The following is a 68,704-nucleotide window of genomic DNA, read 5'->3' on the forward strand; positions in this document are numbered from 1 at the left end:
GCACTGCTTCTGTGGTATTCTTGCCCCAATTGCATAACCTAAGTCTAATCATGAAGAAATATTAGATGATCTCCAACTGAGGGTCATTCTACAAAATAACTGGCTAATACTCTTAAAAATGTGAAGGTCAGGAAGGTATAAGGAATTCTGAGGAACTGGCCCAGATTAAAGGGGATTTAGGAGACAAAACGACTAAATGCAATGTGGTTTCCTAGATTGGATCCTAGTTCAGAGAAAGGGCATTAGTGGGAAAGATGATGAAATTTGAATAAAATCTGTAGATTTGTTGATTATATCAATAATAATTTATTGTTTTTGATAATCTCTGTGGTTTTACCTACAGCATTAATATTTGGGGAAGTTGAGTGAAGGGTATATGGGAACTCGGACTATTTCTGAATGTCTAAAATTATGTTAAAATGAAAAGTTAAGAAAAGAAAAGCAAAATAAGAAGCTTCCAGGTAATTAATGAGTTTCCAGAGTTGAGAACCACTTTCCTAAGTCATCTTGCCTAATACTGGGAGAGTAGTCTTGCTGAAAAGGCTTTTTGTCATGTTTGTGACTTTTTCAAAACTTTTTAGTGACTCCTATCATCTGTTAAGACGAAGTTCAAATTTTTAAGCTGCCATTCAGAAATTCTCAAAGCATGACCCTGTCTGCTCCCTTGGTCTATGTAGTAAGATCTGAACCCACATTTTACATTCCCATGTCTGCATTTATTCAAATTCTTTTCCTTCTTCCTATAATACCCTTCCATTCCTGCTCAGCCTCCTGAATTATTTTTCATCCTAAGGCCTATTTCACATCCTGTCCCTTCATTGAAGTCTTTTATGAGTATTTCTGTTAGAAGCAGTCATCTTTCCTCTCCTTGAATTCTGGTAGGTAGGATGGTGTGGAGTGAAAACATGAGCTTTAGATTCAGAAATATGTGAGTCTGAATCCTGGTTCTACTTCTACCAGTTCTTGGATAAGGGATAAGTTAACTGATCTTCTTGGAGTTTTGGTTTCTCATTGCCAAATAGGGATAATACTAGTACCTACTTTAGAGGGTCATTGTGAGCCTTAGATGAGGTATAAACATAAAGGTCCCAGCACACAAGAGGTGCCTTCCTCCTCTTGTTCGTAGCTCAGTTGTCCTGACAGAGGAGGTGTGTGGTGAAAGGCTCTTGTCAAAATTTCCTCCAGAGCCTGTAAAAGATATTTGTGTCTGGTCAGCACTAAGATGACAGACACACTTGAACTGAATTAAGTGCGTGAGTCTTCAAGCAATTCAACTGAGATTTTTTCCCCTGGAAGCCAACTCAGAAATAAGTGACCTAGGATAGAGGAATGTAACCCAACGGGGTGGGGGCAGGTGGAGAATGGGTTAGAAACATTGGGAGAAAGCTCTGATGCCTCCCACACCCACCTTTGCTCTCAGCAGGACAGCACTGAGGAAGTAGACTCCTTAGTAAGACTCCCTGAACCATGAGTCCTGCATAGCAACCCTTCACTAATCCATTGCTTGCCAAGTGATGTGTACACAGGTGTCAGGTCCCCTGTGAGTTGAATACTTTCACCTTTTCTGCTCCCTCTACCCACACAGCTCAGTGTTGGGTGCTGTGGTTTGGCCCCAGGTCCCAGGGCCCTACTTTGGGTCTAAGAAGTCAAGGCCAGGAAGTGGGGCTGAGGAGGAATTCAGAGGCCAGCAGGCACTGAAAAGAGGCAGGTGGGGCTGCCATTGTTCAAAGGCCACAGACTGGGTGTGTTTTATGACTGCTTCTGCATTTGGAGTCTCTTCTCCTTTGTGATCATTCCAGGGACTCTCCGTCGTCTTTTTCCTTCTCATTACACATTGTTTTCTTAGTGCACCCCTTATATGGCCAGACAATGGCTGTGCAAATGTTGCAGGAAGGGGGACCCCTTCCACAGCCTGAGAGTGGGCTCTTGTCTAACACTCAGAAATGAATTGTCTGAGGAGACACACGTGCTGATAAAGCAAGAGACTTTACTGGGAAGGGGCACCTGGGCGGAGAGCGGCAGGGTAAGGGAACCCAGGAGAGCTGCTCCGCCACGTGGCTTGCAGTCTCGGGTTTTATGCTAATGGAGTTAGTTTCCAGGTTGTCTGTGGTCAATCATCTTGCTTGGCCCATAGTCTGACTCAGGGTCCTTCCTGGTGGCTCACGCATCTCTCAGCCAAGATGGTTTCCAGCGAGAAGGACTCTGGGAGGTTGGTCACCTCCTCCCTCTTTGGGCCCCTCCCGAATTCTCACCGTGAGTTTTCAGAGGCAGCACCAAGTTCCTTATCAGGACCTCCTGTTGTGAGACAACTCAGGCAAGCAGGCCTGGGGCAGGGGGTCTCAGTCAATGGTTTCGGTCAACAGTTTCCTAACACAAATAGCTGACAATTCAATAAAAATGACTTTTCGTGGGGACTAGGAACCTGAGCCTGTTTCTTTCCCAAGGAGATTGAAATTCATAAAAGCTAGCTCTTATGAAGGGATGTGTAATTGTGAGTATAATGTTAGGGAACAGATGTGTAAGTCAAGGGCAAGACAGAAAACAAAATGCTGTGTTTGTTGCATCCTGAAAACAGAGGGGGCAAAATCATTCTGAAAGGTGGATTTCATTCAGGAGACCTCAGAAATCTTAGAGTGTCCTTTGCCCAGATTAAATAATTGATATTTAATTGAGTGAGAGATGAAGTTAAATTATGGGGTTGTATGATGCTGGGTAAATATTAACTTCTCTTTCTCAGTTTTTTTAATCTGTAAAAGCAGAGATTTTTAGTGAAGACTGTACCTACATATAGAGTCCTTAGGTGCCAGTACCTGGCACATGGTGAGTGTGAGTGAGTGTGAGCTATATTAATTATGGGAACAGGCAAAGATGCCACCCTGGTTATCTGGGGGGGAGGCATCTTCTAGCCAGGGTCCTGGCAGGCCAGCTGGAAAAGAAATGACAGAGGGAGGTTTACCTTCCAGGAATGGAAGGATTAGGTAGCGGTAACTCATAAACAACGTTCTGGAAAATGTCTTAGAGCAATGTCAGGAATACCCAGAGGGTGTATGGCTTGGGTCACAGTTATTGTCCCTGAGGGTCTGGGAATGTGTCCTAGAGTTAAATGGTTTCGCTGAAAGCCAAGCCTAGAAACAGGCTTCAGGGGATGTCTTGCAAAATGAACTCATTTGCTTAAGGAATTCCCTGTTGTGACCAGGCATTACTTTTGTCTGTGTACCATCCTTATTCATAAGGTGTAAGGGAAAGACTGAAAAAGAATAAAATAAAGAAATGTATGTATAAATTAACAGAGCAGAATTAGGACTGGCAGGTGTAAGTTACAAAGACGTATATAAAAGCTTCATGTGAACGTAAAAGGACTTTTTAAAAAACAGATCTCTCCGTATAAATATAGTGAGCTATCTTGAGTGATATCAGATTCCATCCAAAGAAGCACTGAAGCAGAATCACAGGAAATGGGTGTATGACCATTTTAGCTTAGACTGCGTCACTGAAGTGAAAGGAGACGAAGGAGAAAATGGACGAGGGTGAGAGAAAATGGGCTGGAAAAAGGCACGGGTTGAAAGGAATGTTTACTGAGGGCTCATCACGTACCAGGCTCAGTATTTAATGCCTTAGATATCTCACCTACTCTTTTACTGTCATTTCCTAATGCAGTAAGAGTTACCCTTGTGTTACAGGTGAGGAAGAAGAGGCTAAGGGAGGTGAAGTGACTGGTCCAGGGTCATCGAGCCAGTTAATGACAGAGCTAGTGTGTTTCACCTCGAAGCTTGTGCTCCTGCCTCTGCATCAGAAGAAAAGTTATTTCTTTCATCAGCGTCTTATAGTTTTTGGAGTACAAGTCTTTTGTCTCTTTAGGTATGTTTATTCCTAGGTATTTTATTCTTTTTGATGCAATGGTAAATGGGATTGTTTCTTGAATTTTTTTCTGATCTTTCATTGTTAGTGTATAGAGATGGAACAGACTTCTGTGTATTAATTTTGTAAACTGCAACTTTACCAAATTCAATGATGAGCTCTAGTAGTTTTCTGGTAGCATTTTTAGGATTTTCTATGTATAGTATCATGTCATCTGCAGACAGTGAGAGTTTAACTTCTTTTCCAATTTAGATTCCTTTTATTTCTTTTTTTTCTCTGATTACCATAGCTAGGACTTCCAAAACTATGTGGAATAAAAGTGGTGAGAGTGGGCATCCTTGTCTTTTTCCTGATCTTAGAGGAAATGTTTTTAGCTTTTCACTGTTGGGTATGATGTTAGCTGTAGGCTTGTCACATGTGGGCTTTATTATGTTGAGGTATGTTCCCTCTATGCCCACTTTCTGGAGAGTTTTTATCATAAATCTCTTATTCTCTCAATTGAGAGTAGTTCCTCTGCCTTTTCATTTTGCTTAACTTTCTCTACCTCTATGAGTTTAGGTGAAATAGGTACCTACTGTGGTCTTGAAATGGTGTTCTTGTGTGGGAGCATCCCTCTATAGACTCCATGTACCCAGTGCCTTTGGTGGGAAAACTGGATTTGACATGGACATAAGTCATGTCTTGCCTCTGAGTGTGCTGGTATCTATAACCTTGGTAGGGTGTGGGGCTGGAGATGGAGGGGCTAGAACTGGAGCCGGGTGTCTGGTGGGACTTCCCCTCTGTTCAGTGGCCATCACTGCCCTATTGGAGGTGGGGTCTGATACCAAGTTGCTGGAGAAGAAGCTGTGAGCGTTGGCCTGAACTGGCTCTGTTCCCTTTAAGTGTACGTTTTTCACTCCCCATACTTAGACCCCTGCCCCAGAGCAGGGGAGGGCCAAAGTAAGTGGGGCTCTTGCGGGCTCTTGGCTTGCATTGGCCGCAGACAGAGGTCCAATGCACTGCCTGTGCAGGCGCCTGTGGTTCTGCTCTGACATAGCTTTGGTTGCAAGTCTCCTTTGTCCCTCACAGCTGGTCACTGTCCCCAGCCTCTGCTACCCCTGCTGTGTTGTAGAACCATGCTGCAAGGCACGTGGGGCCTGTGTGGGATCTCAGCATGTATCAGGGTGAGCTGTGGTGGAGTAGCTGCCCTCAGAGATCTGGGCTGCTTCTGAGGAACTATTTGAGTAAGTGCCAACAATGGCCACCACCACCCCACACAGACTCTGCCCTGGGACTAGGTTGCCTCTGTGTCCCATGGTTGATTCTTTACCAATTCTTTATCATTGAAGAGTTGATGTAAACAAATTTCTCTGTCTAATGTAAACTAACCATAAAATGCACAAAGTCTAACACTCCAGTGTAGGGTAATAAAGCCCTTCTTCGGTTTAAATGGAATTGGGAGACTTTAATGTCTGTTTCTGCCCATTTCCACCCCTACTTCACTTCATCCTGGACCACACAGAGCTGGGTGACAGCGTTACCCAGAAAAGCTTCAGCTGGGGAAGGGGGCCTATTAGCTGATTTTGGTCATAATTAACAGTGCTTCCATCTCTGGAATTTATCGTTCCCTTTGTATTACTCTTTCCTTTGGGTCTTCTTTTTTCTTATCTACAAATCTCTGCCACCATTTACACTCCTTTTCCCCCTAATCTTCCCTTTCTCCTTAAACTCCCCGTTGTATCAAATTGTTCTTCAGTCCTATGTTAAGACAAAGTTATGAGACTCAAGTGAGTTATAGGATTCCTTTTACAAGTATATCATATCCAAATAAGTATGGGCACCTTAAAAGTAGTTGTCCTAGTTGGCTACCTTTTTATTCCAAAAGTTCTGTCATTACTCAAAATATTTTAGTCACTTATGTAGAGCTGCTCTCAAAACTAGTCTGAGCCCTACAAGAAGACCAGTTTCATTTCCTTATCACACTGAGTATTTTAAGAGTCCTGCCACCCTGCTTTTTTCATTTGTCTTCCTGTTTCCAGTTCCCCTTTTCCTTGACTTCTCTAGTCCTCAAGCAAGAAGAGTTCTGGGTTCAGTGGGGCTCAAAGCACAGGGCAAGACTCATCATCACAGAGAGCCCAGGCAGGGAAGGGAGGTTGGCACGGTTCACAAGACTTTGACCTTTAAACAAAGCATGCTTAACCAGTTCTTTTTAGTCTGTCCTTTCCAGTGTCCTATTTCTGCTCTGTGATCCCTCCCCAAACGTTATAAAAGAAAAGAATCATCAAATCCTAGGGCTGGGACACGGCCTTGAATTGCCCAGCTCTCAGAGGGAGAGGCCCTTCAGAGGGCTCCATTTCCTTCTGTGCTCAGATAGCTGTTAATGTTCTACCAGCACTTCCCACTCTTGGGGAGACCAGGATCATGTTCCAGCCCCAGATTGCTGCTCAGGGCAGAGGGCACTTTGTACAGACAGTTGCGATCCAAGAGAGACCTGCATCTGAGCTTCATCCTTCATCTTTAGAGTCTATATGTCTTGTGTCTTCTGAGTTCTCAGACTCTGGATCTCCCTCTCTAAGTCTCTGCTTTGGAGGGTAATTGAGGATGTCTACTAGTGGGGGAGAAAGAAATTATTCTGCACAGCAAAAATTAACATAAAACTGGACTCCCGGCCCATTGTGCCTCTCTCTCCTCCCCAGAAGTTTCTGAGTACCCCCAAACCCTAGTGAGGTGTTAGCTGATTATTACTAATGTGTCTCTGGGTTCTCTTCAGTAGTGGGGCTATGCGTGAAGGCCTTATGTTCTGGCTACCATCTTACTTGCTTTTCTCTTTTCCAGAGGTGTCTACTTCTCACAGATAGGTGTGAGGCCAGTGGTCTATAAATTCATCCTCCTCTCACCCTTTATGAGTTGCAGAATAAGTGTTGCAGTGTCTGTTTAGATAATATAGCAGTGGGGAGAGAGATAAAGGAGGCGTTGGATCACCTGCCAGGAAGTGGACCAGAGAGCACCATTAGTGAATGAACATCTCTGGAGCAGAGTAAGGGACAAGGTGCAAACAAGGAAGGGAAGTGAAAGGAAGCCAAAGAACTGTAAGAATTCAGGGTCTAATCCATAGAAGAATAAATAGGGGCCTAGACAGAGCCTTTGGGTGGTCCCACCCCTGCTGCCTGAAAGAAGAGTTGACCGATTGGTGCCTGTTATGGCCATGACCTTAGGCTATGTTCTGGGCTGTAGAGATCAATAGACATAGTCCCTAATTTTCAAATATACAGTCTAATCAAAGAAGATAAGTAACAAATAGAAATTAGATGAGATTTTCAAGATGTGTGGTATTGTGGGCTGGGGTACCGCTTCCATCACTAACAGCTAATGTTTATTCTTCACCCATTTTTTTCTTAACTCTTTGCACTTGGATTAACGCATTGACTCCTGACAACAGCCCTGTGAAGTAGATATTGTTGTAATCTGCATTTTATAGGTGAATAATCTGAGGCACAGAGACATGACAGACAGCTTGCCTGAGGTCTCACAGTAGGGACTCAGGAGCAGGCACTCCAGCACAGCTGGTCCGGCTCTAGAACATGTGCTCTTAAGTAACATGGCCTCTAGTAAGTCATCCGAAGAGTGTGCGGAAGCTCTGTGGCTTCACATCCGCATGCCTTTGTACCCGCTCACCTGCCCTTCTGCCTGGAAGACTCTTCCTTGTAGACTCTGGTCAAGGGAGCCACTCATTTGACATCTTGTCTGACTCCTTCTGCCTATTCCAGGACAGTCACTGTACCCAGAGCTGGACTAGCAATTTGTGTATATTTTGTTAAACTACTTAGCAGTCTATTTGTTGGAATATCTGACTTTTGTGTTATAAGCTTCTGGAGAGCAAGGATTTTTTGTCTTGAAAATTTCAAATAGTTGCAAAAGTAAAGCTAATAATACAATGAATCTATGTGTACTCATCACGCAGCTTCAGCAATTATCATTTCATGGCCAGTCTTTTTAAAAAAATATTTATTTATTTATTTGGCTGCGTAGGGTCTTAGTTGAGGCATGTGGGATCTTCATTGCCACATGCGGGATCTTCATTGCAGCATGTGGGATCTTAAGTTGCGGTGTATGAACTCTTAGTTGCAGCATGTAGGATCTAGTTCCCTGACCAGGGATCGAACCCAGGCCCCCTGCATTGGGAGCGCAGAATCTTAGTAACTGGACCACCAGGGAAATCCCCTTCATGACCAATCTTGTTGCATCTATACTCCCTTCTCCAAATCTGGATTGTTTTGAAGCAAATCCCAGATATCAAATCATATCGTCTGTAAATATTTCAGTTGTGTTACTAAAATATAAGGGCTTTTTGAAAAACATCATCACAGTACCATTGTCACACTAAAAAGTAGTACTTCCTCAGTACCGTAAAATTTTCAGTATTTGAATTTCTGCAATTACCTCAGAATTTTCCCCTTTCCTTCCCTTCCCATTTTTTGTTACTTCTTTTCTTTTTTGTCTCCTCCTTTTTTTACAGAAGTTTTGAAAAACAATCCAAATAAGGGCTTTATTTATTCAATATATTTTTTTTTTTATCGCGGTACACGGGCCTCTCACTGTCGTGGCCTCTCCCGTTGCAGAGCACAGGCTCCGGACGCGCAGGCTCAGCGGCCATGGCTCACAGGCCCAGCCGCTCCGCGGCATGTGGGATCTTCCCAGACCGGGGCACGAACCCGTGTCCCCTGCATCGGCAGGCGGACTCTCAACCACTGCGCCGCCAGGGAAGCCCCAAGGGCTTTATTTTATAATCATCATGTGTTCTCAGCAGGTGGCTTAGTGCTTGACATATAGTACATCCTCAATAAGTGATGTTGAATAAATGAATCATCGGAAGTTTATAAAATGTCCTGGTTGAGTTAATGCAGCGTTACTGTAACTTTTGGTTGGTTTATTGGAATGGCTTTTGGTTTCTGATAACTTTAGTTAGGGGTTAACTTTGGTGCTAGCTACTATCAGTGCCTGTGAACATTACTAAAGGTTTGAGGGCAATGAATGCACCTGTGACTTAGATTTACAGGCTAGCAGGAAATGGGCCATTGCTTTCTTGTCTCTGTTTTTTGTCTTTAGTCTCTTGTAATATCAAATTGAGTTTGGACCGACCCCGTTTGGCTTTTTTGCCATTTCCTCAGAACAGGGACCCTGAAGGAGCTCCCTGAGAGCATGAACAACTTTCATATGGTGCTGTGGTAGGCAGCATTCTAGGATGGTACCCCAAGATTTACTCCTAATCCCTGGACTGTGAATATACGATGAGTAATCATGCACGTGATTGTGTTACCTTATGTGGCAAAAGGGATTTTGCAGATGTAAATGGGTCACTAATCAGTTGACTTTAAGTTTAACAAAAAGAGATGATCTAAGTGGGCTTAGTGTAATCACAGGAACCCTTTAAAAGTGAGCAGTTTTATCCAGCTGGTCTCAGAAGGGGAAATCAGAGAGATTAGAAGTGTAAGAGGGATTGGATTTAGGGGATGTTCTCCATCACTGAGATAGAGGGGGCCTCATGCCTAGGACCTGAGAAGGTCCTGTAGTAGCTGAGAGTGTTTGTATCAGGACAGTGAGGACCTCGGTCTTAAAACTTCAAGGAACTGAATTCTGCAAGCTAAAAAAATGGGTGTTGCTTTAAGCCACTAAACTTGTGGTAATTTGTTTTGCAGAAGTAGAAAATGAATACAGGTGCTTTTTACCTGATAGGTTGAATTAGCTGCTCCTTTGTTTATTTTATTTTTAAAAATTCAGATAAAATTAAAATCCATTAAAAAGCACACAGATCTTAAGTGTACAGTTTGATTTTTGGTAACTGTACACACCCATGTGATCACCACCTGAAATGAGATGTAGAATCTTTCCATCAGCCCAGAAAGCTCTTGTGTGCACCTTTATAGTTAATTCTACCCCACTATGGTGATTTCTAACACCATTAATTACTATTGTTTATTTTTAAACTTCATTAAGATGACATCATAGAGCATGTGCTCCTTTGTGTCTGGCTTCTTTTGCATAGCAGAATGTTTTAGAAATGCATCCATCTTATATTAGTAGTCGTTTGTGCCCCCCTCCCCTTTTTTAAAATTCCCATTTAATATTCCGTTGTATGGATATACCAGTCTGCTTATCCATGCACACGTTGATGGATATTTGAGTTGTTTCCACTTTTTGGCTATTATGAATAATGCTGCTATGAATGTTCGTGTATAACTCTTTGTGTGGTTATCTATTTTCATTTCTCTTGGGTAAATACCTGGGTGTTGCATTGCTGGACTGTATAAGTACATTTAAATGTATAAGACAATGCCAAACTCTTTTCCAGAGTGGTTGTGCCATTTTATGTTTCTACCAGCAGTCTGTAAGAATACCTGTTGTTTCCCATCCTCAACAACACTTGGTAACATCAGTCTTTCATTTTTTTTATTTTTTATTTTTAATACATCTTTTTTGGAGTATAATTGCTTCACAATACCATGTTAGTTTCTATTGCACAACAAAGGGAATCAGCCATATGCATACATATGTCCCCATATCCCCTCCCTCTTGAGCCTCCCTCCCATCCTCCCTATCCCACCCCTCTAGGTCATCGCAAAGCATGGAGCCAATCTCCCTCTGCTATGCTGCTGCTTCCCACCAGGCAACTATTTTACATTCGGTAGTGTATATACATCGATGCTACTCTCACTTCGCCCCAGCTTCACCCTCCCACCCCATGGCATCAAGTCCATTCTCTATGTCTACCTCTTTATTCCTGCCCCGCAACTAGGTTCATCAGTTGATTGATGAACCTAGTTGCGGGGCATTTTTTTCTTTTTTGGATTCCGTATATATGCGTTAGTATATGTTATTTGTTTTTCTTGTTTCTTCTTTTTGGATTCCGTATATATGCGTTAGCATACGGTATTTGTTTTTCTCTTTCTGACTTACTTCACTCTGTATGACAGACTCTAGGTCCATCCACCTCACTACAAATAACTCAATTTAGTTTCTTTTTATGGCTGAGTAATATTCCATTGTATATATGTGCCACATCTTTATCCATTCATCTGTCGATGGACATTTAGGTTGGTTCCATGTCCTGGCTATTGTAAATAGTGCTGCAGTGAACATTGTGGTGCATGTCTCTTTTTGAAGTATGGTTTTCTCAGGGTGTATGTCCAGTAGTGGGATTGCTGGGTCATATGGTAGTTCTATTTTTAGTTTTTTAAGGAACCTCCATGCTGTTTTCCATAGTGGTTGTATCAATTTACATTCCCACCAACGTGTAGGAAGATTCCCTTTTCACCACACCCTTTCCAGCATTTATTAGTTTCTAGCTTTTTTGATAATGGCCATTCTGACTGGTGTGAGGTGATACCTCATTGTAGTTTTGCTTTTCATTTCTCTAATAATTAGTGATGACAGCATATGTTCATCAGTGATATTGGTCTATAAGTTTCTTTTATTGTGATATCGTTTTCTGTTTTTGGTATCAGGATGATGGTGGCTTCGTAGAATGAATTTGGGAGTATTTCTCCCTCTGCAATTTTTTGGAAGAGTTTGAGAAGGATCAGTGTTAGCTCTTCTCTAAATGTTTGATAGAATTCACCTGTGAAGCCATCTGGTCCTGAACTTTTGTTTTTTGGAAGATTTTAAATTATGGCTTCAATTTCACTACTTGTGATAGGTCTGTTTATATTTTCTAATTCTTCCTGGTTCAGGCTTGGAAAATTGTACCTTTCCAAGAATTTTTCCATTTCTTCATGGTTGTCCATTTTATTGGCATATAGTTGTTTGTAGTAGTCTCTTATAATCCTTTATATTTCTGCAGTGTCAGTTGTGATCTCTCCTTTTTCATTTCTAATTTTATTGATTTGCATCCTCTCCCATTGATGAGTCTGGCTAAGGGTTTATCAATTTGGTTTATCTTCTCAAAGAACCAGCTTTTAGTTTTATTGATCTTTGCTATAGTTTTCTTCATTTCTATTTCATTTATTTCTATTTCATTTATGTTGTTCTTTCTCTAATTGTTTTAAGTGTAGGGTTAGATTTTTTTTTTGAGATTTTCTTGTTTCTTGACGTGAGATTGAGTTGCTATAAACTTCCCTCATAGAACTGCTTTTGCTGCGTCCCATAGGTTTTGGGTCGTCGTGTTTTTGTTGTCATTTGTTTCTATGTATTTTTTAATTTCTTCTTTGATTTCTTCAGTGATCTCTTGGTTATTTAGTAGTGTACTGTTTAGCCTCCATGTATTTGTGTTTTTTACAGTTTTTTTCCTGTAATTGATTTCCAATCTCATAGGGTTGTGGTCGGAAAAGATGCCTGACATGATTTCAATTTTCTTAAATTTTCCGAGCCTTGATTTGTGACCCAAGATATGATCTATCCTGGAGAATGTTCCATGTGCACTTGAGAAGAAAGTGTATTCTGCCACTTTTGGGTGGAATGCCCTATAAATATCAATTAAGTCCATCTGTTCTAATGTGTCATTTAAGGCTTGTGTTTCCTTATTTATTTTCTGTTTGGATGATCTGTCCATTGGTGTAAGTGGGGTGTTAAAGTCCCCTACTATTATTGTGTTACTGTCTATTTCTCCTTTCATGGTTGTTAGCATTTGCCTTATGTATTGAGGTGCTCCTATGTTAGGTGCATAAACATTTATAATTGTTATATCTTCTTCTTGGATTGATCCTTTGATCATTATGTAGTGTCCCTCCTTGTCTCTTGTAACATTCTTTATTTTAAAGTCTATTTTATCTGATACGAATATTGCTACTCCAGCTTTCTTTTGATTTCCATTTGCATGGAATATCTTTTTCCATCCCTTCACTTTCAGTCTGTATGTGTCCCTAGGTCTGAAGTGGGTCTCTTGTAGACAGCATATAAATGGTCATGTTTTTGTATACATTCAGCCAGTCTGTGCCTTTTGCTTGGGGCATTTAATCCATTTATATTCAAGGTTATTATCAGTATGTATGTTCCTATTACCATTTTCTTAATTGTTTTGGGTTTGTTTTTGTGGGCCTTTTTCTTCTCTTGTGTTTCCTGCTTAGAGAAGTTTCTTTAGCATTTGTTGTAAAGCTGGTTTGGTGGTGCTGAATTCTCTTAGCTTTTGTTTGTCTGAAAAGCTTTTGACTTCTCCATCAAATCTGAATGAGATCCTTGCTGGGTAGAGTAACCTTGGTTGTAGGTTTTTCTCTTTCATCACTTTAAGTATATCCTGCCACTCCCTTCTGACCTGCAGAGTTTCCACTGAAAAATCAGCTGATAACCTTATGGGGATTCCTTTGTATGTTATTTTTTGTTTTTTCCTTGCTGCTTTGAATATTTTTTCTTTGAATTTAATTTTTGTTAGTTTGATTAATATGTATCTTGGTGTGTTTCTCCTAGGGTTTATCCTATATGGGACTCTCTGTGCTTCCTGGACTTGGGTGACTATTACCTTTCCCATGTTAGGGAACTTTTCCACTATAATCTCTTCAAATATTTTCTCAGACCCTTTCTTTTACTCTTCTTTGTCTGGGACCCCTATAATTCGAATGTTGGTGCATTTAGTGTTGTCCCAGAGGTCTCTGAGATTGTCTTCAATTCTTTTCATTCTTTTCTCTTTATTCTGCTCCTTGGCAGTTATTTCCACCATTTTGTCTTCCAGCTCACTTATTCGTTCTTCTGCCTCCGTTATTCTGTTATTTATTCCTTCTAGTGTATTTTTCATTTCAGTTATTGTGTTGTTCATCTCTGTTTGTTCTTTAGTTCTTCTAAATCTTTGTTAAACATTTCTTGTATTTTCTCAATCCATGCTTCCATTCTATTTCCGACATTCTGGATCATCTTTATTATCATTACTCTGAATTCTTTTTCAGATAGATTGCCTATTTCCTCTTCATTTATTTGGTCTTGTAGGTTTTTACCTTGCTCCTTCATCTGTGACGTATTTTTTTGCCATCTCTTTTTTTTTTTTAATGAGTGGGGTTGTGTTCTTGTCTTACTGGTTGCTTGGCCTGAGGCTTCCAACACTGGAGTTTGTAGGCTGTTGGGGAGAGCTGGGTCTTGGTGCTGAGATGAGGACCTCCATGAAACCTCACTCTGATGAATATTCCCTGGGCTCTGAGGTTCTCTGTTAGTCCAGGGCTTCTGACAGGGAGCTCCCACCACAGATGCTTCAGCCCGACCCCCAGCTTGTGAACCAAGATCCTGCAAGCCACGGGGTGGGGTGGGGTTGGCAAAAAAAAAAAAGAGAGAGAGAGAACAATGGCAAAGTACAAAATAAAATTAGACTAGGAAAATAACAGATATGTTAGAAAGAATATAAAAATAAAAATGTAGAAATATAGATGAACCAGAAGGTGCAACAGTACCACAATAGTAAAAAAAAAAGAGGAGGAGGAGGGAAAAGAAAAAAAGAAAAAACAAAGGGGAAAAAGGCCTTGGCTGTGGAGGGCGGGACCTAAGCAAGGGTGAGGTTTGGGCAGTGGGCGGGGCCTATGCTTAGGACCCATAGGGCTGGAAAAGGCCCTGGGGGCTGTGGTGGGTGGGGCTTAGTCTTAACAGAACAGAAGGGGCCCCGGCGTGCCCCCCACCCCTGGTATCAGAGGGTGGGGGACCTCACCTGGGAGCCCAGCAGGCTTCCTGGGCTTGAGTGGGTGGGGCAATCACCCTCGGCTCCTCTCCTGCTCCTCCCAGAGGGCCCCTCCTGCCTGCCTCTCCTGATGTCCCCCGTCTCCCTCCTACGCCCCCAAGGACCCACGTGGCCTGGAGAGGGGTCTGGAGGGCAGGGGATATGCCTGCGAACTCAGCAGGCTCCCCAGGGCCCAAGTGGGTGGGGAACATGCTAGCTGCTTTCCCTTTCATTCCTCTGATCTCATCCCCACCAGGGGCCGGCAGGCGCCCTAGTTGTCGGGGGATGCTAACTCTAACTTCAGTACTGGAAGCAGTATTTCCAGCAGAGGTGTTGAGGGCCTGGCTTATTTAGGTGTAATAACTGAGCGAGATCCCTTTCTGGCCACGAATGTAAAAAGCTGCTTCTTCTTATTTTCTATGTGGAGCCCCTGACATAAAAAGCTTGAGGAGCTCCTGGCCAGAGGGACTTGAGGGGTTTTGGTGGCGTCTTTCACCTAACGCAGTCAGATTGGCTTACATAGCAAATTAAGTAAACAACCCCTTTCACATAGAAAGGAGTTACAACAATTAAAATTGCAGAATGTCTCAGAAGGAAGGGGAAAAACTCAGTACCACAAACTGTGCATTCTTTAGCAATTATTTAGATCATCTCTGAAGGGTAGCTTTCTGATTCCTTTCCCAAATCCCAGCAGATTGTCTCTGTTAAGAGCTGATTGTCCTCTAAAGCGATAATCCCTCCATCTCTGAGCATTGCCTTTAATGAAGTCCATAAAGTTATTAAAACAGTATGTGCATTTTTTGCAATTTCCATTAGGATTCACTTATGGACTTTGAGAAGTTGTTTTCTAGTTGCTTCTAGTAGGTTCTCTGAAGACAGGCTTTCAAAGGTTTAGGTGGTATTCTAGCTAAGTAGTAAGTTGTTTAGCCCTGGTCCTGCAGGTAGACAACCCTGAAAGTGGACAAAGGTATAGAATTTCCCAGTTCAGAATTGGTTATGTATGTGTTTTCCTGTGAATGGTGGGTTCACACCGGGCTTCAGAGAGCAGGAGAAGTTTTTCCTTTTCCTTTCCTTTTCTGGCACATGCATTTCAGTGGATCAAGGACATAATTTTCCAGGTTATGGCAAATTCAAATTAAACTCCAATATGAAAGGACTGGGGTGGGAAGGAATGAGCAAGTTTGAAACCAGTTTAGGTCAGGAAATGGGGAGGCGTGGAGGTTCTGGCAACTCTCTCCCAAGGTCTGCTTTGCCAAAGTTCAATGACAAGGAAGGTTGGGTTTCCTACAGACCTCCTCCTGGATGTACCTTTTCATCTACTGACACTGAAGGAAGGGACTGTGACCAGGCAGCCTGGAGGAGCCTCATTAGGGATGAAAGGGGGGGAAAGACACTATTCGCATTTTCCCCGGAGGGCAAAGGGATCTCCTAGGGATGGGGACGAGAAGCTTGGAATAAGTGCAGTGTGCAGGACTGGTTGCATTACTTATTTTTCACTTCTGAATAAACTGTTTCTGTGGCTATTGGGGATGGGAGGCTGAAGTTGGTTTCTTTGATTCCTGGGCATTGAAGTTCCGGGCAGAATACGCAACTTCGTCAATCTGAAAGGAATGAACAGCAGTCAGTTAAATCAGTGTCGTAGGCCAGGCCCTCACCTTGTCCAGTGTGAGTCAGCACCACATGCTTTCACCACTTTGAAACTTTTAGTTCAGAGAAGGGCTTTTATTACCCATTTTCTCTGCTTACTAACATCCTATTGAATGTTCATTAGGAGAGATAGATTATGGAATGCTACAATGGAATATGATGATACAACAATGAGAATAAATAAACGACAAAGGCACACAACAATATGAATGAATCTCACAAAACAATTTTGAATCAAAGAAGCCAGACACATGTATACACTGTATTTTTCATTTATATAAGTGCATAATCAGGTAAAACTAACCTAATGCACTGGAAATAAGGATAGTCACTACCCTTTGGAGGGAAGTAACTGGAGCGTTTTGTGTGTGTGTTTGTTGGGGGGGTTGATTTTTTTTAAATGATTTGGGTGCTGTTTACATAGGTATGTAGAAGCTTAAACATTGTTAAAATATACTTATGATTGAAGCATTTTTCAATATAAATGTATATTCTATTGAAGGTTAAGATGAGAAAAATTCAGTACAATTATCAGAAAGTAAAGGAACTAAGACCTCAGATCTATTAGATTGGAAATTATCATTTGATGGTAAGAGCAGGGTCAGATTGGAGGCAGAAGAGGGAGACTCATCTAGTGCCTTCCTTGAGCTGGGCATTGTATCAGGTGCTTTACCTTTGTTATGTCATTTAATGCAGAACTAACGTATTGCCTCAGAACGTGGTGTTCCTAAGCTGTTGTGCTTCTAGCTGAAGGAGGTGGCAGGTGGTGAGAGGGTGGAGTGGGGGGGTGGCCCATGATTAAGACTTAAGGAATTCGCTTCCCTCAGTCTGCGGTCCAGACCCCAGGGCATGAGACCAAGGAGGGGTGGGGAGAGGCTTCAGTGCACTTCTGAAGATTTCTTCCAGTTCACAAGGCCCGAGTTTTGCCCAGGTGTGTGTCTCAGCAGCAGGCTCCAGCGGCAAGGAGGGGCATTGAGGCCCACAGTACCCAGAGCACCAAAGGCAGGGAAAGTCTCACCAAAGGAGATGCCCGCATCCGTAATAGAGGCAGGAGGGGGAAGGAGGTAGGATGAGGAAAAGGCTCCTGGAAACATGTCCATCTCATGGCCTGCTTGGCTTGCCTGGCCTAGGAGGGGCGAGTGTCTCTCCCCCAGCTGTGTCTCAGGGGAATCTTACATGGCTAGGAAGGGCGTGAGGACCTATGCCAGTTTAAGCTTGGGAAACGGAGATCCCCTCTAATAATTCAGAAGGTAGGGATTCACTTGGAAATCTGGGATTCCCTGGTAGGGCAGGGTATATAGTAGAACATACGAGCTCTCACTAGGTGAGCAGGTTTACTTACTCTGGTTGTGGTCTGAGGATTTGTGCTCTGTGAGATCGCGCTGGTCACTTGCCCTAAATAAATATCAGACACTGTGACTGCTATTCCCAGGCACAGGACCTTTGCTCCTTGAATTAGGAAGGACCCTGTCAGCATGACTCCTTGGGGCTCCTCAGTGTTCCTTTATACCTTGGTTGGCCCTCTTTCCTCTGAGGACCTCCTCCTTCAATCTACCCACCATCCCTTCTGGTGTTTACTCCTCTCCTTCTTACTGGCTGTTCACATTTGGGGCCATTCATGCCAACTGCTTCTGAGCTTATTTCTACCCTGACACCTTTCCCCTTTTGTAGATAGATGCTGTTTCTTTGTCACTTTATTTATTGCCCAGGAGGCCTCTGGTTGTTTCTGCTTTTCTTAGGTTCTCGTCCTGTCCTGTCCCTCCCTCCTCCTGCTACTGTTGTCGAGAGAGTGCAGGACCCCCTTCCTCCTGCTTCTTTCATTTCCTCATTAGTTTTCCTTCTTGGACCTTGGCTTCCCTGACTGGGGACAGAGGAACATAATTGGTTCTGCCCCCTCTAAACCAGGTGGGGATGGGAATAACTATGTCCAAGAGAGAGTAGGGCACAGGAAGCATGAAGACCAGGGAAGAAGAGACCCATTAGAATTAGTGCCAAGAAGAAAGATTTTAGGAAGCATGAGGAGCAGATCCAGGCCAGAGACAGAGATGAAGTCTCCTTCCCTCTCCCGAGCATGACGATTAGCCTCAGAGAAAGCAGAACAAGAGGAAAGGCATCATACCCTTCAGTCTATCTCATATACAGGAAATACACCAGGGGTGCAATCAGAGCTACGCCAGCCAGGGGTGCAATCAGAGCTACGCCAGCCAGGACTCCAGTCACGATGCCGGCAATAGCACCACCTGAGAGGCCAGAAAAACTTCCTTGTGTTGAATCATCTGTCATGGAAAGAAAAATGAAGAGTCAATGAAGGTGACATTATTTTACAGTGGAGGGTGCTCTGGGAAATAACTCTCAATATGAAATAGTCTCGACTTGTTCCTTCAAGGAATAAAATTTCTGTGGAAGGTTGCTGTGAGGTGACTAGCCAACTATATTTTTGTAATCTTTTTCTCTCTGACTGTATTTCTAGGTTGGTGGTTGGACATGCCTCAATTCCAGTGTGGCCTTTCTGCACTCAGATATTTTTGAAGGCTTTGGAAATGGAAGAAGCACTGATGGTTATTTTCCTATGTTATAGCTTCCCATCTTTTCATGATTACATCTTTCTCTGGGTGTGGCCCAGGTGTGGCCACCATGAATATGTGCCTGTTAGGTGTCTTGGTGGGGATTTATTGGTGGAAGGCCCTTTGAATTCACTGCCCCTCTGCACAGAGACCACCCTTCACACAGGTTCCCAGCAGGAATATGAAATCAATCCCAGTTCTGCGATAAATGAATTTTTTGTGTTGGGTGACTTTAGTTCAAGGACTCCTCACCAGATTTGCAGACACTCTCTTAGAACTGCACTGCAGCCTAAAACTTCCTCCTTCCCTTTCTCCTTCCCAGGGATCCAATATGCATCATGGTCTGAGGACCCTCCCAGGCTCTTCCCACTCCTGCCCCACTTTCCTTCACAGGCATTTTTCCCAATGAATCCCACCTGGGATGCATCTCACAGGATGAAAACTAACATACTAGATGTGAAACTTTGCACTCAACTCCTTTTTTTCTCTCTTCCATATGTACTCAGTAACATGTTCCTATGGGTCTTTTGTGTTATGCCTTCCTTCCCCAAATATATAATACCTTTTGCCTCTTTGTTTTTTGGGGTTTTTTTTGCGGTACGCGGGCCTCTCACCGTTGTGACCTCTCCCGCTGCGGAGCACAGGCTCCAGACGCACAGGCTCAGCGGCCATGGCTCACAGACCTAGCTGCTCCATGGCATGTGGGATCCTCCCGGACCGGGGCACGAACCCACGTCCCCTGCATCGGCAGGTGGACTCTCAACCACTGCGCCACCAGGGAAGCCCTCTTTGTTCTTTTTTATTTCAGTTTTCCTCACCATTCAACTCAAAACTGAAAATTAATGCTAATGTTAGCTATTGTTATGATGTACTTACTATGTGCCAGATTCTGTGCTATATATAATATTTCCCATATATCTCATTTAATTCATATAATAACCCTGTCAGATAAACATTATTTCCATTTTACAGATGGAAAATCTGAGGCTTCCAGTAGTGAAAAACCCAAAGTCATATGGCTAATAAGAGGTGGATCTAGAGTTAGGTAGTTCTTGAATCGGAGTACCCGATTTCACATAACCTACTGATAATAGTAGTAATTATAGCAGCTAACATTTTTGGAAAAATTTTCCTTTGTGTGTATTTTGCTGTGGGTTTAATTGAATATTACATTAAATCTGAAACAAAACCATGAAGCAGGTACTTTTACTGCAATTTTCAGCTGAGGAATCTGAGGCTCAGAGAAGTCAAGAATCCTGTGCAAGAATTTATAATTGTAAATGCTTACATTAAAAAAGTAGATCTCAAGTCATCAACCTAAATTTACAACTTAAGGGACACGAAAAACAAAACAAGGGAAAAAAAAAAACATACCAAAGCTAGCAGAATGAAGGAAACAATAGCAATTAGAATGGAGATAAATAAATTAGAGAATGGAAAAACAGTAGAGAGAATCAATAAAACCAATATTTGGTTCTTCAAAAATATTAACAAAATTGACAAATTTTAAATTAGGTTGACTAAGAAAAGAAGATTCAAATTACTAAAATCAGAAATGAATGTGGGAACATTACTACCAATTCTACAGAATATGAGTACTATGAATAATCATTTGGCAACAAATTGGATAACTTCTACAAAATGGACAAATTCCTAGAAACATGAAAGCTGCCAAGATGAAATCACAAAGAAATAGAGACTATGAATAGACATAAAGTAAGGAGGTTAAACCAATAAAAAACACTTGACAAAAATCCACTAACCTTTCATGATGAAAACACTCAAACTAGGAAAAGAAGGAAACCACCTCAACATAATAAAGGAAATATATAAAAAACCCACAGCTAACATCATCCTGAATGGTGAAAGATTGAAAGTTCTTCCTCTAAGGTCAGGAACAAGACAACAATGCCTGTTTTTTCCACTTTTTTTCAAAATAGTATTGGATGTATTAGCCAGAGCAATTAGGCAAGAAAAAGAAATAAAGAACATCCAAATTGGAAAAGAAGAGTAAAATTATCTCTGTTTGCAGATAACATGACCTTATATGTAGAAAACCATAAAGATCCCCAAGAAAACTGTTAGAACTAATAAACAAATTAATCAAAGCTGGAGAATACTAAATCAACATGTAAAAATCAGTTGTTTCAGGACTTCCCTGGTGGCGCAGTGGTTAAGAATCCTTCTGCCAATGCAGGGGACATGGGTTCAATCCCTGGTCCGGGAAGATCCCACATGCTGCAGAGCAACTAAGCCCATGCACCACAACTACTCATCCTGTGCTTTAGAGCCCGCAAGCCACAACTACTGTGCCTGCGTGCCACAACTACTGAAGCCCACGCACATAGAGCCTGTGCTCCGCAACAAAAGAAGCCCGTGCACCACAATGAAGACTAGCCCCTGCTCGCCGCAACTAGAGAAAGCCCACACACAGCAACGAAGGCCCAATGCAGCCAAAACCAAAAATAAATACTATTTAAAAAATCAGTTGTTTCTATACACAAACAATGAAACATTCAAAAAGGAAATTAAGATAATTTTATTTATAATACTATCAAAAATAATGAAATATTCAGGAATTAACCAGGGATGTGAAAGACTTATACACTGAGAAACTATAAATAAACACTGCTGAAAGAAATTAAAGAAGACATAAATAAATGGAAAGACATTCCATGTCCATGGATTGGAAGACTTAACATGGTTAAAATGACAGTACTACCCAAAGTGATCTAAGATTCATCGCAATCCCTATCAAAATTCCCCAATGACTTTTTTTTTTTTGCTGAAATAGAAAATCAGCCCTAAAATTCATATGGCATTTCAGGAGACCCCTAAAAGCCAAAAAAATCTGGAAAAAGAAGAACAGAGTTGGAGGACTCGCATTTCCTGATTTCAAAATTTGTTACAAAGCTACAGTAATCAAAAGTGTGGTATGGGCTTCCCTGGTGGCGCAGTGGTTGAGAGTCTGCCTGCAGATGCAGGGGACGCGGGTTCGTGCCCCGGTCCAGGAAGATCCCACATGCCGCGGAGCGACTGGGCCCATGAGCCATGGCCGCTGAGCCTGTGCGTCTGGAGCCTGTGCTCCGCAACAGGAGAGGCCACAACAGTGAGAGGCCCGTGTACCGCAAAACAGTGAGAGACCCCTGTCAGCCACTGTTGCCTCCTAGACTTGGCTCAAGGCTGGGCCTGCCCAGATTTGCCTGGGACAGGAAGTCATGGCCAGCCTGATATCCAGAGGTGAGAGTCCATGTACCTGGACCTGAGAGGGATGGGTGTGGTCTGGCCTCCAGCAGTGGAGATTCAGTCGGGCTGCCTGGGGCACATAGGAACAGAGGCTACTCACAGATGACATTCAGGGTGAATGGGTCACTGCGGCTGACACTCACTGGGTTCCGAGTTTCACACATATAGGGTCCTGTGTCATTCCTCGTGACATGGAATAAAGTGAGAGTCCTGCTGTCCTCAGACAGTTCCAGCCTGGTGCTGTTGGGGAGGCTCCGACTGTTGACCCACCACTTGTGGGAGGTGTTCTGAGTCTCAGTCCCACATGTTAACACTACAGTGTCCTGCTCCATGGGGTTGCAGTTGTTGCTGGTGATGACTGGGGTGGGCAACACCGCTGTGAAGACAACAGAGAGAACATTGCCCATTTTATACCTTGATTCCTCCAATAGCATCTTCAGTCAGAGGTGGCATTTCTCACCTCTGAGCCAAACTGAGTCCTTAAAGAATAAGGCAGGTCTTTGTATCACAAGACAAATGCATGAACATCTGAACTCAGAGAGTATAAGGCCACCTGCCTTATGTCTGAGAGAAAGCACGGACTTCCTCAAGTGTCTGTCATGTATCAAGGTTTGATAGCAGTAACATAGGCCTGGAAATTAGAGACCCCTTGCTCCCTCATTTAGTTTTTTGTTTGTTTGTTTGTTTTCGTGGTACGCGGGCCCCTCACGGTTGTGGTCTCTCCCGTTGCAGAGCACAGGCTCCGGATGCGCAGGCTCAGCGGCCACAGCTCACGGGCCCAGCCGCTCTGCGGCATGTGGGATCTTCCCGGACCGGGGCACGAACCCAGGTACCCTGCATCGGCAGGCAGACTCTCAACCACTGTGCCACCAGGGAAGCCCCCTCATTTAGTATTTTACTGACCAGGTGACTACCTGACTGACCTTGGGGTGTTCACCTGGAACATGCAGGTCCTGAGACCCTTCAAGCTGCACAGACCTACATTGCCTGGCGGAGATGTGTTTTCACTGAGTCCTCGATTTCCAAGGTTCCCTAGAGATAGGTAATGATGGGCCATCCCATAGTCCTTAAACCCCAAGAAGACTGGGCAACATGGCCTGGAACTGGGTGTTTGAGCAGAAATAACACATGGGACGACCCAGAGCAAGCCTGGTGGTCAGTCCAGTATTCAGGCTGCAGGGCCATGAGGTGGGGCAGTTCTGCCCAGGTGTTAAAGGTGATTGACAAGACAGTGACCCCATAAAGGCTAGGCAAGTCCAAAGAATGATTAGAAAAGAGTGAGGGGGAGGGACTTCCCTGGTGGTCCAGTGGGTAAGACTCTGCGCTCCCAATGCAGAGGGCCCGGCTTCGATCCCTGGTCGGGGAACTAGATCCTGCATGTATGCCCCAACTAAGAGTTCGCATGCCGCAACTAAGAAGCCCGCCTGCCACAACTTAAGATCCTGCATGCCGCAGCTAAGACCCAGCCAAAATAAATAAATAAATATTTAAAAAAAAGAAAAAAGAGTGAGGGGGACATGCTGGCTGGCTTTGGCAGCAGAACCAACGTCTCTGCCCTTAGTCTTGGACAGAATTGATCGGGGAGAGGTCTGAGTCTGTTTTATAAAGAGAGGAATGATTTAAATTAGTAGAAACGTTCTGTGTTATGTTAATAACTTTAGGAGAAGAGGTCCCTGTCACCAATTTCTGTGGACAGACAGGCAAATGGGGAGGAGGCCCACCACTGGCGTGTGGCATGTTTTCTTTTCTTTTCTTTCTACCTCAGGAAACACAGCTAGAGCTGGATCAAATTTGTCTAAGTTGGGCCAAGTCTAAGTGAAAGGACAGTGGCTTGGGCACCTCATCGTCGGAGAGCCCTATGATACAGGTGCCATCATGAGGACACACGGGCAATGAAACAGTCAGTAAAGCAGTCAGATGGCACAGGGTCTGTCAGCCCCACCCTGGGAAGGTCTTGGGAACCACTGAGAGGAACAGGAGGCTCACAGAAGGACAAGAATGTGAGTCACAAATCAAAGAGGTGAAGTGAGCCACTGGGGACTGCAGACCTGTCTTTCTGCCTTTGACTTCCTGGTTGAGTCATGTAGGGCTTAGATTCACCGCCTGTTACGTGGTATGTTCCACTTGTTGGCATCATGGAGGGAAAGAGCCCTGGACCAGGGCAAAGTGGGAGCTCATTCTCCTGGTGACCTGGGGAAACTGGCTCGTGTTGGAGCCTCACAGAGGCTGCTGCTCCCACTGATTTCTGTGTCCTTTACTGTTGCCCGGGAGGGTGGGTCTGGCCACAGGTGTTAGCAGGACGGGAACAGGGCAGTCAGCCATTTGTGGGAGTATCTGTGGAAGGCTTAAGGGTAGGGGAGCTGTGCAGAGCAGGGCCAGTCCCGGCTGGAAAGAAGGAGGAGGAAGATGCGAGACATGGAAGCAGCAGAGAGCAAAAAATGTCCATTTACAAGTGACTTCAAAGTGGGGGTTACAAGTGCCGTCAAAGATCAAAGATCCAAAAGCCCTACTGCTGCCCAGAGGCAGGACCCCTACAGCCCTGGAAAACCCTGCCATGGCCGAGCAGCCCCACAGTCACCGTGAGACCTGGCTCCCAACGTGCTTTAGGGGCGGGTGGTCAGAGAATGGAACATGGGTCCCTGGAGAGACAGGCAGTAGGTGTGGCCAGTACCTCCTAGGATTCTGCATCCAGATTCCAGTGCCTGAAGAGATTATAGGTCATTCACTCATTCTTATACCTTCCATCCTTCCTTCATCAAGGAAAGATTGAGAGGTTACCTGTTGGGCCCTATGCTGCTTGCAGGTGTAGGTTGGAGAGTGAGGAAACCGAGTCCTTCCCATGTTATTCCAGCGGGAGTGACACCCAGCACATTAGGAAACAAATAAATAAATGATTTCTCATCCAGTGCAAGGAGCTTGTGCATTGGCTACCTGAAGAGGGAAGGCCTGGACATTCCTGTCACTGACTATGATCATTGTTGCAGGTCATTTAGTTCTAGAGTAAACAGGATTCATTTTCCATTTCCTTTCACTTTCCATGCCAGAGTCTCCCTCTGAGCTGGTGATGCCCAAGAAGAAAGGATCTGAACCAACAGCTGGCTTCTGGGTCCAAAGATGCACAACAAGGCCCCCAGGATGGAGGAGAGGACGGGGCTGTTATCTTGGCATGACTCTGATTGGCCAGTCATGGTCTGTGTGACTGTGATTCAGTGAGTGTAATCCCCTTTAACTCAGTTTCTCCTCATTAAAATAGAAAAAATGGTAAATTGTCTCAGGATTGCCATGTTGCCTGTGTATTAACCTTAAATCATTAATAATTAACTGACCTAAAGCTGAGCATAGAGGAGCTGACCATAAAAACTGCATCTATTATTAGTTGCATCCACAGGAGAGGGCTCCCTGGGCTGTGCCCGGTGGTCAGGGAGCTGCCAGGAGCATCTTCTGTCCTCTGTTCCTCCCTAAGGATGCTGACCTTCCTCTGGAGTCTCCTTAGTCCCCCAGGTGGTCGGCTAATAACCTGTCTTGCTCTCCATGCTGAGTCTCAGGTGAAGGCCCAGACTCCACCCCTGCCCAAATGTGGCTCTTGGAGCTGAGCCCTGGCTGGTGACCAGCTCTGAAGCCTTGGGACTCAGGCAGCTGGGAAGTCACTGCTCCCAGTCAACCCCGTCCAGGAGGATAAAGCCCAACAGTGGCAAATGTTCTCTGGGGTTGTTGGAGGCGGGAGCTGAGGAGCTGGGCAGGGGCTTCCCGGCGCTGAGCTTCTCTGTGGGGGTCCCAGGGGGCCCTCAGGCCAGGCCCATACTGAGTCCTACAGGGTCTTCCTCAGCGTCATGGGCACAGGGAGGGGCCCAGGGGGTTGAACTGCGGCTGATCTTCCTCTGCTGTGTTGCTTCCATCAGCCTGGTCCTTCTTCCTGCACAGAATGTCTTCAGGGTCCGGATTCTGCGAAAGAATTCTGATCCTTTGAAGTTTGTCTCCACTGTGTGTGTGTCCTGCACTAAATGTTCAAACCCCAACCTGGGATGTGATACAGAGGGGGATGGAGACACAGTCCAGGCCTGTCAGTCCTCTGTGTGGGAATAGAATTCACCCCACCCCACACCCAGAGGTCAGAGAGGAATCACTCACGGTATACGCGGAGCTGTGCAGCTAGGCTTTCAGTCTGTAAATCATTCTTTATCATGAACAGGGTGTAGTATCCTGTGTCGTGCTGGGTGACATTCTGGAACAGCAGGGACCCATTGGGGTATATTGTCTCTCGACCGCTGTGTGCAAGCCCAGTGGTGCTTGTACTGTCGTCTATTCTATGTGATGCAATTCGTTGGTTGTTCTCTACCCTTTCTCCTCTGTACCAGCTGTAGCCTAGAAGATCCCCTGTCACACTGTGGACAAGTAGAAGCACATCCGTGCCTTCTGCAGCATTGACGGGCACCGATTCAATGGTGGGTTTCACAGTGGTGAGCAGCTTCCAGAAGGTTATGAGTGGGACTAGGAGGGAAGAGAGAAATTAATATTCTGACCTATGTGTTGGGATGGAAAAATGGGGCCCTGGGTCCTGAGCAGGGCTCTTCATCCCTCAGCCTTGGTGTGTGTTTTTATAGTGCGTGTGTGTGTGTGTGTGTCTGTGTCTGTGTGTGTATGTGTGTTTGCTACTGGCTCAGGGTCAGCAGCATGACCCCCATTACTTCAGCCCCTCTGAGCTTGTTATTTCCTCTGTTTCCCCAGGTGTCTTCCTGGCTCACTCCCTTGCTGCCCTCACACGCTTGTTCACACTCAGGGGCCTGTTGGGAGCTGCCCTCCCTGACACCTGCTCTGAAGACCCTCCGTCTTCACTTTTGACCTTTCCCTGCTCCGTTTCCTTCATGACACTTGTCAGCACCTGACAGCACATTCTAGATCTCTTTGCTTGTCTGTCTTCCTCCCCATAGAGTGTGAGCTCTGGGACGGCCGGGACTTGTCTGATCCTGGTTGTAACCCAGGGCCTGGACCAGGCTCCAAATACCAGGTGAGGAAGGAATGAGTGTTCCCAGGGCCTCCACCGCCTGGTGTTTATTTGTCAATTTCTAAGGGTGGTGGGTAAGGACAGTGTTTAGCTTCCTGGTTGCGTTTTTTTCTGGATTGACACCCTGACATAAATTGTTATTGTCACCACTTTTGAAAAATTACTGCTCAGTGATGAATAATTTGGAAAATGTACAGTAATTGAGGTTTTCCTGCCCCTCACCAATTCCAGTTCATTGAGATTTTCCTGTTGCTCAGTCCCTCCCTCCACCCTCCCCTGCTCCCATGTCCTCTTCCCTCAGGTCCAAACAGAAGCCCTCTGTCCACTCTTAGAGCCCTGTCTCCCCCAGAGACCTCAGCCTGTCTCTGTTCTCCCACCCCTGCCCACACCCTGAATATTGTCCCCTCTCACCTGCCAGCAGGAGCCCGTTCCAGGGGATGCACCCTCTGCGGGCATGGGCTAAGGGGGGCTTCATGGTGTCTGCTGTCTGCTGTGTCCCTCGCTCTGTGAGAAGAGCTTCAGCTCCCGAAACGCTCACGAGCACTGCTGTCTGATGTGTGAGCTCTGCTGTTCTTCCTCCCTCTGTGCTGGGCCTCCTCCTGGGGCAGGAGCACTTCGCTGGGTCACGTGGGCCAGGGGCTGGGTCTCTGCCCAGGGCCCTCCCTCTCCCTCTCCCTCCTCTCTCATTTCTGCCTGCCTTCTCTCTTCCTCCATCTTCCCTTTCTGTTTACAATTCATTTCCCTGTGAACCGCTGCTCTTTCTGCCTTTTTCAGCTTGACTCCTCAGCCTAGAAACACACACACACTATTTGCCATTGGTTGGGGGGAGCACAACCCTGGGGCTCAATGTCCTGGGCATTCCCCACAGTTTGCAGTTGGGGTGCACAGCCTCTGCCCCACAGCCTCCCCTTCCCCTTCTGGGTTTTCCCTTTAGAGCAGGAGCCCTGCAGCTACATCTCATACCCTTGTCACAGGAATGTCACCCACATTGTGCATGGGAGTCACTGTGGAAGTTTATAAAGACTGTGAATGCACAGATGACACCTTAGAAATGCTGTTTCAGCAGCTGCCCAGGTGACATGTATGCCCAGCCAGGCTGAGACCCCATAATGTGGGCTGGGGTAGACTCTTCCCCTCTCTTGTGCACACAGACACAGAGGGTCTGCAGATCCTATTAAAGCACAGAGTCTGCCTCAGCAGGTGTTGGGTGGACCTGAGAGTCTGCATCGAACTAGCTCTCAGGTGATGCTGATCATACTGGCTGTGGAGCACAGTTTCAGTAGCACCACACAGACACCTAGAGGTCCCCAAACCAGGATATTATTTCCCTTTGTGACACGGAGGGTCTTTCCAATGTTCTCAAATGCTCTGAGAAGGTTTCCTTCTGTTCCTGCCAGAAGCCTCCAGGAAAGGATTGAGGGGCTGGAAAGGGTGCAAAGTGAGTGATGTCTGGTGAGAGGGACGCTCCTTCTCTCTCCATGGGGGTCTAGCTGGGCCACAGCTTCCTGGGACACACACTGATGACCTGAAGGAATAGTAGTTCCTAAAGGTGTGAAGTGGGCCAACTCCTGGCTGGATGGAGGAGCTGTCCATTGTGGGGAGCTTGGAGAGCTGTGGCCTAAGGTGACACTGGTGAGGGTCCTATTCTGCGGGGGCTGAGGGAGGTCTGTAGCCCTTGGGGAGGCTCTAGCCTGTGGAGTAACTCTGCCGCTCTCTGGTGGACAAGGAGGGAAGTGCAGCAGTCACCGTGCCACGCTGCTCTGCATGTTTATTCAACACCATGAACTTTTTACATGGGTTACATATCACGTTAATGCTGCATCATGTCCCAGCTCTGTGAGTCACAGTCTCTGTTGCTGCAAGAACTCCAGCCCCGTTCCTTAATGAGATGTCACCAAGCTCAGATTTCCAGGAATGTAGATGAGTTTGTGTTTGTCTCCAGTAGGTTATACTGTGTGCATCCCTGGGAGACAGTAGTGAATGTGGCTGGAGCACTAGGTGATGGGTCTATGGGAAGAAGAGGCAGGAGCAGGGAACCAGGCTTGTCAGGAGGGGAAGGTCTGTGTCAGGGGAGCAGAGGGGGAAAGGATGGACAGTCAACTTCCCCTCTCGCTCCTGGGGCCTGGGTCAGGTGAGAAGGGAGCTGGTTCCCTCTTGTTCATCAATAGCTGGGCCTCACGTGTGCCCTATGCCCATGGCTGAACTCTCAAGTGTTAAGTCCACTATTATCCAGTGTTGTCGTTGGCGCTCTCTGTACACATAGGCTATGAATGGAGAGGCCCCTGGTCTTGAGGTGGCTTCACACACACAGTCCCACCCAGGGCCTCGGGGTAGCTCCCGCAGCGCCTGTGATCCTCTGCTTCTCCCTCCCCCATTCCTGGGGTTTCTCTCCTGTACCACCTTCTCCCTGGGACTCTGTGGACAGCCTCAGCCAGTGACCTCACCTGCTTCCGTTCTAGGCAGCTATCCCTGTGATCTCTGCCCCCTCACAATCTCTGGGCCTCACTAGTCTCTCTCATTTTCTCTGACCCCTGATCCCTGTGAGGAAAGGGGGTTGAAGCTGAGATTGGTACTCTCCAGGTTCTACACTTTTTGGACAGCTTGAAAGCCAGGAACCCTGATGCGTCAGTGGAATCATTTTTGTGTCTCCCGGTGGAAGCATTCCTCCCTTTGGAACTAAGACCTCTAGGCCAGCAGAACATAAAGTCACGGGAACAGGAAGTGTAAATTTTGCTAGTGGATCATTAGAGGTAAGTGAGTGGCATCGCTTCCATTTCCACCTCTTGATTCCCGGACCTGAGAATCCTGGCTGTGGGAGAACAGCACCACATAGTGGACTCTGATTCTGAGCATATCCAGCCTCCTGGAGTACCTTCCCCTGGCCCTGCAAGGTATTGCCACCTAGCTGGTGCTGAAATTGTGTTTCCGAAAGACCACTCTACTCTTCTGTGAAGCCAGTTGTGTCAGGATGGTAAGACTAGTGAATTCCATGAGCACGGGCCCACTGCCGCATTTCATTTGCTGTGATCAGAAGCAATGCTGTGTGGAGAACCATGCTGGACGGTAAGGCATTCTGTGAGTCCATGAATGGTAGCTTTGGCAGAAGCTTTTGCTTGCAGGGAAGGCAAATCTGTATCCAGAGTAACTGCCTATTCCAGTAAGAACAAAATGCTGTCCTTTCGTAACAGAGGTGCTTCACTATGATCAACCTGCCACCAGGTAGCTGGCTGATCACCCTGTGGAATGGTGCCCTATCAGAAGCCCAGTTGGTCTCTGAGCTGACGGATTGGGCCCTCAGCAGTGGCTTGTAGCCAGGTTGGCCTTGGTGACTGGAAGTCTGTGTTGCTGAGCCCATGTATAACCTCCATCCCTGCCGCCGTGGCCACTTTGTTCATAAGCCCACCAGGTGAAGGCAGGGGTGGCTGGGGAAAGAGGCTGACTGGTGTCCACAGAATGGGTCATTCTATCCACTTGATTATTTAAATCTTCTTCTGCCGAAGTGAATGGTGAGTATTCAGAGAGATTTATCCACATATTTCTTCCCCAGACCTCCTTGTCACCAATTTTCCAATCATGTTCTTACCAAATCCCTGACCATCCAGCCAAACCATTGGCCATAGCCCATGAATCAGTGTATAATCACACGTCTGGCCGCTTCTCCTTCCAAGCAAAATGAACAATCAGGTGCACTGCCTGAAGTTCTGCCCACCGAGACAATTTCCCTTCACTCTGACCTTCAGGGAAGTTTCAGAAAGGGGCTATAGTGCTGCAATTTCCCCTTTCACGTGGTGCCTGCATATCAAGTAGAACTGTCTGTAAACTAGGCCTAGAGTCGTTGCTACTTCTTGCTCTCTTAGTCCAATCAGCATGATGTCATCAAGGACCAGAGGGATGTCTTGTGAAAGGAGAAGGCTACCATGATCCCTGTGCACTAAATTATGACGCAGGGCTGGAGAGGTGATAAACCCCTGAGATAGGACAAGCATATAACAATCCACTGTGCCTTCTCCTTGACCCGTCTGTCTTCTGTACAGGCCAAATGGAGCTGAAAGAGGATATGGTGGAAATCACCTCCTCGTGATTCTGGTCACCAGTTCCACTGTGTGGGCCTTTTCCTCACAAGATTGCCAAGCCTTCCCCTCCCGCTTCAGATGCCAATCACAAGTCCAGGTTGTCACCTGTGCTTCTGACAGAGCGGCTACAGATGGGAGTGTCCAACAGCCCTCTCCTTGGGTTTGATTAATTTGCTAGAGCGGCTCGCAGAACTCAGAAAAATATTTTACTTACCAGATTATGGGATTATTGTTAAAAGATGTAATTCAGGAACAGCCAGATGGAAGAGATGCGTAGGACAAAGTATGGGGGGAAAGGCACAGAGCTTCCATGCTCTCTGAGTGTTCCACTCTCCCCAAATCTCCATGTGTTCACCGGTCTGGAAGCTCTCTGAACCCTGTCCTTTTTTTAGTGAGTGCTTTATTTTTAAAAAATTTAAATTATTTTAAATTGAGGTATAATTGACATATATTACTTTCAAGTGTACAACGTAATGATTCAATATTTGTATATACTGCAAAATGATCACCATAAGAGGTCTAGTTAACATCTGTCACCATACATAGTTACAGAATCTTATTCCTGTGATGAGAACTTTTAAGATCTACTCTCTTAGCAACTTTCAAATATGTAATACAGTATTACTAACTATAGTCACCCTGCTGTACATTACATCCCCATGGTTTATTTATTTTAAACTGGAATATATACCTTTTTTATTTTTTATTTTATTTTTATTTTTTGCGGTACGTGGGCCTCTCACTGTTGCAGCCTCTCCCGTTGCGGAGCACAGGCTCTGGACGCGCAGGCTCAGCGGCCATGGCTCACGGGCCCAGCCGCTCCGCGGCACGTGGGATCTTCCCCGACCGGGACACGAACCCGTGTCCCCTGCATCGGCAGGCGGACTCTCAACCACTGCGCCACCAGGGAAGCCCAAACCCGAATATATACCTTTTGACTCCATTCACCCATTTCACACACACCCCACTCCTCATCTCTGGCAACCACCAATCTGTCCTCTGTTTTTGAGCTTGAGGTTTTTTGATTTGTTTTAAATTCCACATATAAGTGAGATTATACAGCATTCGTCTTTCTCTGACATTTCACTTAACATAATCTCCTCAAGGTCCATACATGTTTGTAGTAAATGGCAAGATTTCATGTTTTTAATGGCTGAGTAATATTCCGTTATATATATGTACACCACATTGTCTTCATCCATTCACCCGTCGATGGACACTTAGGTTCGTTTCATATCTTGACTAATGTAAATAATGCTGCAATAACATGAGGGTTCATAAATCTTTTCAAGTTAGTGTTTTCATTTTCTTCAGATAAATTCCCAGAAGTGGAATTGCTAGGTCATATGGTAGTTCTATTTCTAACTTTTTGAGTAACCTCCATTCTGTCTTCCCTAGTGGCTGCACCAATTTACGTTCTCACCAACAGTGCACAAGGGTTTCCTTTTCTCCACACCCTCACCAACACTCGTTATTTCTTGTCTCTTGGATAACAGCCATTCTAACAGCTGTGAGGTAATAGCTCATGCGGTTTTGATCTGCATTTCCGTGATTAGTGGTGTTGAGCACTGTTTCCTGTACCTGTTGGCCATCCGTATGTCTTCTTTGGAAAAATGCTTACTCAGATCCTCTGCCCATGTTTTAATCAGATCGTTTGGTTATGTGCTATTGAGTTGTATCAGTTCTTTAAACATTTGGGGTATTTACCCCTTATCAGATATATGATCTGCAAATCTTATCTCCCATTCAGTAGGTTGCCTTTTCATTTTGTTGATAGTTTGTTTCCTATACTGCTCAGAAGCCTTTTAGTTTGATGTAGTCCTACTTGTCGATTTTTGCTTTTCTTGCCTTTGCTTGTGGTGTCAAATCCGAAAACGCATCACCAAGAGCAATGTCAAGGAACTTACTGCTTATGTTTGTCTTCTAGGATTTTTATGGTTTCAGGTCTTACATTCAAGTCTTTCATCCATTCTGAGTTAATTTTGCTTTATGGTGTAAGATAGTCATCCAGTTTTACTCTTTTGCATGTGGCTGTCCAGTGGCAGGATGGGACGGAAAGTTCCGACCCTCTGATCACTCCTTTGGGTCCACTAGCCACCAGCCCTCATCTTTAGATGCAGTCCAGTAGAGTCCTCATTAACATAACAAAAGACACCTTCCGCTCTAAGCACTTGGGAAATTCCAAGGGTTTTAAGGAGCTCTGTGTCAGAAATGGGAATGAAGACCAAATGTCTGCTTCTTATCACAAAGCACAATATCACACCCTCCCTACATTCGTCAGTTCCTCGATGGCACCAATCCCTGCAGTCCCTCCAGGAACGTGGTATTGCTTTTGATTTATTTTCCTAGGTCGAGGCAGTTCTAGTGGCTTCCATTTGGCCTATCCCCCTCACTCCACAGGTCAGGGAACCAATGTGGGGATTCTTCCAGTTGCTGAATATATCTACTCCAATTATGCATTTCAAAACTGGGGAAATAACCACAAGATGAGTTCAGGGACCCAGTGGGCCCTTGTGAGATGGACTGGAGCTAAAACTCCATTGCTTGTCTGATTTCCATACGGTCCTACTCTGACTGGTGGGCTACGGTGACATTTTGGGTCACCTGCAATTAGTGTCAGTTCAGAGCCTGTGTCCATCAATCCCCCCAAAACTGATTATGTCTTTTTCCCTGAGGTATAGTCACTCTGGTAAAAGGTCAAAAGTTACTTTGGGGAAGAAGTCTGGGAGAAATATTAACAGTAAAACAAAACAAAACAAAACAAAAAACAGGGCTTGCCCTGGTGGTGCAGTGGTTGAGAGTCCGCCTGCCGATGCAGGGGACACGGGTTCGATCCCTGGTCTGGGAAGATCCCACACGCTGCGGAGCACCTAAGCCTGTGCGCCACAACTACTGAAGACCTCGCGCCTAGAGCCTGTGCTCCACAACAAGAGAAGCCACCACAATGAGAAGCCCGTGCACCGCAACAAGGAGTAGCCCCCGCTCGCCGCAACTAGAGAAAGCCCGTGTGCAGCAACGAAGACCCAATGCAGCCATAAATAAATAAATAAAATAAATTTATTAGAAAAGAAAATCATATATCTGTTAAGGGGTTAATGCCTAGAATATATAAAGAAACCCTACAATTCAACAACAACAACACTAAAAAAAACCCAAATTACCTGATCAAAACATGGTCAAAACACTTGACTAGGCATTTCTCCAAAGAGGATATACAAGTGGCCAACTAGCTTATGAAAAGATACTCAACATCACTGATCATTAGAGGAATGTAAATCAAAATAACAGTAGGATATTACCTCACATTCATTTTATAGTGGCCATCATGATGGCCACTATAAAATGCGTGCATGCACACACACACACACACACACACACACACACACGCATGCAGAAAATAACCTGCGTTGGCAGGAATGTGAAGAAATTGGAAACTTTGAGCACTGTTGGTGGAAGCATAAAATAGTGAATCTGCTGTGGAAAACAGTATATGGAGTTTCTTTCAAAAGCAAGAAATAGATTTACCATATGATCCAGCAAACTCACTTCTGGTTTTATATCCCAAAGAACTGAAAGCAGGATTTTTTTTTTTTTTTTTTTTTGAAAGCAGGATTTTGAAGAGATATTTGCACATCCATATTCACTGCAGCATTCTTTACAATAGCCAAGGGATGGATGCAACCCAAATGTCCACAGACAGAGGAATGGAAAAAGAAAATGTGGTCTATACATACAATGGAGTATTATTCAGCCTTAGAAAAGAGGGTACTTCTGGACTTTATGCTAAGTGAAATAAGTCAGTCACAAAAAGACAGACACTGTGTGCTCCCCCCTATATGAGATATCTGAAGTAGTCAAATACATAGAAACAGAAAAAGAACAGTGGTTGCCTGTGGCTAGGGTGGGGAGGGAAAAAGTGAGGAGTTGTTAAAGTGTAGAATTTCAGTTCTGCTGATAAAAACGTGCCAGAGATCTGTTGCACAGCTAACAGCCTGCATATAACAGCCACTGAACTGTATACTGGTTAAGGGTTATGATGGTAAACTTAATGCTCTGTGCTTTTTACGATAATTAAAGATTTTTGAGGGAGAAATTTGGGGTTAAGAACCCTGGGGCTTTTGAGAACCTCCTGCCTTGAAGGGGAAGCTCTGGGCTCGATAAGTACAAAGTGCAGGTGGTCTGAGGGTTCATTTCCTGTTTCCAATCAGCCTGCTTCAGCCTCGGGTAGTTACTCTTGGGGCCTTTGAGAGGGGGGTGGAGGTCCAAAGCCCCAGTGATTCTGGAGAGTAGAGAGGCCAAGGTGGGTTAGGGCTCACCTGGATAATCCACCATAACCTTCCCATCAATATCTTTAATGGAATCACATCAGCAAAGTCCCGTCTTTGTAAGGTAACATTCACAGGTTCCAGGGATTACAACAGTGATGTCTTAGTGGGTAATCATTCAGCCTACCATACTGTCTATCTCCTGTTCATCAGATCTTGGGGGTTCTCCCCCCACAGTGGCCTCCTGTGTGGAAAGAGCATATTTCAATGTCCTTAATAAGGTCCTACTTCAAAGGGCTTCACATGTGGTTACCACGCCAGCTCCGCCCAGTTTCTCCCGTTTCTAGTGAAGCTGCGGCGGCCTGTATTTGGCGCCATCTGGTGGACACAGCGTGCCACAGCAGGTGTGCGTCCAATAGAAATACAGTACAAGCCAGGTATGTAATTTTTCATTTTTTAATAGCCATATTGAAAAAGAGGTGAAAATTATTTCAATAGTATAGCTTATCTAACCCAATGTATCTAAAACACACTCATTTTGACATGTAATCCACAACAAAAACAGCGAGTACTTTCAAATCTTTGTTTCATACTAAGCCTTCGAAGTCTGGCGGGTATTTGACACTTAACAGCACCTCTCAGTTCACACCAGCCACATTTCAAGTGCTCAGAAGTCACACGTAGCGGTTGAATGCCATATTGGACAGCACAGAGCTAGAGGAAGATTGAGGGGCAGAGAGAGGGATGAGTGGAGGGCAGGTGGGGGGAGGGAACTCTGAGAAGGGATACAGCCTGGGGGAGGGGTTGGCCTGGCCATAAAGGCCAAGAGGCAGTGGCATTAACATGTCCACGTGTGTGCACACACGAGATGGGCCTTTGCACGCCTCCCATACACGCATTCAATATGCAACAGAACCACAAATGTGATCTCCCCCCAGAATCACCCTCCTCTGTGTCCCAGTCCCCCAGTCCCGAGGATTAAACTCCTCCCCACCCCAGCCCTGCCCATCGGTCTCCTGAGCCTCCCTCCCCCGGGGCTCTCCTCCCCTCCCCACAGCCCTGCCTGGTCCAGCCCCATCCTAGCCCACCAGGGTCCTCTACTGACCAACACTGTAGCTTTTTGAAATATAATTCACACATCATAAAATTCACCCTTTTAGACTTCCCTGGCCGTCCAGTGGTTAAGATTCCGCTCTTCTAATGCAGGGGTTGCAGGTTGGATCCCTGGTCGGAGAAATAAGATCCCACATGCCACGTGGCATGGTCAAAAAACAAAAAATTATAAAAAAATAAATAAGATAAAATTCACCCTTTTAAAGTATAGAATTCAGTGGTTATAGTGTATTCATGTTGGACAACCATCACTGTAACTAACTCCAGAACATTTTCATCATCTCAAAATAAAACCTTGTGCCCATTAAGCAACATTCCTCATTCTCCCCTCCTCTCCGCCCCTGGCAGCCACTAAGCTACTTTCTCTATGGAGTTGCCTCTTTTGGATATTTTGTATAAATGAAATCATACCATATGTGGCCTTGTATCTGGCTTCCTTAGTGTAGCATAATGTTTTCAAGGTTCATCCATAATGTGGTGTGTATCAGTCCTTCATTCCTTTTAATGGCTGAATAATGTACAATTGTATGGATACATGACATGTTGCTTACCCATTCATCCTTGCCTTTGCCTTAGGAGACAAATCCAAAAAAAATTATTGCTGTGATTTATATCAAAAAGTGTTCTGCCTATGTTTTCTTCTAGGTGTTTTTGACTTCAGATCTTACACTTAGGTCTTTAATCCATTTTGAGTTTACTTTTGTGTATAGTGTTAGAAAATGTCCTAATTTTATTCATTTACATGAGTTGTCCAGTTTTCCCATTTACTGAAGAGACTGTCTTTTCCCCTTTGTATATTCTTGCCCTTTGTATATTAATTTTTTTAAATTAATTAATTATTTATTTTGGCTGCACCAGGTCTCAGTTGCAGCATGTGGGATCTTCCTCGTGGCATGTGGGATCTTTTTTTTTTTTAATTGCGGCACGCAGACTTCTTAATTGTGGCATGCATGCGAGATCTAGTTCGCCAACCAGGGATCGAACCAGGGCCCCTTGCATTGGGAGCACAGAGTCTCACCCCCTGGACCACCAGGGAAGTCCCCGTCATACATTATCCCCGCAGACTGCAGATTCATGTGCAAAATACATGCTGTCATTGCTTAAAATAACTGAGTTTGGGGGTTGTTTGTTATGCAGCAGTAGATAGCTGCAGCAATGCTCATCCTGCTGGTCCATGGACCGCATTTTGAGTAGCAAGAAGCTAGATCACTAGACCTTCTAGGACTTTCGCATGTGCAATTTTCCTTCTTGTTACTCTTTTCCATTCTCTTTCTCTGCTTGGCCCATATTTACTTATTCCTTAGGTTCTTTTCCAAGAACACTTTCCTGATGTTTCAGGCTGGGCCTCTTGCCTTATCTGAATCCTCTCCCCTCCTGCTCCATGCTCCCCGGTGAGGAAAAATGCACGCTTACATTTTTGCAATTCTTCTTCAAAACACTTTCTATTTGGGAGTGAGGATATTCCCAGAGAAGTGAGATGTTGGCAGATGGGGGAGTCCGTGCTCCCCCATCCCGGCCCTGATCATCTTAGCTGTCTCTGTGTGTTAAGGGGTCCCCCCACCTTGCTGGGCTGGGAGCTCCAGAGGGCAGACTTGGTGCTGACTTGATCATTACTGGATGTAGCTCAGTAAGTTGGCATTGAGAAGGACAGTACTGGGGAGGGGGAGCTGACCACATTCACCCAAGCTTCCCTGAGTGTTTGACTGAGGTGATTCCCCCATAGATGTCACCTCTAGGGCCCAGGACATGGCCCAGAGCAACTCCCACCCAGACATCAGGGGCCACCCACCATGCTGTTCTTGAACAGTAAGCATTCCCTCCCAAGTCGCCCCCTCGTCTCCTGTCTGTGCCTCCCTTCCTCCCGGTCTCTTTCTCCCCAAGAGGCAGAGTACCTTGGCATTTGTGAAGCATGACCCAGACCTTGTGGCCATGGAGCCCCACCTCCCCAGCCCTGGTGACCCCCACGGACTCAATGTAGCTGCCAAGAGACCAGGACTGCCCCCAGCCTCTTTCTAGAGTGCCCAGTATCGGAGAGGGGGCTCTGCTTTGTCTTTCCCCTTCCCTGGGTATTGGGGTCTGACTTACAGCATTCTCCCCAGCACCACGCCCTACAGGAGAACTCCCAGCGGCTGCAGACCTGGCTAAGGTAGGCAAAGGAGGACCAGTTTGAGGATGGAGCCCAAACCCCCAAACCCCTCGAGTCTTGGGTGACTCCAGTGCACAAAAAGAAGCAGAGTATTTTTAAATTTTATTTTATTTATTTATTTTTGTCTGTGTTGGGTCTTCGTTGCAGTGCGCGGGCTTCTCACTGAAGTGGCTTCTCTTGTTCTAGGCGCGCGGGCTTCAGTAGTTGTGGCTCGCGGGCTCTAGAGTAGAAGCAGGTTTTTCTGAAGACAGAAATCCCCACGGACAGGAATTCAGCACCTGCCAGCATCTCACTTCTCTGGGAATATCCTCACTCCCAACCAGAAAATTGTTTTGAAGAATCGAAGAAACGCAAGCGTGTATTTTTCCTCACTGGGAGTAATGGTTTTATGAAGAATGTCCAAATGTCTTCCCAGAAGAGCTGTCTCTCCTCAGGCTGGAGCCCTCCACCTGCTGTCTTAGGCATCTTTTCTACAAATGTGGACCTGGGCAGGAGTTATATTTGCAGCCCTGCTTCTATCTGCCTGTCTCCTGAAGGTGGCGCTGTAACACAATTGCAACGCGTCTGGGAATATCGAGGAAACCTCGCCGCTCATCTGCTCACACCCACATTCCTTTTTCAAACGTCTGAAATAGTGCAGTGCAAGAGAAATACAGTGGGAGCTACTTATGTAACTTTAAGCTTTCTAGCAGTCATATTTTAAGATGTAAAAAGAAATAGATGAATAAGCACAGGAAAAGATGCTCAACATCATCAGTCATTAGGGAAATGCAAATCAAAACCACAATGAGGTATCACCTCACAGACATTAGGATGGCTATCATGAAAAAAGGAAAAAGAAAAAAAAAGAAAATAACGTGTTGGCGAGGAGGTGGAAAGTTGGAACTCTTGTGCACTGTTGGTGGGAATGACAAATGGTACAGCCAACAGTATGGCACTTCCTCAAATAATTACACAGAGACTTACCATACAATCCAGGAATTCCAATTCTGGGGTACATACCCAAAAGAATTGAAAGCAGAGACTTGGACAGATATTTGTACACCCTTGTTCAGAGCAACGTATTTCACCACAGCCAAAAAAGGTAGAAACAACCCAAGGGCCCATCGACAAGTAAAATGTGGTTGTACATACCACATGTATGGAATATTATTCAGGCTTAAAAAGGAAGGAAATTCTGATACACACTGCAACATGGATGAACCCTGAGGACATTATGCTAAGTGATATAGGCCAGTCACGAAAAGACAAATACTGTGTGATCCCACTTACATGAAGTCCCTAGAGTAGGCAAATTCATAGAGACACAAAGTAGAAGGGTGGTTGCCAGGGGCTGGGGGAGGGGGAATGGGGACTTGTTGTTTAAGGGGTACAGTTTCCGTTTTGCAAGATGAAAACACGTTCACACAACAACGTGAATATATTTCACACTACTGAATTGTACACTTAAAAAATAGTCAGAATGGTAACTTTTATGTTATATGTATTTTACCACAGTAAGAGTTTACAAACAGGTGAGAAATTAGCTTTAGTCACATTTTTATTTATCCCAGAATATTATCATTTCAAATATTATCATTTCAAAATGTAATTAATTTTTACGATTATTGAAATGTTGTCTATTCTTTTTATCACACCCAACTTGGAAATTCAGCGTGTATTTTACACGTACAGCACACCTCAGTCAGACCTAGCCACTTTTCAAGCACTTAATAGCCATCTGCACGCATCTCCATCATATTTGCAAAGACCCACGCCTCCCCTGCAACACACCTGCAGCACATCTGCAAATACACCTAGAGTTTCTCTGCAAGCCTCCCACATCCCCTGCAAACATGCCCGCAGCTCAGGGGCCCACCCCTCAATCTAATCTCCGACATTTTCAGAGAAAGCACTCAAGGAGCGCGTGCCAATGCCAAATCGACGTTTGCAGGTTGATTTGACCTGCAAATCTCCCCATCTTCTTGGCATAAATTTGCATACTATTCATGGGTCCAAAAGCACAGCAGCAGGGCCTCAGATAGTCATTTCAAAGTCGGGGAGGCGGTGACCTGGGGCTGGACCGCAGGCCCCCTCCTGCTTCCCTTCCAGCTCTCTGTCCTCCTCCTCTTCCAGGAAGGTGATCAGTTCCTCTTGAAGTGCCCCCATCTCCAAGCCCAGGCTGCATAGCTGGCCCAGCAGCTGGACATCCACTAGGCGGAGGTTCACCTGCGGGTGGGAAGGGGGAGTCATGGGCATCCCACCCCAGAGGGCAAGGGGTTAGTGTGCCTCTGCCATGAAACCTGCGTGGAAGCAGGTCTCAGCTCAAGTCCCAGAAAAGATTCTTTGCCTGACCAAACTTTACTCAGGATCCTGAACCTTTTCCTAGGCCCATCAGCACTTCTTTGTAAAATCCAGTTTTAGCAAGAATCCCCCCTCCTCCTTATTTGATCGGGTTCCTCACCCTCCACCCTCCCCCAGGTGATGGCGGCTCACCCTGACCTGCCTTCAGGAAGAATCCTGCTAGATAGGTTGAGCCAGAATCCCCCCTATACCCCTGATGTTTCCTCCTTGGAATTTTCTACCCCCTGACCCCTCTCCTGCTCCTTGGCTGTAAATTCCCCCTTGCCCATGCTGTATTCAGAGCTGAGCCCAATCTCTCTCCTCTACTGCAAAATCCCCATCACAGCAGTCTTCATACCTAGAGCCTTGCCATCTTTAACAGGTGTCATAAATTACTTTCTCTTTAACAGTCCTGGCCCACAGCACCACAGGTGGGATCCTCACTGTGTCCCGGGACTCTGCCATCCTACTTCTGTCTCTGCCCTGTCTCCCTTTGTCTTGGTCTCTCCATTTCATTGTCCCTCGCTGTCTCCATCTCTCTTGTTCTTTCTCTGTGTCTTGAGCCTTAGTCTCTTTGTCTCTCTTCTTGGGTCTCCCTCTCTTGTGATCTGTCTCCATCTCTTTGTCTCTACTTGGCTGTCTCTGTCTGTCTCTGTCCTTCCATATCCCTGTCTTTCTGTCTGTCTCTATTTTTCTGCCCTTGCCTTGGACTGTCTCCACCTCTCTGTCTTTCAGATTTAATGAGTCTGTCCTCGTTGCGGCTCTCAATCTCTGCTTTCCATCTCTTTTTCGGGGTCTCTCTGTCTCTGCCTCTCTCTAGTCCTGTCTCTCACTCTTTGTGTCTTTCTGTGTCTCTGTCTATGTCCATCGTTCTCTGGGTGTGTCTGTGTCTGCCTCTGCCTCTATTTCTCTATTCCTGTCTCTGACTTTCTTTCAATCTCTGGCCCTTTTTACTTACATTCATTCCTATTCATTTATCCACTCCCCCCACCCCATCCATCTCTTACCCCTCCAAACCCCTCACTCACCAGCTCCTTCCAGAGCCACAGCAGACTCTCCCTGGCACCTCCAGTGTCAGCCCCTGGGAACATGAGGGTCTGATCCACCCTCTTCACTGGGGGCACCACCCTCAGGGCCCGCGGGGGTGGGCCCAGCCCTGGGGGCACCAGTCCAGCCTGCCTCAGCTGCTTCCACAGCTCCATAGTCTCTGAGCAGTGGCAGCCAGGAGCAGGAAGTAGCAAGGTCCAGAGTGACCCAGTCCCCTGGGGAGCCGGGGGCTGGGTGTGGGGAGTAAAGGGCAGTGGGGGGTAGGAGAGGGCCAGCCCCACCCCCTCGGGCCACCCAAAGTCCATTCTCCACTGAGAATCAGCAGCTTCGTGTGTTTTTGTTTTGTTTTCATCAAAGTCTAACCTTAACTCTGCTCACAGGGATCCAACCTCAGCCCCTCTGGCGGAGGTCAAACTCCACCTCTCCCGGCCTCTTCTCAGGCCTGACCCCTCCCCAGTGTGTGGATGCCCGGCCTCACCTCGTCCCACCCCCTCCTGGGTCCCACCCACTCCTCCCCAGCCTCCCCTGCAGCCCTCTTCTCCGCTTGATCTCTGGCTTTCCCTGGCTTGGTCCTTGCCAGTCTTCTCCACTCGGGCCCTCCCAGGGCTTCCCAGACAATGTGCCTGAGGAGCCAGGAGTGGCTTCCGAGAAAACAATCCCTTGGCCAGGGTGCCTCGGTGTCCAGGCTGTTGGCCCACAGCTGAGCAGCCAGTTCTGCCGACCCTAGACTTGCCCAGAGACATTATCACTAGCAGCTTGGGCCCGTCATGGAGAAGGTGGGGAGGCACTGCGGGCCTCCCTCCGCTAGAACCCCTCTTGCAGGGGTGTTAAAATTCCACCTATATGCCAATGGCTCCCAAGTCTCCCAAGTCTCTGACTCCAGTCCTGACCTCCAGACCACTACTCAGCATCTCCTGCTGGACGTCTCAGGCATCTCAGGGTGAATGTAGTCAAAACAGAGCTCTCAGCTGGGATCTACCCCACTGTCTTGGTTTCCTATTGCTGTTGTAACAAGTGACCACAAACTTAGTGGCTTAAAACAACACAGACTTATTATCTTACAGTTCTAGAGGTCAGAAGTCTAAAGTGTGTCCACAGGTCTGGGTTCCTTCTGGAGGCTGTGGGGGAGAATCCATTTCCTAGCCTTTCCCAGTTTCCAGAAGCCACCTGCATTCATTGGCTCATACGCCCTTCCCTGCATCATTCCAACCTCTTGCACCTGTCATCACATCCTCTACTTACTGACTTTCCTGCCTCCATCTAAATAGGACTCTGGGACTTCCCCGGAGGTCCAGTGGCTAAGACCCTGCACTCCCAGCGCAGGGGGGCCCGGGGTTCGATCCCAGGTCGGGGAACTAAAATCCCACATGAGGCAACTAAGAGTTCGCACGCCACAACTAAAGATCCTGAATGCTGCAACTAAGACCTGGCGCAGACAAATAAATAAATAAATATTTTAAAATAAATAAATATATAAGTAAATAGGACTCTTGTGGGACTTCCCTGGCGGTCCACCGGTTAAGACTCTGCACTTCCACTTCAGGGGTCACAGGTTCGATCCCTGGTCAGGGAACTAAGATTCCCACATGCTGTGCAGCGTGGCCAAAAAAAAGGAAAATAGAACCCTTGGGACTTCCCTGGTGGCGCAGTGGTTAAGAATCCGCCTGCCAATGCAGGGGACATTGGTTCGTGCCTTGGTCTGGGAAGATCCCACATGCCGCGAAGCAACTAAACCCGGGAGCCACAACTACTGAAGCCCGCGCGCCTAGAGCCCGTGCTTCTCAACAAAGAGAAACCACCGCAATGAGAAGCTTGTGGACCGCAACGAAGAGTAGCCCCTGCTCGCTGCAACTAGAGAAAGCCTGTGTGCAGCAACGAAGCCCCAACGCAGCCAAAAATAAATAAATAAACATAAATACATTTATAAAGAAAAAAAAAATAGAACTCTTGTGATTACATTGGGCCTGTCGGGATTATCCAGGATAATCTCCCCATCTCAAGATTCTTAATCACATCTTCCCTTTACCATACAATGTAACATATTCACGAGTTCCAGGAGTCAGGATGTGGACATTTGGGGGGCGGGGGAACTATTCAGCCTACCACACCTACCCTTCCATACCTGCTACTTTCCCAGTTTCCCCCTCTCCAAAAATGGCATCGCTATCCTTTTAGTTTCTCGAACTATTGGCTCTGTCTTCAAAACAGACTCATAGGGGCTTCCCTGGTGGCGCAGTGGTTGAGAGTCTGCCTGCCGATGCAGGGGACATGGGTTCGTGCCCCGGTCCGGGAGGATCCCACGTACCACCGAGCAGCTGGGCCCATGAGCCATGGCTGCTGGGCCTGCGCGTCCGGAGCCTGTGCTCCGCAACGGGAGAGGCCGTGTCAGCGAGAGGCCCGCGTACCGCAAAAAAAAAAAAAAAAAAGGCTCATAATCTGAGCACTTAGCACTTCCACTGCCCAGTCCCTGCTGCTGCCCCCATTCATCTCTTGTCTGGACGACTGCAGTAGCCTCTTTGCTGGCTCCGTTCTTCCCCCCTTGCTCTCTAAGGTCTGTTCTCCACCTGGCAGAAATGATCTTTACAAAATGTAAATCAGATCGTGGCATGCCCCAGCGAATGGAATAAAGCAGTTTCTTGCTAACCTCTCTGACCCAGTCTCCCACCTCTCTCTCTGCAAGCTGGGCCCACCTCTGGGCCTTTGCACTGGCTGTACCTCTCTGCCTGAAACACTTTTCCCCCAGATCTTTGTTTTTGTTTTTTGTTTTTGCGGTACGAAGGCCTCTCACTGCTGCAGCCTCTCCCGCTGCGGAGCACAGACTCCGGACGCGCAGGCCCAGCGTCCATGGCTCACGGGCCCAGCTGCTCGGTGGTACGTGGGATCCTCCCGGACCGGGGCACGAACCCGCGTTCCCTGCATCGGCAGGCGGACTCTCAACCACTGCGCCACCAGGGAAGCCCTCCCCCAGATCTTTGAATGGCTGTTTCCTTGTTATCCTTCACCTCCACTTAAATGTCACCACTTCACAGAGGTCTTTGCTCATGGCCCTGTGCCCCAGTCACTCCCTGTTATATTGCCTGTTTTTATTTGCCTCTTATCAAACACTGTCTGAAATTATCTTGCTTATTCATGTGTTTCTTATCTAGCCTCTTCCTGCCTGGAATGTCGACTCCCTGAGAAAGAGTCTTGGTCCCATGGCAACCTCACTACTGCAACAGTGCCTGCCACGTGGTAGGACTCAGTAAATATTTGTAGAAGGAATGAATGAGTAATTCTATCCACAAGACTTCATATTGAATTTTCACATTAAGATGTAGCCTGGAACTCCAAACTGAAATTGCCAACACATCACAATACTAGTCTTGAGATCTCACCTCTATCCTTTACCCTGAGGTCTAACCTCACCATCTACTGGACGCTTCCCTTCCCTGACCCTGCTTTAAAGACGAGGCGGACAGTTTCTCAACGCATCATTCCCTGTTCTAAGGAGGTAGCAAGTTAGAGGTAGAAGAACAGGGAACCTCAGGCGGACTAAAAGTGCAGTCGGAGGGAAGGATGGTATTCCGACAGGAAGAACTGCCCACGCTCTCCTAGGGAAAGGCTGCCGTGTCCCATTTTAAGGCCCATGGCAGAGGGAGCTCCAAGCGATCCCTAAACCCGAGAAGAGTAATAAATGTGTGCTCCTTTAGGAGGAGGGCTGGAAAAACGGAGGGGGCGTGGCCATAAGAGAAGGCGCCCAACCCTGAACCCGGTGGGTTAGGTAAGAAAAGACCAGCCCCTTCCGGTTACGTAATCCTAGCGAGATGGCGGCCTCCGGGGCGGTAAGTGAACGGAGCTTCTGGAGCCCCCCCAATTGGTGTCCGCTCTGCTTTCAGGGCCTCTGTCGGCACCCAGGGACCAAGTAGCGAGGGGGAGCAGGGGGCCTCTCCCGCTAGGCGTCGAGCTGGGCCTACGGAGACGGGTAGCCGTCGGGGGCCGGGAAGGATCGGTGAGGCTCACAGGCCGCAGAGGAGAGAAACCAGTGGCAACCAATGGGGAAGCAGCGCGTGCGGTCCGAGAAAGCGCGCCCAGCCAATCAGAGGGAGGGATCCGACTGCGAGCTCCTGGAGCCGAGGGGCTGGCGAGAGTGAGACCTGCAAGGGTTGAGGGTTTGGGAGGGATTGGCAGAGAAACTGGGATTTGAGGTGCAAGGGTAGGGAACCAAAGGTGAGGGAAACTCATGGGAGAGTTAGAAATTTTGATGGAAAATCAAAGGGATGATGGGGGGTGGGGGCAGGACCCAAGAGGTGAATTTGGGAATTCTAAGGGAAGGACCTAGGGGAAATCAAGGGGAGGATTTGCCATATTGTGGAGAGAATTTAGAAGGAATTGGGCAAAATCAAGGAATGGGCCTAGGAAAACTTAAAGTAAGAGGTTGGGAACTTAAGAGGAATTTTAAGGGAAAGTAAGGATTTGGACAAAATTATCGGGAGAACTTGGTTAAAGCAAAAAGATATTGAGGCAGACTAAGAGAAAAGTTTGGAGGGGAAATTGAAGGAAGAGTTTGGGAGCTTTAAGAGATAAGCTAAGGGTGGTTTGAAGAGAAATTAAGATTATATTTGGGGGAAAGGAATGCGTTATTCAGGAAGTCTGGTGGGATTTGGATAAAATTAAGGGGAGAATTTGTGGGACATTAAGAATTCAGATAATAGAGGTTTTGAGAGAAAGTGAGGACTTAGGGGGAAATTGGGAGAATTTAGGAAAACCAAGACGTTTTGGCCAAATCAAAGAGAATTTAAGGTTGATTAAGGGGAGGAACTTGGAGGAAACATGGGGAAATTTTATGGATCTGAAAGAATTGGAAGTTCTAAGAGAAGAATTAAGTGAGCAGGGAAGCACTGAGGAGGGGAGATTTGGGAGCAAAAGCAGGGGGACCTGGCTGTGTGTCTCACAGGAGGCTCCGGGCTCAGCCTCTCCTCCCCTCTCCTCCTCCCCAGTCCCTTCGCCTGGTGGCTCCAGTATGGAACAGGGGTACCAGCGGCATCCGTGGCCTGAGCAGGTCAGTGGACCCGGAGGGCAGTCAGAGGAAGGGGAGGACGCTGCTCCAGTTCCTGGCTGACCACTTCTATGATGTGGAGGCTGTGAGGGAGTACCTGCTCCAGAAGCAGGTGTTGAAGGTGCTCCGGAAAAATCGGTGAGAACCCTTGGCCTGCACGACCCTGCTGTTCAGGCCTCCCCAGTCAGTGCCCACCCTGCCCTTGCCACTCCTGGCAGCCCTGGGGCTTCCAGTGCCAGCCTTGCCCACTTGCATCTTCGTCTCCGGCCCACACACTTCCCAAGCCCTCCGGCTCACAGACGCAGCCCAATGCCCATCTCTTCTTGGAGGTCTCGCTGGCACTTCAGACCTAACGTGACTAACCCTTGGTTTCCCCCGTAAAAAGTCTTCTCACCCCCAAGCCTTCTCCATCCCAGTCAACGGCACCATTGCTTACCCAGTTGTTCAGACCACATTCTAAGGAATCCCTGATTCCTCTCTTTGCATCCCTTCCCTCCACATCCAGTCCATCAATAAAATACCAGAATATCCCAAATTTGACCAGTGGTCGGTCACCTCCTCGCTGTTTATAGCCTGGTCTGAGCCCTTTCATTTTATGGTTCAATTACTGCCGTCATCTCCTAACTGGTCACCTTTTGCCCCTGTTATAGTCTACACAGCAGCCAGAGGACTCTTAAGAAAGGGAAACAGATAACATTACTACTTCGTTTAAAACCCTCAAATGGGGTCTTCCGTGGCAGTCCAGTGGTTAAGACTTTGCCTTCCAATACAGGGGGTGCAGGTTCAGTCCCTGGTCGTGGAGCTAAGATCCCTCATGTCTCGTGGCCAAAAGACCAAAACATAAAACAGAAGCATTATTATAACAAATACAATAAAGACTTTAAAAATGGTCCACATCAAAAAAAAAAACTTAAAAAAAAACCCCTCAAATGGTTTCCAACCGCAACTAGAATAAAAGCCAAACTCTAAAGGCCGAAAACCTGGCCCCTACTGAGCTCTGAGAGTGCTACCAGGGACACCCCTCACCCCCGCTAGCTCGGTGTCCTTATTGCTATTCGTTCAACCATCGTAATTCAAGCCCTGAGCCTTTGCACTAGCTGTTCCCTTAGCCTGGCAGATTCTTACCTTGGCCTCTGCATTCCTTCCCACACTCAAGTCTCTGCTCAAGTGTCACCTCTTCCGAGCAGCATTTCTTAACACCCAAATTAAATTAGCCTCCTCTATCCCTACCCCTGACCCAAGCCACTCCTGGTCTGTCCCTTGGTGTTAATTTTATCACAGAATTGACACTCTGCAATTTGTTTTTACTTCCCAGTTACCTGTTTCCCCGGTGAAATAACTTCACAAGGGCAGGGACACTAACCTGCCTTTTGATTACCGCTGTCCCCCAGTGCCCAGCACTTCACAGGCCCTCAGTAAACATTTGCAGTCTTTCCTGCTTGCCAGTCTCAGTCCTGTGCTGTGGACTCTGACCCTCTCAGCTGCACTGGGGCCTGGCGAGGGGTGTGGTGTTCCCAAGGCTCACCCTCGGCTACTGTTCTCCCGGCAGGTCCTTCACCTACATCAAGGAGCGATATGGCCCCTACGTCGCAGGTGCCTATTTCATCCTGAAGCAGGGAGGCGCAGTCAAGTATGATGGCAAAGGTGTCAGAATGGGGTTGGGGGAGGCGGGAGAGCGGCTCTCTAAGCCCCGGGCTCTTCAGTCAGTCAGACAGGCTTCCGTGCATGTCCTGCTGTCTGCCCCCTCCTGGCTGTGTGGCTGGGGACTTGTTCCTGACATCTGTAAAATGGGATGGTAGTTGTGTCTAACCTACAAGGTGCGCTGTAAAGATTCAAAGATACTTTGCAATCTGGACACTTGTCACAGGTCACAGGCTGGCTTAGCACGTGGCTCAGTCGGCGTTAGTGCGTCTTTTCCTTCCTCCTTTCCCCTCCTTTTTCTTGCCTTCCTCCTCCTCCCTTTGTTTTTCCCCTTTACTTTCCTTTTTTGAAAACAATTCATGTAGGCTTCATCTGTCCCTCATCTTGGTTCCAAGTAAAATTTTCACTTGGTTTGAGCACTTCCTCCAGCACCTTCCTTAGAAATGATGTACCTGTCTGAAAACATCTCAACTTTTGCCCATCTACAAGGATTCTTGTATAGCTCTTTTCTCTGTTCTCAGTAATCTCTTCGACCCTCAACTTCCAGGTATGTAAAATTGGCCAGATGTTCCATCTTTGATGGGGTTGTCAGGGGATCCAGTGAGACCAGACACATAAAGCCCTTAGTACAGGGCCTGGTGTGTAGTGAGTGTGCCATGTTCTCTTATTACGGGGCTGGGAGTGTTCTCAAGAGGTTGGTGGCCTGGGGGACCCTGCTGACACTCCCTCTCTCCCCTTCCAGGTTTCAGGACAAGGAGTGGATGCGGCCAAATGGGCGTGGTCTCTCTGGTGAGCTCTGGAAGCTCTGGGAGGTGCCTATAGAAGCTGTTGACGCCAGTGGCTGTGCCATCAACTACCAAGGCCTGGACAACGTCTGTGAGTAGGGTGTGGCGGGGAGGGGTGGAGATGGGCAAGGCTCTGCGCTTTCCCTTTCGTGGTGGGCTCCAGAAGGACCCTCAGCGCCGTCTGCCCTCTGCCCCTGCAGTGGCCCTGAAGGAGCTCCAGTCCCTGTCGCTGCAGTGCTGTCCCCACGTGGATGACTGGTGTCTCAGCCGCCTCCACCAGCTAGCCAACTCGCTACAGGAGCTCTCGCTGGCCGGCTGCCCCCGCATCTCTGAACGGGGCCTGGCCTGCCTCCACCACCTCCAGTGAGACCTCAGCTCAGGCTGGGCCCCCAGCCAGGGAGGGGCGCTCTTGGGCACTTCCCACATCCCTGCCTCCACAGTGGACCTAGAGTGTTTGTGGTGGGTCAGCACAGATGAGTGGCACAGGGAGCCTCTAGGAGGATGGGAGGACTCCTAGCCTGCCTTTCTTTTTGTTTTAATGAGACCCCAAGAAATGTACACTGTTGCAGAACAGTAGGAGCCAGCGGTGTCCGTTTGTAATGAACACGGTGGGTCTCACGTAGTTGAACAAAGATTTTTATTAGAAAGCTAGGGGTTAACATGGGGGTGGGTACGCCCCCATACACCCGCTGCCACAGACGCCATCCTCATGCGTGTCCTCACGCCCCAACCTTGCCTCCTCAGGAACCTCCGCAGACTGGACATCTCTCACCTTCCTGCCGTGTCCAACCCGGGCCTCACTCAGATCTTGGTGGAGGAGATGCTGCCCTACTGTGAGGTTCTGGGGGCTGACGGGGCCCAGGGCCTCAAGCTGCGGCCAGAGGAGCAGTCCCGCCACACAGCCCGCAGCCCCGTCCCTGCCTAGCCTTCGGGGCCCAGGGCCTCAAGCTGGGGCCAGAGGAGCAGTCCCGCCACACAGCCCGCAGCCCCGTCCCTGCCTAGCCTTCGGCCCCATCCGTGTGGAGCTGGGTCTCAGCCGGGCTGTGCTGAGAGGTTAACAGCTCACCCTTCTTCTAGCTTCCAGTTGGCTTCACTCACCTCGGGGGGTCGGGCTAGGATCAGAGGCATTGGCAGGTCAGAGGCAAGGGGAGTGAGGTGGCTTGTCCCCTACCGCGGGGGTGCTCTGGCTGGCTGCACCCTGGGGGGAAGCTCGCAGCTCCTGGCAGCCTGTCAGGCAGCCCTTTCCACACCATTCTCTCCTTCCCAGTTCCAGGAACCCCCTTCTCCTGCCTCTTCAGGCCTGGGGGAGGTAAGGGCTTCTGGCTTCAAGTAGCCTCAGGGAGTTGCACTCTCCCACAGCGCGCCCACCTCTATGTCAGAGAAACTTCTCGACTTTTCTCAGAAGACCCTTGTGGGATTATCTCACTTGAGTGTGCTACTGTTTCCTGCCAGGACCCGACTGATACAGAAGGTGCTATGGGCATTTTATAGGGATGGTTCTTCCCTGTGTGGGACGACTTAAGCTCACTGCAGGCTGAAGCATCCCTGGGCCACACCCACTAAATGCTGGGAGCATCCCAAGTCCCACAGTGTTCTCGCTTATTGAGTTACTGACTCAGCTCCAAATTCAGCTTGCTTGTTTGCTCTGAAAATTGATCTGGGCCTTTGAAATATTTTTCCTTTGCTAAGTGGCCTGATAAGGTTTGCCAGTAGAGGGCGCTCGAGAGACGTTCCTCGAGAGAGGCAAGGCTTTGCTTTCTGGCGGCGCTCAGGAGTGCCAGCTCAGCGGCCCTGCAGCACATGACTGCCCCGCGCACCTGCTTCCTGAAGCGTCAGGGGGTCAGCAGCTTCCCCGGCACCCACCACCCCTGACCTGGCAGTTCTATAGAACCTCCACTGACGCACCTCCCTGTGAATGCCTCTCCACCACACCCCTGAAAGTGGATTTCCAGTAAATTCCAAGGCACCTTACCAATGAATCTCCCTCCTTATTTCACTTTGCTGTGAAAGTCATTAATTCTCTGTATTAAACTTTTCCCTGTTCAAATTACCGTATGGTTTTTCTTCTCAACAGACTGGATCCAAACTGATAGAGTACTGGCATTTGGAGTGTTCCCAGAGATAAACACACAAAGATGGGATTTGGGGGTTGGTTTCATCCCGCCTTTGGCTTGAGTGCATTGCTAAGCTCCTTGGCAGTGGGAAAAGAGATATAAGAAATCCATGGGCTAAACGTCCATCGACAGATGAATGGATAAAGAAGATGTACATATATACAATGGAATATGAGCCATTAAAAAGAATGAAATAATGCCATTTGCAGCAACATGGATGGACCTGGAGATTATCATACTAAGTGAATTAAGTCAGACAGAGAAAAACATCATACGATATCACTTATATACAGAATCTAAAAAAAAAAATGATACAAATGAACTTAAAAAACAGGAACAGACTCACTTAGAGAACCAAGCTTAAGGTTACCAGGGGGGAAGCGTGCGGGGGAGGGATGGACTGGGAGTTTGAGCTTGACATGTACACACTGCTATATTTAAAATATCAATAGATAGGGAATTCCCTGGTGGTCCAGTGGTTAGGACTCCCGTGCTTCCGCTGCTGAGGGCGCAGGTTCAATCCCTGGTTGGGGAACTAAGACCCCACAAGCCGTGTAGTGCGGCCAAAAACATTTAAAAAATAAAAAATAGATAACCAACAAGGACCTAATGTATAACACAGGGAACTGTGCTCCATATTCTGTAATAACCTAAAGGGGAAAAGAATTTGAAAAAGAAGAGATACATGTATATTAATCACTTTGCTGTACACCTGAAACTAACACAACATTGTTAATCAACTCTAATATAAAATAAAATAAACATTTTTTTTAAAAAAACCCAAAATCTAAGGCATGCGACCGCATCACGAACACGCTATTGCCTGGGGTCGCGATGAGGCGCCAACTGAAGCCTTGTGCCCTGGGAGGCCCTGTGGCCACTGCGCTTGACGCTGTGGCAGTCATGACAGTTCCAACGATAGGGCTAGGCAGGTTGCCTGGAGAGCCCAGCTCAAGTCACCCCTGCAGAACTGGAAAGCTCCCATGGCAGTCCCCCGCCGCCCCCCAGAGTTCTTACTTGGAGATACTGCTGAAAATACAACATTTGGGTTTTCGAGTTGCTGAGTTATGACAGTTGAATTCCCAGTCTTGACAAGTTTCTCATACGAAAGTGAGGGCACTGACTGGTACACAGTGGGATCCAGAAATCTGGAATCGGGTCATCTGGTTGGACCCAAAGGAAAGATGATCTCGAACTCCCAAGTTACTGGGAGCCTCCCTTACCAGTGTGAGGAGACCACCAGCCATCCTGCTCACAAGCATTCCCTGCTGCCACTAGACCCACAGATGCCAAGGGTCAAGTCTCAGCACGCTCCAGAGGACAGGTGCTCACTACGACCCAGAAGGGAACAGCTCTTACACTGAAGGGCAAGACTTGCAAACAGATGTAGAGTCAACCCTGGGGAACCTGCACAGGAGTGGGTTCTCAGGGTGTTAGGCCAGTGAGAGTGGATCTTACACTGCATGGGGCCAAGTTCACCGCTAGGAGGGCACTTACTAGAGCTTCTGGGTATAACAAGTTAGCCAGTGCAGCTGGCGTGGTCCTGACAGCTTGCTTAGTTGGCTGGTCGGCATTTGGACTCAACAGTGACCTATGGTTACTAAGGCGAGAAGCCAGAACCACCCTGGCATAATCTGGAGAGGGAGATTCAAAGGCTGGGGGAGACAGGAAGGTGGGGTCCTCCGCTTTCAACCCGCACACCCACCCAACCACGTTCCACAAGAGGGCACCTCTTCAGTCATTCTCCACATTCGACTTTACCTGTTGCGGCTGCTGAGCGGTTTCTCCTGACGAGCATTTGCAGACTGATGCACACGGCAGCTCGGCCCCGGTGGAGAAACCTCCGCGCCCTGGGCGAAGCTAGATGAGCCAAGAGTCGGGGGGCCTGGACCGCCCCACCCCGGCCTGGGGGGAAGAGGGCTTGGAGACCCCTTCCAAGGTTTCTCAGGGCCCGGCCCCAGCCCACTCTGGCTTTTATTCCATCAGTATTCCCCACCTTCTCCATACCCTCTTCCTCCATCTGGTCCCATGGGCTCCACTATTCAATCCTGGGGAGAGGGAATCAGCTAAGACAGATGATCAGCTGCTGCTGCTGCCTGTCCAGGACAGGGCTCCTGAGGTGATCTGGGCAGTTCCCAACCCGGGTGGGGGTGAAGGGGGTCAGGCCGGGCTCACTGGGGGGCCCTGCGTCCCAGCCCAGGCTCCAGGAGCTCTGGTATGAGGCGGCCCCACCTGCCTGCCACCCCAGACAGATGATGCAGTCCAAACAGCAGACGCCTCCGGAGGGCTGCGACGGAAACACCAGCAGACACCCTCTCTGGTCCCGGGGGGCCGGATGGGAGTGTCCCTGGAATCACCATGCCGCTGTAGGAAGAGCCAGGGCCTCAGGGCGTGGCAGAGCCAGGGCCGGCGTGTGGGACCAGAGAGGGATGGAGGAGGCACGGGGGTCAGCACGGCTCCAGGGCTCCTGATACCCCCCCTTCACTGCCCTCTGGCTTGGCCCCCCCTCCCCCCCACCTTCCATCTGCTCCTCCCCGGCTCCTCTCTGGGTCTGGCTGCCTCTGCCTGGTTCTGGCTCCGTTGGCAGACTCCCTGCTCTCTGCTCCCACCCGGTCGTCCCTCCACCTGCCCCTGCACATCTCTCCACCCTCCCCCACAAGGGCTTCCCTTATCTCTCGCCAGCTGTCTCCACCTTCCCGTCCCATCTCTCTTCTTGCAGCTCTCTCCTCCCGGCCTTCCTGAATCTCTGCCGCCTGTCTCTCCTCCCTGCCTGACAGTGCTGGAGAAACAAGCGCTGCCAGACGAGGGCAGAGGGCCGGCCCAAGGCCCAGGGCGCCGGAGCTGGCCAGAGCCGGACCCAGAGGTAAAGGGGAGGGAGCCGTGCCTGGGGTGGGGACTGTCGGGCGAGGAGGTGACCCCGGTGATACTGACTCCTGGTAAGGGGGATGAACTGGGGGGAGAGGGAGGTTGGAATGGCGGAGTCCCTGATCTCTGGGGTGCGGATGGGGAATAGGTAGCCTCCCGGGTTTCTACGAAAGTAGAAGGAGCTGGGCTGAGTGGAAAGAACAGGGTGCTGGAATGCGAGTAGAATAGGGATTCGTACAGGGTCGTTGGTGGAGGGCTGGTTTAGGGTCTGCGACTACGAGAAGCCTCGGAGGGCTCGGCAGGGCCCGAGGGCCCGCCCCTGCACCCCAAAAGGCCTCTGTGGCTCTTTTGCAGCTCCCGCAGCTGCCCTTTCCTGGGCCGGGTCATGCGCTGTCCCAAGTGCCTTCTCTGCCTGTCAGCACTGCTCACACTCTTGGGCCTCAAAGTGTACATCGAGTGGACGTCCGAGCCCCGGCTGGGTAAGGCCTACCCGGGACCCCACAGCACCCCACCAGGCCCCACGCCAGCCAGCCCCGAGCCCACCCTGCCGGCTAACCTCTCGGCCCGTCTGGGCCAGACTGACCCGCTGCCCTCGGCCTACTGGAACCAGCAGCAGTGGCGGCTGGGGACCCTGCCCGGTGGGGACAGCACTGAGGTGGGGGGCTGCCGCGCTTGGGGAGCTGCCGCTGCGGCCGAGATCCCCGACTTCGCCTCCTACCCCGAGGACCTCCGCCACTTCCTGCTGTCGGCAGCCTGCCGGAGCTTCCCACGGTGGCTGCCCAGGGGTGGCGGCGGCCAGGTGGCCAGCTGCGAGGACCCCGACGTCCCCTACCTGCTGTTGGCCGTCAAGTCGGAACCAGGGCGCTTTGCGGAACGACAGGCCGTGAGGGAGACGTGGGGCAGGCCGGCTCCCGGGGTCCGGCTGCTCTTCCTGCTGGGGTCCCCGGCGGGCGAGGGGAGGCCTGACCTAGGCTCCCTGGTGGCCTGGGAGAGCCGCCGCTACAGCGACCTGCTGCTCTGGGACTTCCTTGACGCCCCCTTCAACCAGACGCTCAAGGACCTCCTGCTGCTGGCCTGGCTGGGCCGCCACTGCCCCAGCGTGAGCTTCATCCTGCAAGCCCAGGATGATGCCTTCGTGCGCGTCCCCGCCCTTCTGGACCACCTGCAGGCCCTGCCGCCCAGCACGGCCCGTGGCCTCTACCTGGGTGAGGTCTTCACCCAGGCCAAGCCCCTCCGGAAGCCTGGAGGACCCTTCTACGTGCCTGGGTCCTTCTTTGAAGGCGGCTACCCAGCCTACGCAAGTGGGGGCGGCTACATCATCGCGGGCCGCTTGGCACCCTGGCTGCTGCGGGCGGCGGCCCGCGTGGCCCCCTTCCCCTTCGATGATGTCTACACCGGCCTGTGCTTCCAAGCCCTGGGCCTGGCCCCCAGGACCCACAAAGGCTTCTTCACGGCCTGGCCGGCAGGCCGCACTGCTGACCCCTGTGCTTTCCGTGAACTGCTGCTGGTGCGGCCCCTCAGCCCCCAGGACAGCGTCCGGCTCTGGAAACAGCTGCGGGACCCTCAGCTCCAGTGCTGAGACTCGGAGGTAGGGCGGGGCGGGGCGGGCAGACCTGGCCTGGGCCTTGGCGCCAGCCCCTTGCTCAGCCTCTCTTTCTAGGCCTCGGTGCGAGGAAGGAGGTCCTGGAATGGAGGCTGCCTGAGCCCTCCCTGGGCCTCCCCAAGAGGCGACAGACTGTTTCCGTCTTTCAGTTTCTGAGGCCTGGAGTCGTCGTCTCTGTCTACGGGGCCTTGAGGCAGTTTACGGAGCAAAGCTCAGCTGCACCCTGACCTTCACACCAGACGCTCTCCCCACCCTTACTGGGCAAGGCCGGCTCCGATGGCCTCTTGGTCACCTTGCTGGACACCAGCTTTGACCCGTTCTATGGGAGACAAGAGGCCATCTCCGGAGGACCCCACCCCCATCCTGTTTGCTGAAGCTGACCTTCCAGCTTACAAAAGTTTCTGGAGGAAGAAGATAGCTCAACAGCCTTGGCCTTATTTATCTCAACTGGAGAAGCAGCGGTGGTCCCAAACCAGTCATGCTGGCCTCTCCTCCCACATCCCAAACTCCAGGAAACAGAAACCAGAGGTAGCATGAAGCCAAATGCAGAGACATAGTTTATTCACTACCTGCTGACCACCTCTCACTCTGAGTAAGTTCCACAGGCTGACCTGCCACGTCCACCCCCAGCCCTGAGGGGCTTCCAGTCCTGGAGGTGCCCTTGCCCAGCCCCTGGGAGAAGACCCTGTAACTAAAGGCGAAGAAGAGGCTGACCAAGGCCCCACCAATGTTAACAGCATGGAGAGGCAGGAGCCACCCCAAGTGCTGCCCTGGCCCGAGTGTGCTGCAGGGAGCTGTCAGGGGAAGGGGGTAGCATCCTGCCCGTCACCTCTGCCCTCAGAGGCAGAGTTGACGTAGGTGGGGATGGGACGAGTAGCCTCACTTCTCGAAGTGATCCAGGGGGTAGTGTTCCCCATAGGTCTGGAGGTGACGGGCCAAAGACTCCTGCTGCTTGCGGAGCTGGGTAGGCATCTCCTGATACACGTCTGAGAAGAGCAGGCTGGGGCTGGGCTTCAGCTTCCGCTCGGCCTGCTCAAAGGCCTCCATCACCTGGGGGACAAGCGGCAGTGGGCAGGCAGCCGACCTCTCACCCAGGAACATGCTTCCTACCTGTGGGATCCTGGCGAGGGGTTAAGCCCCCTGAGCCTCAAGTTCCCACGTGGACAACAGAAATAGTGGTGACGGGCTTCCCTGGTGGCACAGTGATTAAGAATCCGCCTGCCAATGCGGGGGACAAGGGTTCGAGGCCTGGTCCGGGAAGATCCCACATGCCGCGGAACAGCTAAGCCCGTGCGCCACGACTACTGAGCCTGCGCTCTAGAGCCCGCGCGCCACAACTACTGAAGCCCGCGCGCCTAGGGCCCCTGCTCCGCAACAAAGAGAAGCCACCACAATGAGAACCCCGCGCACCGCAACGAAGAGTAGCTCCCGCTCGCTGCAACTAGAGAAAGACCGCACGCAGCAACGAAGACCCAGGGCAGCCCAAAATAAATAAATTTAATAAATTAAAAAGGAAAAAAAATAGTGGTGACAACTGATGTCCCAAATCCCAGCATCTCCACCCTTAGCAGAGCCAGGCACTAAGAGTGTGGAATCGGTTCAGCCTCTCAGCAGCCCTAAGAAGCAGGCAGCTCAGAGGTGAGGAGACCGAGGCACGAAGAGAAGGGACGTGCCCACGAGGACGTGGTCAGGGGCAGAGCCAGGAAGCACATGCTGCCCGACACCAGGGTCTGCCCTGCCCACTGGGCTGCAGTGCTTCTGGTGTCTGACGACCAGGGCCGAGGAGGGCAGTGCACAGACTCTGGCAGACACGTACACCCCATCTGGATCAGATGCAAACCCTCAGACAAGCTCCTGAGGTGGGTACCCCAGTATCCCCCTTCAGAGGCGAAGGAGCTGAGGGCAGAACACGGCTGAGGTGCACGTGTCCTGGCATCATGACATTAGAGACGTCACCAGGGTTATCCCCGAGACTGCCAATTCAGTGGCCCCCAACCCCCAGCCTCCCCATCCTTCCAGGGTTCTCCGTGACACACCATCCCGGAACACGACCCCTGGGGTGGTTTCCAGCGGAGGGTGGCCCTTCCTCACCTTCTTGCGGGACTGCTTCCTCCAGGCCTTCTCCTGCTCATCGTCCCACCAGCCACAGCTCTGCAGGTAGTGCCTCAGCCGGGAGATGGGGTGGTCCTGCTTGTCCCAGTAATTGACCTCATCCACTGAGCGGTACGCTGAGCTGTCGTCGCTGGTGCTGTGGTGTCCAATCCTACCAGCGGGAGGGGGACCCAGGGTCAGGCTGGCGCCCCTCAGGTGAAGGTCAGGAAGGAACGGGTGGACTAGGGGAGAGGGGGAAATGGAATAAAGGCCGGAAGGGGCTACACGGTGCAGGCAGTGGGGTTGTACCGCGGGGACGGTGATCAACGTGGGGGAGGTGCTGAGGACGGCAGCGGTTGGGGCTGGGGGCCGACGGGGTGGTGCGGGGGGGACGGCAGCCACCTGTAGGTCATGGCCTCAATGAGGAAGGGCTGGTTCTCCGCCACGGCCCGCCGCCGGGCCTCCTTGGTGGCGTTGTACACAGCGAAAACATCATTGCCATCCACGCGGATGGACAGGATGCCGTATCCGGGGCCTCGAGCCGCTGTAGGGACAGGGAGGCAGGTCAGGCCCCAGGGCTCAGGTGAGACAGGAGCAGGGAGTGGGGAGAGGGGAGGAAGGAGAGGGCGCAGGGCCCATACCGATGCCATCCCCGCGGTACTGCTCAGAGGTGGGCGTGGAGATGGCATAGCCGTTGTTCCGGCAGAAGAAGATGACGGGGCACTCGAGGGTGGCCGCGAAGTTGAAGCCGGCGTGGGCGTCCCCCTCACTGGCCGCGCCCTCTCCGAAGTAACAGATGATGACCCTGTTGGCGTTGGCCCGCTTGGCCGCGTAGGCTGCCCCCACCGCTGCAGGAGCAGAGACACGCGTCTCCCTGCACTCATACCCTCCCCGCGTCCACACCCTCGCACCCCAACCCGGGGCTCCGGCCCTCAGGCTAGCTGTTGCCGGGCTCTGAGGGGAAAGAAAACACCTGAGCCGCCCCTCCCCCTCCCCCAGAAGCTGCCCCGCCCACAGTCTCCTCCCCTCTGCTGACGGCAGCTCCATCCTTCCATCCTTCCAACTGCTCAGGCCACGAACTTCAGCATCTTTGACTCCTGACTTTCTGTCAAACCCCCATGCCCGCTCGGCCTTCAAAACGGAGCCAGAATCCGACCCCTTCTCCCCATTCCCTAACCTCTCCCTGGTGGTCCCAGCCCCACCTCTGGCCCGAGCAGCCTCCTCCCCAGCCCCCTGCTCCTCCCACCCACGCTGTTACCCTCAGGGCAGCAGCCGAGCCGGCAGGTGGTTCTGCAGCGGACTCCTACCCCTCCCCCAGCTCGGGTCCACTCTGGGTCAAAGTGTCTTCAAAGTCGACAGCCTGAGACCCCACATGTGCGCACCCCTCCCTTCACCCCTGCCCCACTGGCTCCTCCTGGCACCTCAGACACGTCACCGAGCAGGCACCCGCCTCCACATCCCGAGCGGCTCCCTCTCTCACCTTCTGGTCTGTCCTGTCACCTGGTGACACCTGTCCCCACTTTCCCCCATCAAGAACCGTTCCCTCTCAGCTCTACTTTTCCCTGTGGGCCTTATCACCCCTGACATACTCCATGTGTTACTTCATCCTGCTTATTGTCCGTCTCTCCCACCAGTGTCAGCACCAGGAAGGCTGAGGTTTTTGCTGTCTCTGTTCAGTGCACCTAGAATGGCGCCCAGCACACAGCATGGACTCCGTACACTGGCCAACTGAGTGACTTAACTGGTCACCCAAATGGAAGATGAGGGCCAGGCCCCACCTTATGGAAAGCCTACGAAATGGAAGTCAGTGAAAATGCTACCTCTTCCCAGAAAGCTGCCCTGTCCGCCTCCCACCTCAGACACAAACCGCTCCTGTTCCCAGATAGAACACACCGGGCGAAGGTGCCCAGGGCCCTCTGACATGCCAGGCACTCTAAGCCCTGTACACATCAGTTCACGTGTTTGCCCTGGAGCAGACTGACCCTCGACCGAGTGCAGGCTCCACAGGGCGGGGGGCAGGGGCTGGCCACAGCCCTCCCCCTGGCGGGTCTGCTTCACAAGCAGTCACCTTTAACAGAAGCCACACCAACTGCGCTAAGCATCGTGGACTTGCGGAGTAAGCTTTAGGGGAGTCACTCGGGACAGAGGCAGGCAGGGCCGGGGTGGAGAACCCAGGCTCTGGAGCCACGTGGCCCACGATTGAGTGCCTCCTCTTCTTGCTACCTGCCGGGTGACCCTTAGTAAGGAAGCTGGCACACGCTCGGCCCCACGCAGCTGGCTGTGCTGGTGAACGGACACGGGCTGGGCACAAGCCTGAGAAACTGACAGTGTGACTGTGCTCAAACCTGCCGAATGGGGCGAAGACGCCACTAGAGCCCTCCTGCGAGGGTCCCAGACAAGAGGGGTCCTGTAAGTCTAGAGCCCAGACCGGCGCTAGGACCGTGGCGCCACCAGGAAGCCCCCGGAAGGGATGGAGGAGGCTAGGCCCCAGCAGGGTAACGATGTCGGACTGTGTGTGCGGGGCCCGGGGCGCGCATCCTCACCCTGAGGGATCTGCGTGGCCAGTGGAGAGGAGATGGTGACGAAATGGCGCTCCCTGCAGCCATAGTGGACGGGCATCTGGCGCCCCTTGCCCAGGTCGCTCACGTTGCCGTAGCACTGGGCCATGAACAGTTCCAGGGGGTAGTTCCGGTACATGAGCACGCCTGGTGCAGGAGAAGGCAGGGTTACCGTGGCGGGTGGTATGCGGGACAGGCCAACCCTGTGAGGGCCCCTGGGCCAGGCCCTTCCTGCCCGGGACCCGTTCCGCTGACTGTCCTACAGCAGGGAAGGTGCGTTCGGATGCTTATAGGGGCCAGGTGGGTGCAGGAAGCAGGCGGGCAGAGCAGAAAGCACAGGCCTGCCTCAAGACGGCGGCTGCTGTTCAAGCCAACTAACCTCTGCTCAGGGAGGCCAGATGGTCCAGCTTTTCAAAAGGAGCAATCCAGCGTGCTTTTTTTTAAAGCTACCTGATTTTTAAGAGTATCCACTAATTCATCTACTTAAAAAAAAATCATCATATGAACCAAAAAGAAGTATGGGCCGTGCTCACGACCTGTGGACTAGAGAGGAAATATTCAAACCTGCTCATGGCAGCAAAATCCTTTCTTCAAACAAAACCCCGGTGGATGCCCACCTCGTCATCAAAGGCGCCACAAGGCCGCACCTCTCTGACGCGAGCTTTGCACTAGCTGGCTCACACAGCTGGTAGGGCTGGTGGGGGTCCCTTGCGGCCGCTCCAGTGGGAGGTGGGCAGGGGCCTCCACTCTGCTGTGAGGGGAACCGACACAGGCTCCAGGGTTTCCAACACTGAGGACAGCTCAGTGAGCGCTACCGTTCTCAGTGCCCTTGTTCTCCCCACTTCACAGGAGACACAGAGTCACATGGGGAGTAGCTGCCCAGTCAGGACTGGGACAAGCGGGGCCTGCCTTTCCTCCTTGCCCCGCACAGGCGCCTCGGCAGCTGTCTGGATGCAGGGCCTTCCATGACCCTTGGTGCAGGACGGCTCACTCCTGCAGAGGCGGCTGGGGCCCAAACAGCCCCCACGTGCAGAGCCCAGCGGCCGCCCGTAACTCCAGGACCCTCGCTCCAGGCCCTGCTTGGAGCCCTCCCCAGAGAGATCCCCTCAGCAGAAACAGTGGGAAGCGCTTAGCAAACGTGGCAGGGGCCTGGCTCGCGGCCCAATGCCCAGGCAAACCTAATGATGCGGAACCACGGACAGTATCACAGGGCATCTGTTCCCCTGGAGCATGTGGGGTGGGGGGGTCTGGTGCAGCTGAGACAGTAGATAGTCTGAGAGCAGACTGGAAGGCTGTGCTGGTCCCGGGAGCGCTCTGGGCAGCCTGCCTGGCCAGGCCACACCTCCCCACTGAAGAGCTGTCCCCGGGTGAGAGGCCTTGGTCACGACACCGCCTCTGACTCCGAGTGCTTACCCCACGCCAGGCCCTGTGCTGAGGGCTTTACGTCATCTGCCCTCTGAAACCCCTCAACAACCGTCTTGGGAGGGTCCACCGTCTCCCACTGTAGATGAGGGCACTGAGGCGAGGAGCAGTCAAGCAACCTGCCCAAGGTCGTGCAGCACCCGAGAGGAAGGGTCAGACCTGGCTCCCCCGCTGGGCCCCATACCAACAACTGCTGTGGAACCCCACCCTCAGCTCCCCGGGCTCACTCCTGCACCCCCAGCCTCTCCTTAACACTCATCCGTTTTCTTCATTCCTAGTCGTCGCTCCTTCCATCCTCTCCCTCGTTCACTCAGAAGTTAGCCACTCCCAGGCTGGAACACGCCCACCCATCTGAAGGATACGGCACCTGGGAAGAGGCCCTCGCGGCCTGACCTCACTGCAGGCTCGCGGCAGCCCCACAGCACAAGTGGCTGCCATCCCATCATAATCTCTATTTCAAAGATGAGAAAACTGAGGCTCAGAGAACGGAAGTGACTTGCCCCAAATCGAACAACTGGTCACCAGCAGGGCATGGAATGGTCAGGAGCACAGGCTCTTAACTACAAAACTGCCAGGCCTCCGCGGAGGGGAAGCACCCTTAGGCCTCTCTGGCAAGGTGCCGCTCCTAGAAGAGCACATTGGTAACTGATGTGGGCCTCGCCTTCATAGCAGGAGGGACTGGGCCTGACTAGTCTCGATGGGGACCACAGACCCAGGTCCCTGGCACCTGCTCCACAGGGCCGGGCCACGGGCAGACGTACCTGCCTCCCGGTACTGGCCAAACACCAGGTCCGTGCTGTCCAGGGCTGCTGCACTCCCCACGTGCGTCCCCTCCTCACCATAGTTGGTCATGTAGAAGGATATCCGGCCCTGGGGGTGGAGGAGGGCCCAGAGGGCAGGTTCAGTTAGACTGGGCAATGCCACAGAAACATCCGAACACTGACCGACTTCCGACTACTCTGTGATTCAACAGATGCCTCCTGGAGGCCGGCTCTGGGCCAGGCCATGCTGGCGTTCCTGCCTTCACAGAGGAACCGCCAGGTTGGTTACAGCCCGGGTGATGGGGCTGCGTGATGGGGGCTGAAGGGGTACCCGCCCCACTGTGGAGGGGCATCGAGGAGCAATGCCTATGCCGAGCAAAGGCAGGGAGGGTGGAGGTTTCCAGGCAGAGAGAACAAGAAAGGCCATGAGGTCAGAAGGGCTGGGACACCAAGTGGGAGGGGTGGAGAACGACGAGGAGGGAGAGAGAGGCAGGGAACGACGTATCCGGACTTTACCCTGAGGACGACGGTAACCCGCCAACAGTTCTCAGGGGAGAGATGTTTTAAAAATGTCTCTCAGGCTACCACGTGGGAACGGATGGAGGAGACAGGAACGAGTGCCAAGCGCCAGGTGGGAGGGGGCGCGGCCTGGCCTGGTGGTGGCAGGCGGCAGGGAGAGGATGACTGAGAGTCTTGAGAAGCAGAGTGAGCGGTGCAGGGAGCGGCAGCCCCCGTTGGTTCGCTACACCGGTGCCCAAGGCAACTCCCTTCTCCTGAGCCCCCTAATCCCAGAGCCTGGAAAAGTATGTTCCCAGCCTCCCTTACAGTCAGAAGTGGCCACAGGACACAAGCTCTAGGCAGAGAATTAAGCGGAATTCTGCTTTTGCTTTCTTGATAGAAGAGGTCACTGCAGCTGCTGCCACCCCTTCCCTCCAGGTTTGCACACAGCCATGAAGCCTGGACCTGTGGCAGCCATCTTGTGAACGTGAGGCAAGAAGCACGGGCCGAAAGCCAAGTCGCCCGCGATGGTGAAGCAGAAAAGAAGTCTGGGTTCCTGACGGTGGTGCCGAGCAGAATGGATTTCTAACTAAATACCTAAGGGCAGAGTGAACGAAAGGGGAAAGCGATAGTGAGGGGGTGGGAGGGAACAGGGAATACCAGGAGGTCTCCAGTTTGGGCAAATGGGTGGACGGCGGTACCGTCACTGAGAAATGGCCTAAGGGCGGAAGAGGAGCGGGTCCGGGAGGAAGGTGCTGAGCTCAAGCCTGGATGGGCTGAATGTGGTGAGGGACACCCAGGGTGAGAAGCCAAGCAGATCGGGGGCTAAGAGGTGAAGTCTGGCTGGAGATCCGGGAGCCCTGGCACAGAGATGGAGGTAAGCAGGACTGTATGTAAGGTAAAAATGGAGCCAACCAGGTCAGCAGCTGCAGGACGCCCTGCACCCAGGCCTCATGTGTTCCACAGGGGCCTCCTGTCGCAGGGGGGGAACCACAGACAAACGCTTTCTTCCAAGTGGGGAGCCAATTGAAAGCAATGGGTGGGGCGGATGCTGGGTGCTGAAGGCCTGGCAGGGCTGTCGAGGTTGGTGTGGGGAGGAGCCTGAGGGGGGGCCCCCTGAGGAAGCAGGACCTGGGCTAGGGGCAGATCCCTCTTCCTTTTTGCTAACAGATCTCATTCCACCACAGACAGCACCTGCCCGGACTAAAAGACTACTTTCCCAGTCTCCCTTGCAGCTGGGAGTGACCGATGAAACGTGTGATGTTTTTTGGTGGGACTGCCTGGAAAGCTCTATAAATGTGGGTGTGGGGAGATAGCTGGGCGGTGCCATGTGTGACCTTCCACCTTCCTTCTACCTCCTGCCTGGAACGAGACATGACGGAGGGGGCTCCAGCAGCCATTTGGTTTATGAGGGGCCCTGGAGGCTAGAGGCCAGTGCTGGGTATCCAATGACATTGTGGTGCCACCATACCAGCCCCGACCACCTATTTTCGCATTTCTTTCATGCAAAAGAAAAAACCTATTAATCTGTTTAAACTACTGCTTTTATTTCTCTTGGGATGGGGTGCTGCTGGGATAACCCTAGCTAAGGAAGGCTGAAACCTGATGGCTGAGCTGATCTTACTGAGGGTTCCCTGTGTCAGCCAACGGGCGAGGGGCTTTACATGCCGGGTCTCACCTGGTCGGGTGGGGTGGGGTGGGTTCTCTCATTATTTCTATGTTTTAATACACTAAAGAAACCGGGGCAAAGACAAGAAAAATCACCTGCCTAAAGTCACATTTCTGACTGGACCCACGTCTGCCAGGTTCCAAAGCCCCCGTCTGCACAGACAACCCAGGGGTCAGGAAGGAGCCCAGCCATGTGAGAGAGGGTGGGAGGGGTGGCCTGGCACTGAGGCCATACAGAGGGGAGCAGATGGCCCAGGCCACAGTGAATGGGAGACGGGGTGGACAGGAAGGGCAGGTCTTGATCCTGTGGACGGTAGGAGCCAAGGGAAGTTTCTGGGCAGGTGGAGACGCCACACACAGTGCTCCTGTGAGCAAGAGAACCAGGGAGCTGGCTGCCCGCCTGATCTGCTCGGAACTGTTCTCAGTGGGCCTCGTGCTTTCAGTGCACAGTGGGGTCACCTGGGGGCCTGATACGAGTGCAGACTGCCAAGCCCACCCCCACCCCTGAGGACGAGCCTGCCCAGCATCCTCCCCACTTTCCTGACAGGAGCCCCGTGCTCCTGCTCTCTGTCTCCGCAGCCTGGGAGGGACGGACTCCAGGCCTCTGCGCCCTTGGTTCCTGGGGATGGGCGCGTGGCCCCGGCTTGGCCAGCCAGTCACACGGGCTGGCTCAAGGCGGGGTCTGTGACCAAAGCCTGGCCAGTAAGCATCAGCTCTGGGCCTTTTGCTGGAACATTAGGGACCAGACATTCTCTTTCCACTGCTAAACAGAAAGGATAATAATTGCAAGACTGGTATCCATGACAAATGCCAGTCTCACTGTTCCTAAGGCCACTACACAGGTCACCATCAATCCTCACAGTAACCCCATAAAGTAGCTAGAGACGAGAAAACTGAAGCACTGAAAGGTTAAGCAACTTTCCCAGGGCCACAAAGCTAGATAGTGACAGAATGTGGACTCGAACTGCAGTCTAGCTCCAGAGCCCGTACCCTGAACCCTTTCTCTGCCACCTCTCCGTGAATCTGGAGCTTCCAGAGACCACCGCAGCTTGAGAATGAAGGAAGCCAAGGCAAAGGAGAGCCAAAAAGACACTCAGAGAGAGAAACACGTCTGAAAACAGGTTTTGAGCCCCCTGGTTCCCCTGTGCCTGAAACAGGGCCTTATGGACCTGCGGTTAGTCGAGTCACCCGATTCCCTCTTTGCTGACACTGCTTTGACTGGGTCTCTGTCAGCTGAGTGTCCCACCGCAGCACAGTGGACACGGGCACTCCCAGAAGCACCGAGAGCCACCCTGTTTCTCAGGACTGTGAGCGCCTGACAGGAAGGGGAGTCCAGTCTTCTCCTGCCTGCCCTCTCCCAGCACAGCTAAGCCCCCAGCCCGGCGTACAGCAGGCTTTCCGTGATCTGGTCCGCCCTTCTGCCCTTGGGCAGGACCCTCCCACCCTCTTCCTCCAGAGCCCCAGCAGAACCCCAAGAACTCTAGGGACCTCAAGACAAGGCTCTCCACTGCACTCCCGCCTCCTTGGGAGCTGTCTTTTGGCCCAAACACAGGTAGGGGGACCTCAGGTAATCCCATGCCCCTCTCCCCAGCCCGTGCCCACGCACCTGTCTCTGGGACTCATAGAGGATGCGGTCCATGGTGTTGAGCAGCGTCATGGTCTTGTAGAATTTGAGCACCTTCTCCTGGGGCAGCTGCAGATGGAGGCACAGACATAGGTGGGCCAGTTGGGACCAGAGGGGAGGAGACGGGCAAGGGGCCTGGGCATGGAGGCACGGGGTCGGGGGGAAGCGGCCTCTCACGTGGGGATCCTCGCTGGGGTTGATGATCTGGCCCTGCCGGTCCATGACGCGGTAGATGGGGATCCCAGAGATGACATTGGGCTGGATGAACTCGAGCTTGTCTACAAACTCCGCCGAGGCCCCTGGGAACTGGGGCTTGTCATCCAGGGACGAGAAGGGCTGCTGCTGCCTCTGGGGATGCTGCGGAGAGAAGGCGGGGGAGAGGGGGGAGCAGACACCCACGTCAGGAGCAGCAGAGGCTCTGCAGGCTCAACCCCGCAGCGGCAGGCAGCACGGCCTGGTGATTAAGCCACCACAGCCGCGGTGGACTCTGGGGCCTGATGCACAGGGTCTGAATCCCGGCTCGGCCACCTTCCCAGTGTGTCACACATTGGGCAAGTTCCTACAACTGCTTTGTGTCTCAGCTCTCAGCTGTAAAATTGGGGTGAAAAATCATAATGTCTATCACACAGGGTTGCTGTAAAGGTTAAATAATCTAATAAAGTGGCAGGCAGCTCAAGAACCAGTAGCTATTATTATCAGAGGCCCAAACTCCTCACCCTGGCATTCAAGGCCTCCCCAGGGCTGACCGCCGCTACCCCGTCCTCTCCATCTCCCACGGCTACCACAGACACACACACACCGCTGCACAGCGACCTCCAGTCAGCCAGAAGGGCTCTTTACTGACCCCTCTACCCACAAGGAGGCCACCCAGCTTAGAGCTTATGTCTGTGAGCCCTTAAGAGTCAGCCTGCCAAGTTCAAATCCCTTGCTGAGTGACCATGGGAACGGGACTTCCCCTCTCCAAGTCTCCCGTTTCTCAACCTGTAAAATGGAGAACACCGCATGGAAACATTGCGCGGCTCAAACAAAATCACGTGTATAAAACGGCGAGCAGAGTACTTGTACGTATAGTAAAGGCTCAAAAAGATGCCGATTATCGTTTCTACCACCACATCTCTTGCTCTCTTCTCTGTACCAGGAAGGCCTCTTTCCCCACCACCTGGCAAACTGCTCCACACACTTTACCACCCTCTCCGCTCCAGTTCAGGAGCCCAGACTGGCTCATTCAACAAATATTTGAGCACCTGCTTCGTTCCACGGCCTGTGGTGGGTTCTGGCGACCTAAGCGAGGCAAGACACCTGTCCCTGCCGCCCAGCAAGGAAGACAGAGGTTCAACAAGTAACACCGAGCGGATGAGGGTGACGCGTATTCTCCCAGGAGAAGCCATGGGGTGAGAGCAGAGTGGAAAGAGGGTAAGGTTCCCCTGAGGAAGTGATAGGAGAGCTGGGACCTGAAGGATATCTAGGGGTCAGGGAAAGAGCATTTGAAGCTGGGGTAACGCAATGGCATGCCCCTTGTGGACCTGGGAAGGAGCCCCGTGGGAAGCACCACACCCCGGCCCCCCCGGCTGAGAGGAGGCCTGTTGGGGAGAGCCCGGGAGAAGCCTACACGTGCACCAGGAGGGGAACGAATTCCATTTCTCAGCACTTGAGCTAGAATGCCCTGAACTAGGCTGAGCACTGCAACAGTGCCCCTGTAGAAAGCCTTTGCCAGGCACCAGGCTGAGGTCCGCGTGCAGAACCCTCACTGAGTCCTCAGAGCACATCCGTGAGGCAGAGTATGTACTGCTGCCCTTCAGACGAGGAAACCCAGGTTCAGGCAGGTAACATAACCGCCCTGCACCAGGCCCCAGGGCTAAAACAGGTAAGTCAGGACTGGGCTTCCAACCTGGGCAGGGCTGACACCCAGACCCCTAAACCCAGGCCCCGAACCCCAGCTGCCACTGCTGGCCCACTTTGCACACATCTGCATCTTTACTTTCCACTGGTCGCCAGGTTCCTCTCAGCTCAGTAACTGTGGCTTCACTTCCAATAGGTGCTAAAGAAGAATGTCTGGGCTTGTCGTGAGCTGGAGCTCACACATGGGTGCTCAAATGTGTTCCCCACCCTCCCTCCTTTAATTGCGGCAAAGAGGCGTTCCCAGGTTCCAGCAG

General features: G+C 50.0%; 5 protein-coding genes across 8 annotated transcripts in view; 2 read left to right on the forward strand and 3 right to left on the reverse strand.

Moving 5' to 3' along the window:
* Positions 1 to 14,842: 14,842 nt before the first annotated feature.
* Positions 14,843 to 27,490, reverse strand: LOC112415601 (carcinoembryonic antigen-related cell adhesion molecule 7-like). Of its 4 annotated transcripts, XR_003006334.1 has the most exons (6): positions 27,332 to 27,490; positions 26,047 to 26,406; positions 22,019 to 22,294; positions 18,228 to 18,384; positions 17,451 to 17,503; positions 14,843 to 16,062 (listed from the first exon to the last, which is right to left on the reverse strand). XR_003006334.1 is itself a non-coding variant. In XM_024768690.1 (5 exons), the coding sequence occupies exons 1-4, from the start codon at positions 27,393 to 27,395 to the stop codon at positions 18,236 to 18,238; spliced, it is 849 nt and encodes a 282-aa protein (XP_024624458.1). In that variant the 5' UTR covers positions 27,396 to 27,490; the 3' UTR covers positions 14,843 to 16,062; positions 18,228 to 18,235. The 4 variants fall into 4 exon arrangements, 2 of the variants coding, with proteins under 2 accessions (XP_024624458.1, XP_024624460.1); XM_024768690.1 differs by lacking the exon at positions 17,451 to 17,503; XM_024768692.1 differs by lacking the exons at positions 14,843 to 16,062; positions 17,451 to 17,503 and having other exon boundaries at positions 18,253 to 18,384; positions 22,062 to 22,294.
* A 12,481-nt stretch (positions 27,491 to 39,971) lies between these two features.
* Positions 39,972 to 42,061, reverse strand: ERICH4 (glutamate rich 4). Its single transcript, XM_024768647.1, has 2 exons — positions 41,868 to 42,061; positions 39,972 to 40,725 (listed from the first exon to the last, which is right to left on the reverse strand). Exons 1-2 carry the CDS (start codon positions 42,039 to 42,041, stop codon positions 40,534 to 40,536), a joined length of 366 nt encoding a protein of 121 aa, XP_024624415.1. The 5' UTR covers positions 42,042 to 42,061; the 3' UTR covers positions 39,972 to 40,533.
* Positions 42,062 to 45,671: 3,610 nt separating this feature from the next.
* Positions 45,672 to 51,397, forward strand: DMAC2 (distal membrane arm assembly component 2). The gene is made up of 6 exons (XM_024768816.1): positions 45,672 to 45,707; positions 46,863 to 47,059; positions 48,471 to 48,551; positions 49,305 to 49,438; positions 49,548 to 49,710; positions 50,092 to 51,397. Exons 1-6 carry the CDS (start codon positions 45,690 to 45,692, stop codon positions 50,270 to 50,272), a joined length of 774 nt encoding a protein of 257 aa, XP_024624584.1. The 5' UTR covers positions 45,672 to 45,689; the 3' UTR covers positions 50,273 to 51,397.
* Positions 51,398 to 54,295: 2,898 nt separating this feature from the next.
* On the forward strand, positions 54,296 to 56,353 carry B3GNT8 (UDP-GlcNAc:betaGal beta-1,3-N-acetylglucosaminyltransferase 8). The gene is made up of 3 exons (XM_024768363.1): positions 54,296 to 54,324; positions 54,681 to 55,914; positions 55,974 to 56,353. Exon 2 carries the CDS (start codon positions 54,712 to 54,714, stop codon positions 55,903 to 55,905), a length of 1,194 nt encoding a protein of 397 aa, XP_024624131.1. The 5' UTR covers positions 54,296 to 54,324; positions 54,681 to 54,711; the 3' UTR covers positions 55,906 to 55,914; positions 55,974 to 56,353.
* A 115-nt stretch (positions 56,354 to 56,468) lies between these two features.
* BCKDHA (branched chain keto acid dehydrogenase E1 subunit alpha) overlaps positions 56,469 to 68,704 on the reverse strand; it is an 18,013-nt gene continuing 5,777 nt past the window's right edge. The window contains exons 2-9 of the mRNA XM_024768362.1: positions 66,729 to 66,908; positions 66,534 to 66,620; positions 62,762 to 62,870; positions 60,564 to 60,725; positions 58,662 to 58,868; positions 58,423 to 58,564; positions 58,021 to 58,192; positions 56,469 to 56,979 (exon numbers count right to left, since the gene is read on the reverse strand). Coding sequence (XP_024624130.1) covers positions 56,809 to 56,979; positions 58,021 to 58,192; positions 58,423 to 58,564; positions 58,662 to 58,868; positions 60,564 to 60,725; positions 62,762 to 62,870; positions 66,534 to 66,620; positions 66,729 to 66,908 — 1,230 coding nt within the window. The 3' untranslated portion in view covers positions 56,469 to 56,808. The remainder of the gene's footprint in view (positions 56,980 to 58,020; positions 58,193 to 58,422; positions 58,565 to 58,661; positions 58,869 to 60,563; positions 60,726 to 62,761; positions 62,871 to 66,533; positions 66,621 to 66,728; positions 66,909 to 68,704) is intronic.

This window comes from Neophocaena asiaeorientalis, unplaced genomic scaffold, assembly GCF_003031525.2.
Source record: "Neophocaena asiaeorientalis asiaeorientalis breed wild unplaced genomic scaffold, Neophocaena_asiaeorientalis_V1.1 scaffold629, whole genome shotgun sequence".
NCBI lineage: Eukaryota > Metazoa > Chordata > Mammalia > Artiodactyla > Phocoenidae > Neophocaena > Neophocaena asiaeorientalis.

Bases quoted from the DNA above. Each gene is read 5' to 3' on its own strand.
- DMAC2 (XM_024768816.1), top strand. The intron at 47,060-48,470 runs GTGAGAACCCTT...TTCTCCCGGCAG, and splicing joins AAGGTGCTCCGGAAAAATCG to GTCCTTCACCTACATCAAGG. The intron at 49,439-49,547 runs GTGAGTAGGGTG...CTGCCCCTGCAG, and splicing joins CCAAGGCCTGGACAACGTCT to TGGCCCTGAAGGAGCTCCAG.
- LOC112415601 (XM_024768690.1), bottom strand. From the start codon at position 27,395: ATGAAGCCCCCCTTAGCCCATGCCCGCAGAGGGTGCATCCCCTGGAAC. The intron at 26,407-27,331 runs GTGAGAGGGGAC...CTTCCCTCCTAG, and splicing joins GAACGGGCTCCTGCTGGCAG to TCCCACTCATAACCTTCTGG. The intron at 22,295-26,046 runs GTGAGTGATTCC...TTGTCTTCACAG, and splicing joins TGCACAGCTCCGCGTATACC to CGGTGTTGCCCACCCCAGTC.
- ERICH4 (XM_024768647.1), bottom strand. From the start codon at position 42,041: ATGGAGCTGTGGAAGCAGCTGAGGCAGGCTGGACTGGTGCCCCCAGGG. The intron at 40,726-41,867 runs GTGAGTGAGGGG...TCCCACCCGCAG, and splicing joins TGTGGCTCTGGAAGGAGCTG to GTGAACCTCCGCCTAGTGGA.
- B3GNT8 (XM_024768363.1), top strand. From the start codon at position 54,712: ATGCGCTGTCCCAAGTGCCTTCTCTGCCTGTCAGCACTGCTCACACTC.